Source organism: Helianthus annuus, chromosome 2, assembly GCF_002127325.2.
Source record: "Helianthus annuus cultivar XRQ/B chromosome 2, HanXRQr2.0-SUNRISE, whole genome shotgun sequence".
NCBI classification, from domain to species: domain Eukaryota; kingdom Viridiplantae; phylum Streptophyta; class Magnoliopsida; order Asterales; family Asteraceae; genus Helianthus; species Helianthus annuus.
The window spans coordinates 133798356-133870444 of NC_035434.2; the positions used below are offsets into that span (position 1 = coordinate 133798356).

The 72089-nt window shown below is 36.7% G+C and overlaps 2 protein-coding genes and 1 pseudogene across 2 annotated transcripts; all 3 read right to left on the reverse strand.

Annotated features, from left to right (window-relative positions):
• Positions 1 to 2908: 2908 nt before the first annotated feature.
• LOC110886336 lies at positions 2909 to 4274 on the reverse strand (annotated as a pseudogene).
• Positions 4275 to 5769: 1495 nt separating this feature from the next.
• On the reverse strand, positions 5770 to 40091 carry LOC110886329. The gene is made up of 5 exons (XM_035982209.1): positions 39587 to 40091; positions 6861 to 6934; positions 6696 to 6779; positions 6228 to 6338; positions 5770 to 5790 (listed from the first exon to the last, which is right to left on the reverse strand). Exons 1-5 carry the CDS (start codon positions 40089 to 40091, stop codon positions 5770 to 5772), a joined length of 795 nt encoding a protein of 264 aa, XP_035838102.1.
• A 3-nt stretch (positions 40092 to 40094) lies between these two features.
• On the reverse strand, positions 40095 to 40709 carry LOC110886319. The gene has a single exon (XM_022134105.1). It carries the CDS (start codon positions 40707 to 40709, stop codon positions 40095 to 40097), a length of 615 nt encoding a protein of 204 aa, XP_021989797.1.
• Positions 40710 to 72089: the final 31380 nt, after the last annotated feature.

Below are 72089 nucleotides of genomic sequence, written 5' to 3' on the forward strand. Positions count from 1 at the left end.
AACCTTTCTCATACAATCCAAGGGTGCTAGGAGCTAAGTTAAGGAGCTTGAAGGCATGGGAACTTAAAGGACCACTCTCTAGAGCTTTTATCCACCTTGTTCATCATCTTCTTCATCTTTGATTCTTCCCTAGCCCTTATGCTAGTAGTAAGACTCTTATAACTTGATTTTACTTCTCTTTTTGTTGGTTAAAAGATTATGTAAGGGGTTAATCATGAAGATCAAAAAGAAACAAGAAGATAATCTTTCACATAAAGCTTAAAAACATAAGAGTCTATGTTGAAATTTAGTGTATGTATGATACTTGGTGATTGATTTCTTGTGATTATGATGTTGATCATCATAAGAAGCTTGCTAGATTGTGATTAAACTCATGATCTAGCAAGTGAGAGGATGAATCTTGTGAAAAACAAAATGATCATCCTTTATGTTCCATATGAACTTGAAAATGAAGATGATTTTGTGTATGATGAAGTTTGATACATGTTATAAGACTTGTAAATGGATGATTTCAAAAATAGTTTTCTCAAGAAACCAAAATTATTTACAAGATTTACAAGATCATGATTTTTAAAGAAACTAATCATATTTTTAGTGTTAAATCAAAGCTAGAAACATATTGTTAACAAGAAAAACACAAGAAGAAATATTTTTAGAAAATCATCTTATACGTTGTGAAAGACTAAATTTTTCAAGAATGATATTTATAAACAAATGACCAAATTTTTAAGGGTAACTAAACCTACTAAATAACATATTAAGTTACTACAAGTTTTTACAAAATTTCAAGTTCATGATGTAGTGTAAATTGCATGATCTTGGCTCATGGTAAGTCTTGATTGAATTGTTGATGATTGATGATGATTTTAAAAGAAAATGATATGCTTTTAAAGCATGGAAACCTCCATTTTTAAGGGGAAACTATCACAAATTTTTTTATAAAAATTAAACACTTAGAAAAATATTTTTAAACAAGTGTTTACAAGTAAATTTTAATCATGGTTTTTCATATAAAAATTTGCCATAATTTTTATTACAAAAATTACAAATATTGGAGGTTGATTTGATAAATAAAAGTGACTAAGTATATACTTAGGAAAATATATTTAGATTTCACAATTTGTGTGTTACTTGTATATCATGTGTATTAGTAATATTATTTTAGGAACTTGAAAATAAAATAACACACCAAAATACCAAAATTTGGAATTCAAAATATTACCAAAAACCCAAGAAAACAAATATATAATTTATACCCAAATATTGGACAATCAGACACACGGACATATGGACTACACTTATATATTCCAGAAATAAATTCATATATCGACAAGTACGATAAACATTATTTTTAAAACAAAAGAAACGGAAAATATGATTTTACAAGTGATACAAAATATATCATATTTTGTCAAGTAGAAAATATATTACTTTGAGTGGAGAAAAATATATATATTTTCTTGAACAATTAGAAGGTATATTATTTTTGAAGAAAATATATACTTTCTTAAACAAGCTAAAAACATATTATTTTGGGTGAAAAATGAAATTATAAATATTTTCTAAGTTAATCTTGAAAATATATTATTTTTGAGGTTTATACGAAAGTATAATTATTTTTGCCAAGAAAGATTTATACATACTTCTTTATAAAAGTTTTTCTTAAAATAGATATATTTTAAGAATATAAATTGGTGATTTTTAGTTGATTAAAAATAATATTCCGGGAAAATTAAATACAAGATTAAGTATAAAATACTTAATAAATACAAGAAAATACGTATTCTCATACGTATAAATACACACCAGAATACACCACCAGTACTTGGCAAAATACACAAATACACAAGTATGAAAACACACAAGTACACGTACACCCATACTTGGGAAAATACATATGTGGAAATACATAATAAACCAATTTAAAAATATATTGTTTTGATAATATTTCAAGTAATTGATAATTATAATTTAAGTTAAAATATTATTATTTAAACTAATAATTATCCACTTTGTAATTATACAGTGCACATAAAAAACGAAACTCAAAGGATACTAAGTCTTAACAAAACAACTAAGACTAAGAGTCGTTACACGACCTAGCCGTCTAATAAGACTTAGCACGTATGTAGGTAGTGGTACACCATCAGGAGGAGATCTTTGAGTTACAGGATAGAGGACGCAAATCTGTGAGTTCATGTCCGCCTTTTCTTTTAACTGTTTTTGGTTTATAACTTCGGGGGTGAAATACATGTTACAAATGTTTCGAACGTTTACGAATGGTATGGTTAGCTAAGGAATGAACTGTTAGATCATGTGAGTGGTGGGTACAACACTTAAGACCATTAATCCTCGTATAAGGACCGAGGGACATGAGTGATAGATCTATTTGGGTGTTGCGAGCCCCACCCCTGGGCCGGAAGTGGCCAAAGCTAGTGACTATGTCTTACAGCCGGAAGCCCGGTACAAAATCCACAAGGTTTGAGCCTTCCTACACCATTTCGCACATGTTAATGTATTAGCTACACATTAATTGATCTGTTCATACACGCTTTCATACCGGATTACAAAGGCATACATACAAATGTTTACAAGATTATTCGAACTCATACAGAAACACATGAACACGCTCAACTTTTATTGATGTTTTCAAAATTACATGTATTTCAGGAAACAAGATGGATCTTGGGTGCTGATATTGTTTTCAAGACATAAATTTCAAGTTTTGATGTCATCCACTTTTGATTTGTAACATAACTTGAGGATATGTTGGTTGAAACTTAATGACTTGTGTTTGTAACATTTTAAACTTATGAATGGATGAACATCATGTTTTGATCATATAGTTGTTTATTATAATTGAATGTAATGATATTGAACAAGTCACACATCATAGCTTCCGCAAAAGTCAGGGTGTGACAGATGTAGACGAAACCCCCACTACCTCTTTGACAGTTGTAAGAGGAGATGAAATGGTAACCGCCGGTTTTCGTTTTTCAAGAAACTAATCAAAAGCTTTAGCGGAATCGGGTTTTTGTAACAGAACGGTTTTTGTTGCTTTTAAAATTTCCTCAACGGATCGACCCGTGCCTATATACTCGGATATCACTTCCCATTGTCTAGAAGTTCCTTTCGGATACTTTGCAATTCCTTTCCTCAAAAGATCAATCTCTTCTTTCCCCCAAGGTTTCTCTTTTTCTCGAAATTACTTTTCGTAATGCTTCTGTTGACTTTGACTTTTACAGGCCTGTTTTGTTGGATGTCGTTAGCTTTAACCACACCATCTTTCAGAATATGGTCCGCATTAACAACATGCTTTAAACCGTTTTTCGATTTTGTCTTTTTTCGCCTGTTTAGCAGCTTCAGAGTTAGAAGCTTAATTGTTTTGCCATCTTGTTCCACAGTGCGAATTTTCTACAAAATAAATACGAAAGTCGAAAACTGGTAAAATAACGATTCTCTTAAATAGCAATCTGGTCAAAGTCAAACTAAAAGGTCAATTGAGAATCGCTTACAAACTCAACCCCAATGGTGCTAATGTAACTTTCCAAGTACGGATCATCATGCACTTAAAAAGAAGTATGACAAATGATATGATAAGCATGCACATCTCACTATATATTTTAATTATGTAAGTGTACTAAGTTTATTTAAAAATCAGAGAGATTATTAAATAAACTTAGAGAAAAATGCAATAGGAGACTTGATTTTCCAACTCCTGAATCTCCAATGAGTAAAAGCTTGAACAGATAGTCATTGCAAGAGAAAAAAAAACTATTAAACTTGACAACCCAAAAACTAATACATACAATGAATCATCAAAATATATAAACACAATGTTTAGCAGCTTCAGTTTCTTCCCCTAGAAGAAGTGCCGCCTGTTTGTCAGGATGATGTTTTATAGTGGTTTCACGATAACTTTTTCTGATTTGATCCTCAGTTGCAAGATACCTTAAATGACCCAAACCCAATAAAGCATAATGATCTTGTTGAGCCGCCTTGTCACCAGACTTCTTTTTACCCTTGCTGCTATACGAATCCGATGATTGCATATACTCAGTTTCTTTGTCTTTTGGAAAATTCTCGTTATCATCAGCGACATTTTCTTCTTCGTAATAGCCATGAAGCTTAAGTGCAACATCATGAAAGGAATGTCCAACAGGTTCAAAGTGCGAAGCCTTTATTTGGAGATAATTTGAAGAGGTATAAACTGTTTCTCCATTTACAAGCTCGTTTGAGTATGCGATCAAATGGATGTCCGCACGGGTTGTCATATTTATGACAGCTCAAGCATCTACAACTTCAAGCTAACGCTGAAGCAATAAACGCAAACATTAGTAAAGTCCAATACCATAAAACAACATAACAATATACATCGGCCGATAATATTCCATACAATCAGTGTGACCAATGTCGCTCCTTAACTTTCATTGTCATCACCAATGGGTCATAGTTTGAATTATTAAAAAAGGTTACGATTTCAAAGATGAGATTGATAAATTGACATACCATGATGAAGGCTATAATGCTTTACGCATTGTAAGGTAATCTGCAAGAATAGTTGGGATTTGACGACTGCTGGATAATGTCAATTAATTCTTCTTTTTATACATTTGATTTTCAAAGGAAAAAAAATTATTTGTAGATTTCACAAAAGTATAAGTTGACTTACAAATATGACAAAGAAGAACCAACTCTTGCAAGTCATCAGTAGAGAAACCATATGATAAAGAAGAACCAACTCTTGCAAGTCATCCGTAGAGAAACCAATTTTATCAAAAAGAAAGTATAAAATATTAAATACATATATGTGTTTAGACTATACTCACATTCGTTCATAGGCTGGCAGGCTTTAGTGTCAATGATTGTTCCTGAAACAATTGAAAACCATTAAGTCTCTCATCGGATTTGGGTTGACAAAAATTGGTTGACAAAAAGTTTGTGTGACCAAAGTCAAACCAGTGTTTTAACCCAACAGTACTTTCATACATCTGTTTTCTCCACAAAACACTGTTTTAACCCAACAGTGGTTTCAAACCACCGTTAAAACCCAACAGTGGTTTCAACCACTGTTTTCTCCACAAAACACTGTTGACCCAACTGTGGTTTCAAACATCCTTTTCAATCCATCTGTTGACCCAACAGTGGTTTCAAAACATTGTGAAATGACTAAATCTAGTTACAAATGTTCAAGAGGGTGCTCGAAGTTTCTTGTTAAAACTATTTTAGCTCGTTGCTTTTAAATACAAAACTGTTTCGAGCGTGTTTATGATTACCTACCTATCAATGTCATTATATGTAATAGAGAGTATATTGTGAACCAACCATATCTTTTTTACATTCTCATATACAAAGGCCCGATTCTTTGGCAAATGGTGTACATTGTTCTTCCATATTCAGCTACAGGCCATATCTCTGTTCCAAACATCGCACTGCAACATTTTAGATTACCACATTTTGAACCACCCATTTTCATAAATATGACAAGATCTGTAACCCTAATAGTACTGTTCTAAAAACCACACTTCATATAGAAGAAAAATCAAAACAGAGCAAACAACTGATTCAAACTTTTATTAGTCAACTGCAAACGTTTGTACATATTTAATAAAAAAATCACACAGAAAAAATCTCACACTTGTTCATAGGAACAATCAAATTGAGCTTACTTTTGTTATGCTGAAGTCTAATCTGGTTTTCAGTAACTTCTTCTTTTATAGTGTGTAAATCATTCTCGAAATCTCTTCGTTTCATGGTTTCTTCGTTTAATCACGTTTCAAGATCTAATACCTGCATACCCAAAAATCAAAATATTAAAGAAAAATAACAAATTGGAGTGATTCATGACAGATATATCAACATGATGGAAAACAATCAGTTTCCTCTCTGACTCGAAATTTTACAGCAATGAGAGAGATGGAGTAATAGATATTAATACGGATTCATCATCTTCTTTGTTTGTAGTCTAGGGTTTAAAGATCTTTGTGATTTGGGATTTTTACGAAAGAGAAATACGGAGTTTGTACAACCTTGAAACCGCAATGACAATATATTTTCTTCTTTCGTTTTCATAAACAATTGCAACGTAGCTAAAGAACCGGTTTAGGTCCTGAGGAGCGAATTGTAGAATCCCCGCTATTATCGATCCATAGGTCAGCAAAAAACATCAACAGATTCATCATGCCAAACCATTGAACTTCTTTTTTTATGTGAAAAAAGATGTTTACCTTGCGATTTTCATGAAGTTGGCATATTGGAATAGCTAATAACTTGAAATTTTCAGGCACGATGATGTCTCGATTTGATGGTAACTTCACAAGGTAGAGTTTAGTGCACTCCTGCATACACAAAAATGCAAGATATTATCATTCATCATTATCATTGCATCATGTGTATTAATGTAGTGAAGAAGTTCACCTTGGGGTAGTGAAGAAGGTCTTCAAAAAAATCAACAGATTCATTATGCCAAACCATTGAACTTCTTTTTTCATGTGAAAAAGATGTTTACCTTGCGATTTTCATGAAGTTGGCATATTGGAACAACTAACTTGAAATTTTTTGGCACGATGAAGTCCCGATTTGATGGTAACTTCACAAGGTATAGTTTAGTGCACTCCAGCATACATAAAAATGCAAGATATTATCATTGATCATTATCATTGCATCATGTGTATTAATGTAGTGAAGAAGTTCACCTTGGGGATTTTGCCACTTGAAGGCATATCGTAAGGTAGTGTTTCTAAGTCGGATTTCCACCATGATCCAATGCATTCACCAACCTAAAAAAAAGGCATTCAATGAATTTATCTTTTCAATATCAAATATGAAGATCAAATTCACGATCAAAAGTTTACACATACCTCCCAATTAGTTCGATGGTTATCATCATCGGCAGATAGTTTTCTCAAGAGCTTACGTTTTAAGCCATTGACATCTAGAAAGTACATAATCTGTTAACCCTTGATGTACTAATTTGCATACAGTTGGATCAAGCAAGTGATTAAGCACCGGCCGATGTCTCTGACTAAATCACACACACATATGAACTGAAAATATGAAGATCAAATTCACGATCAAAAGTTTACACATACCTCCCAATTGGTTCGATGGTTATCATCATCGGCAGATAGTTTGCTCAAGAGCTTACATTTTAAGCCATTGACATCATGAAAGTATATAATTTGTTAACCCTTGATGTACTAATTTGCATACAGTTGGATCAAGCAAGTGATTAAGCACCGGCCGACGTCTCTGACTAAATCACACACACATATGAACTGAATAATTAAGCACACGATACGGTGGTTTGGTCTAGATTTGAGAGAGAGAAAGTGAGTTATAGAGAGAGAGTTGAGAGAGAAATTGATTAAATTTTGAAAGTGAAGCCCAAATTTTGAATTTTTGATTAGTGAACTCAGTTTATATATGTATATGTTTTGAATTTTGAATCTGGAGCCAAGATTTTGAATATGGGCAGTGGTTTTGATTGAAGAGGTTTGAATTTACAACATAGGTTGAATTTTGGAGATGGACAGTGGTTTTATGGCAGATGTTTGAATTTTAAATGTATTTTAAACTAAGCTTTATGTTGTCACTATGCTCCCTCTATGGCCGCCACCTCATTGTTGATGACATAAGAAAAACATTGTTGGACAGCCTCTTTGGCTGCCACATCAGTTTTTCTTATGTCATTGGGATTTCTCCTTTTATAGAAAGTATAGATAGATATGTTGGTGGATTGTTTGTTTTCGTTGGACAATGGGCTAACTTTGATCTGTTTGTATTGGTTATGTTGAATTGGTATTTGGTGTTCTTTATCTTATTCTGAAAACATGAGTGTTGGGAACTTACTTTTTGATAAAGATGGTTTCGTTTGGGTTTGCTGGCTATAATGGTGCACGTCATAGAGCATGGCAACTTTTATTGCAGTCGTGTCCTGTCTAAGCCTTAGCATCTTTAAAAGCATTTTACATGTTGCTAATTGATAGTATTTTGTAGTTGGTAATTATCCTAATATCGAGTAGTGTTTGAATGAGCTATGATGTCAAAACTCTTAGTTTAATTGATTGTGATGGCTTATTATAAGCAAGCAGGTAAACTAAGACTTCTGAGCCTGACCAATACACTTTACAAACCCATCGAACGTATTGGCGTGTGTGTTGTATTGTGTCTTTTTATATAATTTTACTTGACCTTTTTGTTTTTTTATTTGTTCTTTTTCCAAGTTGGCCTCTCTCTAGGGATGATGATTTGATCACATCAAAGAGCCAAAAAGCTATAAATTGATGTGTAGGAGCCTTCTTTTCTTAATACAAAATTCATTTGATTGATTTTTTTATAGTTATTTTAAATAATTTAATTTAGAATCTCACTTATATATCAATTTATACGAACGACTAAGTTAAAACATTTCAAAAGATGTTTAACTACTGTTTACAACCCATAAACATAGTCTATTAAAGATTTAAAACATTGCGGAAGCTTGTAAGTAGTGTTCGATTCTTCAAAATCTAGCTCGATCATCTTCCGGATACTTTTCAACATCACCTAAGATCAAAACCATAACAAATGTTAGTTTTGATCAAGTTAAATTGGATACAAACAAGTTCCAAGAGTCAACAACCAAGAAAAATAAAAAAAAAATCCGGAAGGGGGCGTCGCGTGACGCCAAGGCCCCTCGCGTCATGCCTAGCCCCTATTTTCTCAGAATGTTTATTTCTTTGATGCTGCAGATTCCCAGCTCAAAGTTAACCAAGTTCCAACTTAAATTGGCCATAACTTTTGACTCGTAAGTCCGTTTTAAGTGATTCTTTTTCCTATGCGTTTGTAATTTCATTACCGACATGTCTATTACAAATTTCATATCAAAAAATTTGTTCACGGACCGAAAGACTATATGTCCATATGCAAATATTCGACCCATTCTAACTTAGCCATTTTACTACCATTTAACTAGTAAACCTAAGGTGCTTTTTACCCAAACTCCGGGGCTTATTATCGCTGGCACTTCATTACCAAACCCATGGATTCATGCTCTTGTGACCATTTCCACCACTTCTTTCTACTTACAATATTAATATTACAAAGTATCATTATTCGACCCGTTTGGTCCATCTATGGAAAATCCTCCATTTTGATGACTACCAAACGACTACAAACCAATTCTTAACCTACGGATTTAAGTAACGTACATGATCGCTACAACCAACACAATTTTTATCAACAACGCATAGTTTAACAACAATTCATCAATGTAACGTATCAAGTTACATACCTATAAAGCAAGCCCTTCAGACGTGCGTCCACACCGGTTTGTCCGCTTGATGCCCCGGCTTCCTTTCCTATAGAGTTCAATCACTTTATGTTTAGAACTCTTTGTTTCACATATATAACGCACATTATGCATACATCATAATTATGCGTTTTTAACTTAAACATTTCAGTTTCAAGCTTTCTTTGAGGCATTTCAACAAACATTTCAAGGGCAGATTTTACATGATTACATAATAAATCCCTAACTTATCATTTAGCCCAAATCAATCAAGCTTTCATTTATAAGGTTTAACATTCAGATTTCAGAAATCTTTCCTAAGGACCACATTACCCTAGGAAATTGCTCAAAACCCTAGTGTTCATCAACTTCATACAAAACCCATGAATGACCTTCAATGTATTCATGAGACTTCCAGAATTTAGGCATATTTTCACATGTTTTTGTCTAGGTTTTGCTACTAGACACTACATCATTCTTATTCAATCCAAATAACACACATGCAACATCTAATTTCAGATTTTCCAAATTCATGAGAATTTCAAGTTGAGAGATTTCTCAAAATTTTACATACCTTGTAATCCTCTTGCGATGAGGATCACTAATCTATGCTTTAATTTTGATTTTAACTTAGATTGAGCCTTCAATTTGTAAGTTTAGGGATGCTTTAGGGTTTCGGAGAGTGGGGATCGGCCCCTGCTTGTGCTTGTACGACCAGACATCCCAAATGGGGTGTTTGGTTTGTTTTTTATTTGTTTTATCAAATTAAGTTTCAATTTTAACAACTTAGGCCCTTCCACTTTGTTCAACTTATAGTTTAGTCGCTTTTAACCCTATTATAAGCTATTTCTAGACTTGTAACTAACTAGGTTAAAATTCCTAGTTGGTAAATTCTCATTTATTTATACTTTATAATTCTAATATAAAGTTTTATATTTTCGGGGTGTTACAAGTCCACCCTCCTTAAAAAGGGTTTTGTCCCCGAAACCGAAGTACGTACCAAATAATGTAGGGTAGAGACGTCTCATTTCTTCTTCGGACTCCCATGTAGTGTCCGAACCCTTCCGATGCTCCCACTTGACCTTAACTTGATTGATTTGTTTGTTTCGCAGATGTTTGACCTTTCGATCTAAAATCCCCACCGGTCTCACTGCATAATTCAGGCTATTGTCCACCTCGATGTCATCATAATGGACATAAGCTGTTTCGTCTGCTAGACACTTTCGCAACTGCGACACATGAAACGTGCCATGTGTTCCATTCAATTCTTCAGGCAATTCTAGGCGATAAGCCACCTTCCCAACCCGTTCGATGATTTTAAACGCCCAATAAACCTCGGGCTTAGTTTTCCCCTTTTTCTAAATCTGATAATGCCTTTCCATGGGGTAACCTTTAGCATAACCATATCACCTAACTGAAACTCAATCGGTCTTCTTCTTTTGTCGGCATAAGACTTCTGTCTATCTTGGGCCGCTTTCAAATGGGCCCGCACCACTTCAATTTTCTCATTAGTGCTTCGGATCATATCCGTAGGTGCTACTCCTCGTAGACCCACTTCTCCCCAACATACCGGAGTTAGACACTTTCTACCATATAACATCTCATACGGGGCCATCTTAATGCTCGCGTGATAGCTGTTGTTATATGAAAATTCGACTAAGGGTAGATAGACATCCCAACTACCCCCAAAGTCAATAATGCAAGCCCGTAGCATATCCTCCAACGTTTGGATTGTTCTTTAACCCTGCCCATCCGTTTGTGGATGGTAAGCGGTGCTAATAAACAACTTGGTTCCCATTTGTTCTTGGAATTCATGCCAAAAATTTGAAGTAAACCGAGTATCTCGGTCTGACACAATGGACATCGGTACTCCATGACGTGCTATGATTTCATTGGTGTATACATCCGACATCTTCTCGGATGTATAAGTCTCAAGTATCGGAATAAAGTGAGCACTTTTCGTCAATCTGTCTACGACTACCCATATAGCATCGAACCCACGGTTAGGCTTGGGCAATTTGGTCAACAAATCCATGGTGATTTGTTCCCATTTCCAAACTGGGATGTCCAACGGTTGCAACTTACCATATGGCTTCTAGTGCTCCGCTTTGACTTGCAAGCAGGTCAAACACTTCTCCACATATTTCACAATATCTCTTTTCATCCCGGGCCACCAATAGTTTTGTTTCAGATCATTGTACATCTTGGTCGCGCCCGGATGAATTGAATATCGAGATTTATGAGCTTCATCAAGTAGAAGCATCTTCACCCCATAAGTATTTGGAACCCATATCCTTCCGGATCGAGTCTTCAACCCGTTATTTCCATCTGACAAATCCTTCAACTGACCGATTATGCTTTCTTTCTTCCAATTCTCCTCTTTCACTGCTTCTAATTGCGCCTCTCGAATACGTTCAAGTATAGTCCGCTTTTCTGCTCAGAGCATCCGCCACCACATTTGCCTTTCCGGGGTGATAGTGTATTTCACAGTCAAAATCTTTCACCGTTTCTAACCATCGCCTTTGTCGCATATTTAACTCCTTCTGATCGAAGAAGTACTTTAAGCTCTTGTGATCGGTGAATATGGTGCACTTTACCCCATATAAGTAGTGCCTCTATATTTTTAAGGCAAATACCACCGCAGCCAACTCAAGATCGTGCGTGGGATATTTCTTCTCGTGTATCTTCAATTGCCTCGGGGCATAAGCTATCACCTTGCCCCGTTGCATCAAAACGCATCCGAGCCCCGATAGTGAAGCATCCGAATAAACTACCAAATCTTCAACCCCGTCCGGCAATGTGAGTACCGGAGTTTGTGTTAACTTCTCTTTTAGTGTTTGAAACGCTCTTTCTTGGTCGACACCCCAAATGGACTTTTCTTCCTTCTGGGTTAGCTTTGTTAACGGTGACGCAATCTTGGAGAAATCTTGAATGAATCTCCTATAGTATCCCGCGAGCCCCAAAAAGCTTCTAATTTCTGAAGGGTTCTTCGGAGGGTTCCATTTTGATACGGCCTCGATTTTTGACGGATCCACCAATACTCCGTCGGCACTTATGATGTGGCCCAGAAATTGTACCTCTCGTAACCAAAATGCACACTTAGAGAATTTTGCATACAACCTTTCTTGTCTAAGTGTCTCTAACACCTCTTGTAAGTGGTGTGCGTGTTCAACTTCGCTTTTCGAATATACCAAAATATCATCAATAAACACGATGACCGACTTATCTAACATTGGCTTGCAAACCCGGTTCATGAGGTCCATGAAAGCCGCGGGTGCATTTGTTAGCCCAAATGACATCACGAGGAATTCGTAATGTCCGTATCTCGTGCGGAAAGCCGTCTTCGGCACATCTTCCTCCTTGACCTTTAATTGGTGATACCCCGATCTAAGATCAATTTTCGAAAACCAGTTTGCACCTTGTAATTGGTCGAATAAATCATCTATCGTCGGAAGCGTGTATCGGTTCTTTACCGTGAGTTTGTTTAACTCCCGGTAATCTATACACATCCTCATGCTTCCGTCTTTCTTTTTCACGAACAGTACCGGTGCGCCCCAAGGAGACACACTCGGCCTTATGAATCCTTTATCAAGCAGGTCTTGAATTTGGGACATCAACTCTTGTAATTCCGATGGTGCTAGTTGGTACGGTGCTTTTGCTACGGGTTTTGCGCCTGGAATAAACTCGATCCCGAACTCTACTTCCCGTTCAGGCGGTATCCCCGGTAAATCCTCCGGAAATACATCTTCATAGTCTCGTACTACCGGTACATCTTTAATCTTCAGTAATTCTTTCTCGAGCTCATTTGCGTATATCATGAACGCCTTGCATCCTCGCTTCATAAGCTTGTGAGCTTTCAACATTGAGCATACTATGGGGTTGCCTCCTTTATCGCCATAGATAGTGACGTGTTTCCCGCTCGGAGATATTAGCTTTATCTCCTTACGAAAACACACGGCCTTCGTGTGTTGCTGAGATAGCCAATCCATCCCTACGACTACTTGAAATTCCCCCATTGACATTGGGATTAAGTCTATCAAGTATTCCTCATCGTCAATGCTTAATTTGCAGCCTCGACAAACATCACAAACTATAAAACTTTTGTTGTCCCCTATTTCAACTTCTAAGGGCACAGATAATTTCGTCAATACAAATGAAGGATGTCGAATAAATCCATGCGAAATGAAGGATTTATTCTCACCTGTATCAAACAATACACGTGCTGGAATTGTGTTAATTGTGAATATACCCGAGACCACCTCGGGTTCTGTTTTCGCTTCAGCCGCGGTAAGTTGGAAGGACCTAGCCTTCACTTTGGGAGCTTCTGTTGGAGACTCTTTTGTGTCTCTCTTTACTTGTAACACCCGTCTAATTTTACTTGAATTTAATAATAGTTTATACCATTTTTTTAAAACGATGCTAATTAACATAGATTTCATAAGAGAAGTTCATAAGTAGCATAATCCATAGTCAACTAACGACTAAGTTAAAACATTTCAAAAGATGTTTAACTATTGTTTACAACCCATATACATAGTCTATTAAAGATTTAAAACATTGCGGAAGCTTGTAAGTAGTGTTCGGTTCTTCAAAATCTAGCTCGATCATCTTCCGGTTACTTTTCAACATCACCTAAGATTAAAACCATAACAAATGTTAGTTTTGATCAAGTTAAATTGGATACAAACAAGTTCCAAGAGTCAACAACCAAGAAAAATAAAAAAAAAAAAATCCGGAAGGGGGGATCGCGTGACGCCAAGGCCCCTCGCGTCACGCCTAGCCCCTATTTTCTCAGAATGTTTATTTCTTTGATGCTGCAGATTCCCAACTCAAATTTAACCAAGTTCCAACTTAAATTGGCCATAACTTTTGACTCGTAAGTCCGTTTTAAGTGATTCTTCTTCCTATGCGTCAGTAATTTCATTACCGACATGTCTATTGCAAATTTCATATCGAAAAATTTGTTCACGGACCGAAAGACTATATGTCCATATGCAAATATTCGACCCATTCTAACTTAGCCATTTTACTACCATTTAACTAGTAAACCTAAGGTGCTTCTTACCCAAACTCCGGGGCTTATTATCGCTGGCACTTCATTACCAAACCCATGGCTTCGTGCTCTTGTGACCATTTTGTTAGTGCACTACATCTGTCGACTTCGTCTTGGATTGAGTCTTAGATTGCATTGTGTAGATTAGGGCACGTTTTACGAGAAAATAGGAGAATGTATGTGTTTTAGAGGCTGATTTCGCTCATAGGGTCTTAGGCTGATAATTTCGCTTATTTGGTCATGACTGATTTCGCTCATGTGGACCTGTGTCTCTTGGAGCGAAATCAGGGGCCTATATATAGGCACCCATGAGCGAAATCACATAACGTTGCCTTGTATTCCATACCGAAGTGCTGCAGGTGTGAAGACTGCTTGTATTTGTGTTCAACTCAATACAATCAGTAGTTAAATTGAAGAATCAGCTGTTTCTAACTTTGTTTCTTGTTATTCCGCACCTGAAACAGAGTAGAGCTTCTCTGAACGACTCATTCGGGTCAGATCGCGATCCTACAAGTGGTATCAGAGCACAGGAGGAGGAGTTCTGTAGAGATTAGCTAGAATTTATCGAGATTTCTTACTTCTACACCTTCTTTCATCATTTCAGAAAGTTTTACCGGTCAAAACCTGATCAATTTTTCACAGATCATAGATAATTGAACATTAACAAACCCTGGAAAGTTTGACACTGAAATTCCGACTAAAAATGGATCAAATTAACCTCCAATTAGATTTCGCTCATATAGACAGTCATTGATTTCGCTTTTTGGACACCTGATTTCGCTCATATGACCATCCAAAACCCTAATTTCGCTCCTGAGTATATCAGATTTCGCTCATGTGTCACAAAAGTTGAGGGATTTCGCTCATAAGGTCCATCAGATTTCGCTAATAGGTGCAAACCCTAATTTCGCTCATAAGGAACATCAGATTTCGCTTTTGTGAACATCCAAAACCCTAATTTCGCTTTTGTGTACATTGGTGATTTCGCTTTTAGTGCACAAACCCCTGATTTCGCTTATTTGTCACTGATTTTGAAAAACATGCTAAGTCATCATGGATACCGAGTTCTATAACGCGTTTGCAACACCGTCTGGTCCAACTGCTATTGTTCAAGCCATGAGTTTGGAAAATGAGACGGGAACCACCCAAAAGCCCCCGAAACTGATGAGTATCGAAGAATTCTACGGGTGGAAAGACAGATTCGAAAATTGGGTTCAGGCAAACCATCTCAGGTCATGGGAATGCATTCTTAAGAAATATGTGCTGCCTCGAACAGAATTACAGGTTACCAAAAATCTATCAGAGTTCACAGATCAAGAACGGGTTATGTACAAAGCTGAGAAAATGATGATCAGTCTGCTTCAGCAAGCAATCAAAGAAGACATATTCTTATTGCTTCAGCACGACAAAACTGCAAAATCAATCTGGGATGCACTTAAAGTCAAGTTTGAGGGTAGCGAGAATATGATTAAAAGCAAGAAGGCGTTGCTAAAGAAAGAGTTTGATCTGTTCAGTAGCTTACCAGGAGAGGATACGAAGAAGCTGATAGAACGTTACTGCCACCTAGTGCGATCAATGTCGATGTTGAGTATTACAAAAGATCGTGAAGAGTGGGTAGACAAGTTAGCTGACGCGTTACCGCAGAAAGAGTGGGGAACGTATTTGATGATTCTGAAGAATACGGGTGTTTATGATGGGCTAACAATTTCTCAGTTTATTGAAAAGATCGAGAGTCAGGATTTGGAACAGCAAAAGATCGCGAGGATGAACAGTCCAAGTGGTCAACAGGATGTAAAGATGTATTACAAAGGAAGTGTTCCAGTTCCAAAAGTTGAGAGAAGTCCGAAAATCCAAACTGCATTTAGTGCTGGGGATTCAACAGAAAAAGCTGATCAGAGTTCGAACAAAAGCAGTAGTGGATTTTCATCATTTCCGAGTGTTAATTCGAAAGAGTCAAACACAAGTTTCCATTCTCAAAGCATGAAAACAGGAAATGGTTATGTGATCCAGTGAAACATCGCTCTAAATCTTCCAGAGGGTCAAAGTTTTTCGGAAGAAACTGCTAAAGACCACATGGCTTTACTTGGTTCTGTGTTGCTCTCGTATGAAGGTCTTGTTGCAAGTCGGATCGGAAATCCTATGCTCACAAAGGAGGATTACGATCAGATAGACGCCGAAGAGATGGAACTGATGGATATCAAATGGTGTCTTGCTAGTGTTCTTAGAAGTGCTGAAAAGTTCAAGACAATTACCGGGAGAAATGACTTTCTTGATGCTCATGTTTCTACTTTAGGTTTTGATAAATTTAAAGTTACTTGTTTTCGATGGAGGGAGAAAGGCCATTTCAAACGGGAGTGCAAGAACAGGGAAGCTAGTGGAGCTCAGAATCCATTCGGAAAAGATGCTTACTACCGAAAAGCCATTTATCAGCAAGTTGGTCAATCCCAAGATTCACAGACGGCTCATGGTAGAAAGATTGAGGATTCAAAGAGAGCGTGTTTGGTGGATTTCAATTGGAACAACTACATATCACCAGAAAGCAAAGTTTGTTTAGTCAATCAGGAGGATGAAAAACTACCTGAAGGATTCAACTGGGATATGTTTGTTGATGAAAAAGGAGAATTCAAAGCCTTCATCGCTAAAATTGGTAAAGAACCAGACATGTTTGCCACATGGATGAAGTCTATTGGTGAGACTGTGAAGAATGTGGAGAGTGAATCTGTGGTTTCTGATGAAAATTCATTAAGTGCTGATGAAAGTTCACAAAGTACAGATGAGAGTGTAAAAAACGATGTTAGCTCAGAAAAAGAAATTGTTTTTGATCAAACACCATCAGATTCTAGTTTATTAGATGCTAGTTCTGAAAAATCTGTACAGTCTGATCATTCACCAGTTGATGATAGCAGCAGTGATAATGAGGAAGAAAAACATATCAATGTGGCTAAATCTCATTTATCTCCTGAAAGTTTTCATTTTTATTTTGCAGATCGCTTGGAGAAACTAAAAGAGAAAAGAGCTGCAAAAGAACAACAAGATATGAAGGCTGAAAATGTTATTCAGAATGTGAATGTTGAAAGTGTTGCTGAGGAGATTGCTGAAGATGAGAAAGTGATTGAAACAGAAAAGGTGAAAGAAGAAGAAAAAGTTGTTGAAGTGGTGAAAACAATAGAAGTTGAAAAGATTGTAGAAGTTGTCAAGCCTTGTGAAAAGTGTCTTGAAGATTGCAAAGAATGTGCAACAAAGAATGAGATAATTGCTGAGTATGAGAAGAAGAAGGAGCAGTTGCTGTTCAACCTCAACTATGTGAAAGAATCTTATGATATTTTGAACAAAACAGTAACTGGTCTCCAAAAGACAAATACAGAAAGAGAACAAGCACTAACGATGATGAATGCAGTCATGATGTCAAAGCAGAAAGCTATAAACTTTTACATCGAAGAGAGTGCCAAATGGAAGCAAGAGTTGGAAGTAGAAAAGATTGAGAATGAGAGAATTAGAAGTTTATTGCAAAGTTATTCTAGTTCTGATTATCTCATTGATCGTATTTACCCAACTGTTGCAGGTATGGAAGCTTTTCAAGATGAGAAGCCAAAGAAGAAGGATACTGGTAAGAAACCGACTGTTAGCTATAACAAGTGTCCGCCTCCAATCTAGGAAGGGTATTTTCCTAGAAAACCAAACGAGGAGCAACTTGAAAAAGCAGTCAATATAAAGTTAAAAACCGACACAACTGATGAATTACCAGAAAATATTGACGTCACGTTTCCCTCATCCGATACTGATCATGAGTCTGAGTTAATCAAAAAGGTGGTCGATCAGGTGTTGGATACTGATGAGGAGTCCGAGTCAAAGTCTGAATCTGGAGGGTCAAGTTCGTCAGTCAATGGTCCAAAGTCGTCGGTCAAAAGGGCTTACAGTAAAGAGTTTTTGTTATCAAAATCAAATTTGAATGATGAAACATTCGAAGTAGTCTATACTTTGAATGGTTCTGACAAATTATATTACAACAAAGAGTTTCCTATAATGAGTGTTAAAACAGAATTGATTAACAAGACTTTCAAACTGATAGAAATTAATATTCAAGAATTGAAAGCTTTGAAAAAGTTTGAAAAACCTAATCCTTACACCTCAAGAGTTCAACAAAGGTTAAACAAGAAAAAAGGTTACAATTCTGGTTCTAGTTTTCAAAAGAAATCAAACCAAAATCATAGCTACAAAAAGAAAGGTCTTGGTTTTATTCCACCAGAAAACGGTAAAAATGAGAAAAATACTAAAACAAAAACAGAATTTGTTTCAGGTGGAAGCTCAGACGAAGAACAGAAGAAACCGTTCTGGAGACAGTCAAACCAGGAGTTTCTTGCTGAGAAGAAAAGGATTGGAGCTGATGTGTTTCATCCAAAAGAAACTCGAACCTGTTATAGATGCAATGAAGCTGGTCATATTGCATGGAATTGCCCGAAAAATGCCAAAATAAAACAGGGAGTTTCTAAGAAATTGAAAGAAAAAGCTGTTAATGTTGAACCACCAACCGAAAAATTTAAAGTTTTTGAAAATTCAACTTATGAGGTTGGTGAGTGTTCGAAAAAGAATTCTTGTAAAAAGAATGAAAAGAACAACCAAGTGTGGGTTGTTAAGAAGGTTGAAGAGAAAGTCGGCGATGAATCTGGTTCCACAAAGCTAGAAGAGCCACAGGTTGAAAAGAAAGTTTCAGTGAATGATGATGATTTTCCATCACTGAAATTTGAAGAGGTTAAACAGAAAGTTGGTAAAGTTGAAATCTCGAGTCAGTTTTACACCGAGAAAACTAAGTTTGATGTCGAGAAAACATTTAATGGGAATATAAAGAAATTTTTTGGGAAAATGTTGAATGGGAAAGCAAAGGGGGTTAAAGATTTTTATGCAACTAAAAAGGCAACTTACAACCCTACAGCGCAAGAACTGAAAGAATTTAAATGAGTTTAAATTTTACAGGTTGAATGACTACGCCGGAGCTTCCAGGTTGGTAAGTGTGAAGCAGGAATCGGCATCTTTGTGAACAATCTTACAATTGGTAAAATGGTTATGTAGACGTGACATTCCTACAGTTAGTATTGTGTGTATCTTTGCAAGTGGTACAGAGGTTGCTTAATTGCAAAATAGTAAATCAAGGACATTAATTTGTACTTGATTTACTACACAAGATAAAACAGACAAGATGATGAACCATATCCCCGATTTTAACATGTGGTTAACCTACAAGTGATAAAGAACAAATTCATTTTCGGGAAAAATCAATTTGATTAAAACAAACTTAAGTGTTTTGAAATCTAAATGAGAAAATGGTTTATTGAAAGGGGGAGTTCAGATTGTTTATGACGAGTGGATGGAGATTTGATGTGATTCGATGTCAGTTGTCAAGTTTCTGTATAGTTTGTTTTGCAATTGGGTCAAGAGTTTAGATAATTTTCAAATTTCCTTTGAAATGTGTTTGCATTTTAGGGGGAGTAGGATATCATCAGAAAATCCAAAAACATTAGAAAATTTGAAAAAGCCAAAAACATCATAAAGTGTAAAAATGAGTTTTGCTGTGAAAAAGAGGAAATGATAGTACATTAGTGGACTGTCACAACATGCTAAAGATATCAAGTGTTAAAATGTGATAAACAATCTTACTACGGATGTGTCAGTAGGTTTTTACACAAGATTTTTACACATTTAGTAAATTGTAACGAGATATAAACTAAAATTCGAACTGGCTTATTCAGTGGGTAACAACTTCTTGAATATATAGGTAACCCCTGAAATCTCGTTTGAAAGGTCCCTCTTTCTGAGATACTAGGTCTTTATACTCGGTGATATCTGGGGTATTATCCCGGGACTTCTGCTGAATGGAAGTTCTGACCTAGTCTCCGGATAATACTTTCTACAAATGCTTTGAAATATAAGTGCAGCCCTCAGCAATCTGATTAAACAATAAAATTGATAATCATTGCTGTTGTAATCAAAAGATCCTCTAAAGGGGACACACCAAAAGTCGAAGCCGTCATCTCTCTGCGTATACGGAAGTATCGACCTGAGCTCTCACGGCCCTCGCATCTAACCCCTTACAGATATCATTTGTGGTATACTCACCTGTAAGACTGAATATTGGGATCTGGATACGGGAGTATATTCAAGTAGTGGGACACACGGATAAGTTCAAGAAATTAAGACATTAATATTGTATCTCAGATCAATTGAAAGTTGTGTGAAAATTTAAGTGGAAAAATATACTGACAATCTAGGTGAATTGTTTAGAACAGAAAATGATTCAAGCTTAACGGTGTTGTTGATATGTCTCAAAAACTGATATGATCCTCTTACAAAAACTCGCAAAAATATTGTCTGTAAATATTTCTTTACAGCATTTTTATTTCTCTTAGTTCAAAAATTCAAAAAGATTTTAGTGTGTTTTAGCATAAATTTTGAAAAGTCAAAAAGATTTTCGACAACTGATATTGAAAAGCTGATTTTCAAAATTCCGTGTGCTAAACATGATGAGCACTATTTGAGGGGGGGTGTGTGTTTGGATTTAAATGTTTTCACAATCTAACCTTTCAAGTGGTTCATCAAAATCTTTGTCTGTTCTGAGGGAGAGTTAGTATTATTGCATACCTCAATACTTGATATTTACTGTGAGGTAGAGCCAAGTTTCAATCCTGAGTGATCAATCCTGAGCAGAGTTAGAGCCAAGTTTCAATCTTGGAATAATCATCTGAAGAGCCAGGTTATTTGATTCTAAGAAGCTTATGTGAGCCAGATTTCGATACCTGAGGACTCTAATTGAAGAAAGCCAGACAACGATCCTGTAGCTGATGATGCTGAAGATCTAAAGGAATGCTAGCATATCGCAAGGGGGAGTCTAAAGTTATACAAGATGAGAAGAGAAAGAGAAGCCCAGAGACAGATCAAGATTGAAGTTTGAGAAGACTCTACACGTGCGACTCGTCAACATCTGAGGAGGAGTCTGTTAGTGCACTACAACTGTCGACTTCGTCTTGGATCGAGTCTTAGGTTGCATTGTATAGATTAGGTGTCACACCCCGATTTCCGCGTGTATCACCGGTGGGCCCGGTGGGGGATTACCGTGACGTAGTTGGCAACAATATAGTCAAACCACAATATATAAATGCACAACGGAAGCATAAAGATAATTATATTTCAACCATTGTTTGGAATATCAAATGTATCACAAATAGTCAAAAGGTATCCACAGGGATCAAAGTATTAAAAGTATTGTTCCACAGACAAAAGACATCATGAGCTTGCGAGACTCTTTAAGATGCTAAGGAGCTATAGCCAGCCGATTACGTTTAGTACCTGCAATTAATCTTTTTGGGAAAATATGCCAGTTTACATTGGTAAATACATTCAACTGACACATTTGAAAATGTTTATTAAAATTGATTTGAATGCACAAGGCACAAACTCTTTTATAACTTGGGAGAATTATTTAATATTATAATCTTGTGAACGAATTACATGTTTCTTATGCGTTCAGTAGCTCGGGTCAAAACCGGGTTAAAGATCAATAGACACACCACATGGCATAAACCGTGGCGGGTAACCAACGGCTATACCTTATAATAATAGACATAATGTCGGGTGTACGCCTACACCCGGATGTCAAGGTCGTGGCCATTTTATATATAATGCTGCCAAGGATATCCGGGACATGGTCATTAATCCCCCAAAGGCTTTTAAGTAACAAGACTGTTTAAACGAGTCACATTGATAATACCCAACTACAAATGAGTCGGGGTCAATTGCCCGATCAAGCGGTATGTTATATATACCGTAACCCAAGCCCGTATAACGGAAAATAAGTTAAAAGTATTTACCTTTGCAAGTATAAATCCTTAATTCGAAATAAATAGCAGATAGCTTTTACTGGTCTCCTATTCTGGAACGAAGGTTAAAAATAACCTATTAGAATCCTAACGGGTCTTTAATTCAGCCGTAGCTTAGACCGGTCGTTTTCAAAGGATAGTCACGGTTTAATCGCGTGAAAGGCGAAAACCGTGAATGGAATGTGATTTGGACCCAACAATTTTGAAGACTTGTTTTATATGGGTTTAATAACCACACTCTGGATTTTGGGGTCAAAACAATAAGGTTTGACCCGTTTCGGCTAGTTTATGTAAACTAGTTACATAAGCCGAACCGTGCGCGCAAATGGCGTAACGGGTAATCGTAAGAGTCCTACACTGGTTTCCTAAGTCAATATGCTTTAAAGAGGTTGTGGTATCAGTAGGATACCTTCCATAATGCCCGTAACGAGTTTAAGATCATTATACGCCCCGTAGGGGTTTTTCGGTCATTTTAAATACTTTTAAAAGGGCTTTCTGAGTTCTACAGGAAATCTGAGTTTCCCGAACAGTTTATAAAGTCCAAAATACTTTATTTATTATCTAAAATCAGTAGAAACTGGAATCGGGTCAAAAGACCTTGTAGAACTCAAGTTATGGCCGAAAAGGGTATATTCGGTATTTACCGAACCGTTGCCATAACCGCAGGTTATGAGCAGGTTAAAAATAAATAAAAATCTTTAAAAATCCCAAAATATTATTTTACATCAGTGTGTAAATGGTTTGGTGTCGAAATCTTGGTTTAGATAGGCGTTATGCTAATTGCGCCGTTAATTACAAAAGTTTTCTTTAATTGCGCTATTTAGCATAACTTCTATTCTAGACCTCGGATTGACGTGAAATTTTAGGGACATACTTAGTATTCAGTAACTAAGGTCATGGTCCTTCCACATATCCGAAATTCTCGTTTTAATTTAAAAAGGGCGTTACGGTCAACCTTTAAGCATTAACGGAAACGTGTAAAAGACTTGGACAAACAACGAACCGGTCACAGAGGCTTATACCATCATGTAACTTGGTCCTAAGAGAGTCCTAAGGCATATCTAAATCATACTTTAACGGGTCAGAACTGTAGTCAAAGCAAATGTCAAAGTTTTGCGACTTTCGGTTCCGAACCGGGTCAAAACAGTAAATGGTCGAATCAAACAAGCCTAGACTAGTCAATACACTTATTATCATGTTTTATGAGTGTTTAAACAGGTTACATACCATCTACATTACAAATTATGAGTAAAATCGCAAAATGGCTTTCTGTTGACTTTTTAAATACACGTTTGACTCGACTTTTGACCTAGTTAGAGCGGTGATCAGGGGGAACCCTTTTAAGGGTTTATTACCCACATAAATACCAACTTATAACTACTTTTGATTCGACAAACCACTGGACCATTTGTGATTTATTGCTAAGTCAACTGTTAGTTACGACGGTTTGACTTTTAAGCTAAAACTAAGCAAAAACTAAACCATAAAGGGTTGAACCAACTTACAGAAGTCCTATGCACGAAATGTGAAGCTTAGATAGAAGTCTTGAGCTCCAGAGATGATCAGAGATGCAAGAGAAGGTGTGAGGAACATTGTTGCTACATTATGGCCTTTTATAGGCAATGAGGATCACTAAGATCATCACACAAGGGTCTACAAGGCTCCTTTGATGATCAACATTTGTCCCTCAGTGCTAAAATATGATTAGGGGTCGCCCATATCTCTGGAAGATCTTGGCACTAATGATTTACCGCTTAAATCAGCCAACAGCCAACTTTCTGTCGCTGGGCATCGCTTACGGACCGTATGGCTTGGGCCTTGCGGTCCGTAAGCCTATGGCGGAAACACTTTTACCCCTTCACCCTTTTACGGTCTGTAAGGCATGACCCTTACGGTCCGTAAGCGATCATCAGTGGCAAAAAAATTAACCTTTCATGCATTGAACGGTCAACAAGAATTGAATGATTTCCTGGATTGCCTTTACCCCATACCTGACCAGATGTCTACCCATTTTGCAATATGGGTTTGCAAGAAGGAATGGGCTCTATGAATAATTGTTTGTCTTGCATTATTTACTTAAGACCCAAATTAATCAATTTGGATATTCTTGATTATTATTAATGACCCGATTAAGATTAGGTGCTTATAAATTTGCTTGGGGTCTCAGGATTTATAATAACGAAGTCGCTCAGAGGTATAAAATTAACATGTCGACATATTCGAAAATCCTACCGCATATCTTAATTAAATCCGGGTTTATATTATTTTTGTCGGATTCGACACGTGTCATTTATTTATTGGACACAAAAATTTGAGGTGTTACATCCTCACCCCCTTAAAATAAATCTCGACCCGAGATTTACTGAAACAAATAAGGGTATTTTTCCTTCATCTTGGATTCAACTTCCCACGTGAATTCGGGACCTCTACGGGCATCCCACTTGACCTTTACTATAGGTACATGCTTCCTTCGAAGCTTCTTTACCTGTCGATATTCAATCGACAAGGGTTTTTCCACAAATTTTAAGCTCTCATCTATATGCACATCTGTATGTGGTATCACCAATGATTCATCGGCGAAGCACTTCTTTAGATTGCAGATGTGGAACACATTGTGAATTCCGTTGAGCTCTTCTAGGCAACCGACCCGACACGTTCGATAACCTCGAAAGGTCCTATGTATCTCGGACTTAGCTTGCCCTTCTTACCGAAACGCATCACCCCTTTCCAGGGTGATACTTTAAGTAACACTTTATCACCTACTTCGAAGTGAAAATCTTTACGCTTTGGATCTGCGTAACTTTTCTGCCTATCTCGGGCATCCTTGAGACGATCTCGAATCTGGACAATCTTGTCCGTCGTTTCGAAGACTATCTCTGGTCCTGATAACTGGACATCTCCAACTTCTGCCCAACAAACAGGCGATCTACATTTTCTACTGTATAATGCCTCGAAAGGCGCAGCCTTTATGCTGGTATGGTAGCTATTGTTGTAGGAGAATTCGATTAGTGGTAGATTCTTATCCCAATTACCACCTAAATCGATAGCACATGCACGCAGCATGTCTTCCAACGTCTGAATAGTACGCTCACTCTGACCGTCTGTCTGAGGATAGTAAGCCATACTAAAATTCAAAGGAGTGCCCAAAGATTGCTGGAAACTTTTCCAGAAATGAGACGTGTACCTAGTATCCTGGTCAGAGATAATAGACATAGGTATGCCATGCAAGGCTACAATCTTATCAACGTACAGCTGGGCTAACATATCGGAGCTATAAGTCTCCTTGATGGGTAAGAAATGTGCTGACTTAGTCAGTCTATCAACTATAACCCATATTGTATCATTTCCTTTCCTTGTTTTGGGTAACTTGGTAATAAAATCCATAGTTACACATTCCCACTTCCATTCAGGAAGTTCAAGCTGTTGTAGCAAGCCTGATGGCTTTTGATGCTCAGCCTTGACTTGCGCACAAGTCAAGCATTTGGCTACTTGAGTGGCTACAGACTTTTTCAAGCCTATCCACCAATAATTTGCCTTTAGATCCTGGTACATTTTATCAGCTCCAGGATGAACGGAATATCTGGAACTATGGGCTTCCTGGAGGATAACATCTCGTAGTCCTCCGTAAATTGGAACCCATATTCGTCCATTTAATCTGAGAATTCCATCCTTACCAAGAGTTAACTGCTCCTCAGTTACTCCTAGCTTCTCGTTAGGATAGTTAGCTTCCAACACAGCTTCTCTCTGTGCAGCTAACAATCTTTCCATCAAATTATTCTTCACTTCAATGCTCTTGGCATTGATTCGGATGGGTTTCACCCTTTCCTTCCGACTTAAGGCATCGGCGACGACATTTGCCTTGCCGGGATGATATCTGATTTCATAATCATAATCATTTAAAGTCTCCATCCATCGGCGTTGCCTCATGTTTAATTCCTTCTGATTAAACAGATGTTGAAGGCTTTTGTGATCAGAATAGATCACAAATTTAATACCATACAGATAATGCCTCCACAATTTTAGTGCGAACACAACGGCACCCAACTCCAAGTCATGGGTGGTGTAATTCTTTTCATGCACCTTTAACTGTCTTGAAGCATAGGCAATAACCTTGCCTTTATGCATAAGCACACATCCCACGCCAGTGTGTGATGCATCGCAGTAAACTACGAACTCTTCAGTACCTTCAGGTAGTGTCAACACAGGAGCGTTGCTCAATTTTTGCTTCAGAATCTCAAAGGACTCTTGCTGCTTAGGGCCCCAAACGAACTTTTCCTTTTTCTTGGTCAAGGATGTTAAGGGTGCCGCAATCCATGAAAAGTTTTCAATGAAACGCCTGTAATATCCTGCTAACCCCAGGAAACTACGAATCTCAGTAGGCGTCTTTGGCTCTTGCCAATTCATTACAGCTTCTACTTTAGCGGGATCCACTTGGATACCACGCTCACTCACCACGTGTCCAAGAAATTGGACTTCACGAAGCCAAAATTCACACTTAGAGAATTTGGCATAGAGTCTCTCATGATGCAGGAGTTTGAGAATACAGCGAAGGTGTTTCTCATGGTCAGCTTGGTTCTTAGAGTAGATAAGAATGTCGTCGATGAAAACGATGACGAATTTATCTAAGTATGGCTTGCAGACGCGATTCATGAGGTCCATGAACGCAGCCGGTGCATTAGTGAGCCCAAAAGGCATCACTAGGAACTCGTAGTGACCATAACGAGTCCTAAATGCGGTTTTATGTACATCTTCATCTCTGACTTTCAGTTGATGGTAGCCTGACCTCAAATCAATCTTCGAGAAATAACTTGCCCCTTGTAACTGATCGAACAAATCCTCGATCCTCGGCAAAGGATACCTATTCTTTATCGTGACCTTATTAAGCTCACGATAATCAATGCACAGACGCATCGATCCGTCCTTCTTTTTTACAAACAGGACAGGTGCTCCCCAGGGAGACGAACTAGGTTTGATGAAACCTTTAGCTAGCAGCTCATCCAGCTGGGTCCTTAATTCCTTCATTTCGGTTGGTGCTAGCCTGTAAGGTGCTCTAGCAATAGGTGCTGCTCCAGGGATGATAACGATCCTGAATTTGACTTGCCTATCTGGTGGCAAACCAGGTAGATCTTCCGGGAAAACTTCGGGATATTCCGAAATGACGGGGATATCTCCTATCTTTTACTTAGGCTCATCAATAATCACTTGTGCCATGTAAATGACACAACCCTTCTTTAAACACTTTGAAGCCTTGAGCATAGTCACTTGCTCAGGTAATCCATACTGGGTATCTCCCTGAATGGTAAGTGATTCACCAGTCGGAGTCTTTATCACTACTTGCTTTCTGTTGCAGACGATTTGAGCCTGGTTGTGAGATAACCAGTCCATACCCAATACTATGTCAAAACCAACCAATTTAAAGGGAAGTAGAGATAGAGGAAAAGAGTGGTTCTTAATGGATATTACACATCCATCTAACACAGTGGAGACGGTTTCTATGGTGCCATCTGCTAACTCTACCTCATAATTCACATTTAAGGTTTTGACAGGTAAGTTCAGCAATTTACAAAATTTATGATCTACGAAAGACTTATCGACGCCTTAATCAAAAAGTACTCTTGCAAAGACATCATTTACAAGAAAAGTACCTGTGATCACGTTATCGTCTAGAATCGCTTCTTTGGCATCCAATCGGAAGACTCTCGCATTAGTCTTCTTGGCCTCTTCAGGCTTCTTGGCATATTTAGGGCAGTTGGTTTTAATATGCCCCTTTTCATTGCAACCGTAGCAGGTCGCATCCTTTATTTTCTTGCAATCCAATGTCTTGTGGTCCTTGGATTTGCATAACCCGCAAGCAGATGACTTCGACTGAGTCTGCGAGTTTGAATCGAGTCTACACTTTCCAAAGTGATACCTCTTGCACTTCTTGCACTTGGGCTTCTCACCAGATTGTTGCCCATCCTTCCTTGACTCAGGCCCTCTCTTGTTATCACCGTTCCCATGGTGTTTCTTGCTTGACCTGCGTGAATTATCATCCTCACGCTTTCTCTTCTCAGCCTCTTTGTTCCTTAGCGATCTTTTTCGGACCGCATCCAAAGTAAGGGACAAAGATATGTCGGCTACAGATCTAAAGGTCGCTGGCCGAGAGGCCTTCACACTTGCCTTTATCTTGGGGGCTAAACCACCGATAAAACGAGCTATTCGCTTTGGCTCCGGGGTTACCAGATACGGAACCAACCGGGATATCGTGTTGAAGCTCGTGAGGTAAGCTTGACAATCAAGGTTCATCATAACCAATGATAGGAAATCAGATTCTATCTTTTCCACCTCATGTTGAGGGCAGTAATTTTCCTTGATGAGAGAAATGAATTCCTCCCATGACATGCTGTATAACACAGCCTTCCCTGAGGCCTGAACTAGAGACCTCCACCAAGCCAGGGCCTCGCCCTTAAACGATTGTGAAACAAACTTCACAACATCTCTATCTGCACAGCCACTGATGTCCACCACGGCGTCCATCTCGTCCAACCACGTCATACAATCTACTTCGCCCTTCTCCCCAGTGAAGTCGCGGGGTTTACAAGATACAAAATACTTGTAGGTGCAGCCCCTGGCGCGAGAGGTATCAGTAAGCACCTTTATTGGACGAACACTATTTTCATTAGATGAGTGGTTATCATCGTCCTTCCTAGGCTTAGACGGGGTTTTGCTGTGAGATTTTGAGTGGGTTTTCGGCTTTGAGTGTGGTTTAGATATGGTTCTGCTCTGGGATTCAGTGTAATCTTCATATTGACGATCTAAGGCTGCCTTAACAGCATCGTCGATCAGAGCTTTTAACTCCGCGCCCGTTAAGTGAACTTGGGCGTTATCGTATTCGTTTTCTTTTGAGTGACTATTCTCCCTACTTGGATCAGCCATGGTAGCTTGGATCTGCTACAAAAGATAACGAAAAAATTTTATTTAGGAGTTTATCATGGAACTGTCTTTTATGGCAATTCATTAACCATGGTAACAGAGACCATATCCAGTTAATTTATTACTCACTTTTATTTAGGATTTGAATATACTTATCCTAATTATAACAATAATATTAGCGGCACAAAAGCCTAGTCACAAGGACGCTTTTAATTTATAAGCTGTGATTTCAGAGAATCAGAGCATGAAGGTATATTGGCTCAATAGGCCTAGTCACAAGGACAATTATAATTTAAACCAAGATTACAGAGAATCAAGGCATGAAGGTTTGAACCATAGTTCTTTTACCTTTTCTGACAGAGAGTCATAGACTACTACTGTCTTTTGTCTTATATGACAATAATTATGGCCCGTAGGCACTTCATCACTAATGGATGTTTATAAGTTTGGCCCGTAGGTATTACATCACCAATGGATGTTTAATAAACTTGGCCCGTATGCATTACATCGCTAAATGGATGTTTAATAAATGATCATCTTTATTGATGATTTAACCCATGATTTACAAAATCATTAATTTGGGCTTTGGAACCCTAAAAAGGATTTTCATATAAGAATGACGCGTGTGATTTTAACGAATCACATATGCCATGAATGTTAACATGATTCCAGGGGTAACTGGAAATCCGAATCTTTTAATCAGGTCTTACCATCTTGGCCGGGTCTATAATGACACCTGGCTAGGTTTCACTCTTTAAGATTCTTACATATATATGGCAGATCAATGTAAAAGGAATGATTTTGATTTATTACATACATAATAACAAAGTGAAATTCATAACATAACATTCCATTACTTATAGTAATGATTACATGCTACCCTAAACGGGACTTTTTAAACAAGTACATACCTACATAGAGGTTTTAAAGAAAAACAAGTCCACGCAGGGACCACGTACAAGATAGACGTCCGCGCAGGGACTACAAGATAAGTCCACTTAGGGACTAAAATACGATAAATGTCCACGCAGGGACTAAAACAAAGTACATAAGGAGATCAATGGTCTCTCTTTTTCTTCTTCCCCTTTAATAGGTTTGCAAGGCCTTTAAGAAAACCACGGTGGCTCTTGCGTTCTTCCTCGCAATCCCTTTCCACTCTGTCCAAACGTTGGAGGATCTCCTCCTGTTCTGGCGGGGAAAAACGCGGTTGTTGCGCTGGTTGTTGAACTGGAGGTCTAGGAGGTGCTGGATACCCATGAGCTGAGTAATCCGGCCTCCCAAGGTTTCCATGAGCTCCGTCGGGATGGAGGGCATTGTACCTAGCCGCTACCACGTATGGGTCGCGTTCATAGTCATAATTGAAATTGTAGTGCGTATGAGACGGCTGATCAAACGGGTTGTATGCCGCGGGACCCGTGTATGCAGGTATTGGGTTATCATACCCAAATGTTGGCGGCGGTGGTGCCGCTGGGGTAGAGTTTGCCTCTTGTGCTGGGCTTGATGCCCCTTCTTCTGGCAGTGACGGATAGTGACTGCCACTGGAATGTCAAGGGGTGCTGAATTGGAATTCCCCCTTCTGGTGGACATACGTGCATTTGTCCTTCTGCGCCTTGGCGGATCAGGCATTTCTGGTTGAACCGGTGGCGGAGGTGGTGGCGTAACTGCCACGAACCATGGATCCTCAGAGGGATCTTGCTGTTGCTGCTGCTGTTGTGATGTTTGGTGAGAGGGCGTATAATACCACTCATGTTGATTAAACAACGCTTGAAAGCTATCGGGACCTTGGTAGGGTGTGCCATGAAAGGAAGACCCATCAGAGATCTCGATAGGGTGTGTGGGAGTACCACGTGCTGGTTCTACAGGATCTGTGTCCTCGTCCATATCTTCCGCATGGTCCTCTAAAAAGTGATCCTCAGGTCCTAACAGAACAAAGCCTGCAGGTTCTTGGATATAGTCACCTGGGTTAAACTGACCTCTGAAGTAAGGAGTGGGATCGTCAAAGAAACGATGCGAAGCAGAACACTGGAGAGGTAAGTAGGACGGTTGAGGGTTGTTGGGATCATTTTCTAAGTTTGGCCCAAAAGAGTGACAGTACGAGGGTGTCGAGCTATGAGAGGTAGAATGTCGTGCTGGCTCAAAAAGATTCCTCCTATCTCTTTGAGGCTCCTCGCTCCTTGTGCTGGAAGGAGCTCGCATGTTCGAGGGTCCGGCCTCGTGATCATTGTGAGTGATCGGCCCTTTGCCTCTTCCTCCTCTTCCTCGTCTAATCACTGGCGGCATAATTCATGCTTAACAAACTTTTAAATCACAATAAACAATAAAAGACAAAATGGAATAACAATCCGAATTTGTCCTAAGTTCTTGTCTAGACTCAAGTATGTGCAATTGTGTCACTGAGATTAAACACTTAAGGACTAGTGTTTAATTCACTCAATGTTGGCTCTGATACCAACCTGTCACACCCCGATTTCCACGTGTATCACCGGTGGGCCCGGTGGGGGATTACCGTGATGTAGTTAGCAACAATATAGTCAAACCACAATATATAAATGCACAGCGGAAGCATAAAGATAATTATATTTCAACCATTGTTTGTAATATCAAATGTATCACAAATAGTCAAAAGGTATCCACAGGGGATCAAAGTATTAAAAGTATTGTTCCACAGACAAAAGGCATCATGAGCTTGCGAGACTCTTTAAGATGCTAAGGAGCTATAGCCAGCCGATTACGTTTAGTACCAGCATTTAATCTTTTTGGGAAAATACGTCAGTTTACACTGGTAAATACATTCAACTGACACATTTGAAAATGTTTATTAAAATTGATTTGAATGCACAAGGCACAAACTCTTTTATAACTTGGGAGAATTATTTAATATTATAATCTTGTGAACGAATTACATGTTTCTTATGCGTTCAGTAGCCCGGGTCAAAACCGGGTTAAAGATCCATAGACACACCACATGGCATAAACCGTGGCGGGTAACCAACGGCTATACCTTATAATAATAGACATAATGTCGGGTGTATGCCTACACCCGGATGTCAAGGTCGTGGCCATTTTATATATAATGTTGCCAAGGATATCCGGGACATGGTCATTAATCCCCCAAAGGCTTTTAAGTAACAAGACTGTTTAAACGAGTCACATTGATAATACCCAACTACAAATGAGTCGGGGTCAATTGCCCGATCAAGAGGTATGTTATATATACTGTAACCCAAGCCCGTATAACGGAAAATAAGTTAAAAGTATTTACCTTTGCAAGTATAAATCCTTAATTCGAAATAAATAGCAGATAGCTTTTACTGGTCTCCTATTCTGGAACAAAAGGTTAAAAATAACCTATTAGAATCCTAACGGGTCTTTAATTCAGCCGTAGCTTAGACCGGTCGGTTTCAAAGGATAGTTACGGTTTAATCGCGTGAAAGGCGAAAACCATGAATGGAATGTGATTTGGACCCAACAAGTTTGAAGACTTGTTTTATATGGGTTTAATAACCACACTCTAGATTTTGGGGTCAAAACAATAAGGTTTGACCCGTTTCGGCTAGTTTATGTAAACTAGTTACATAAGCCGAACCGTGCGCGCAAGTGGCGTAACGGGTAACCGTAAGAGTCCTACACTGGTTTCCTAAGTCAATATGCTTTAAAGAGGTTATGGTATCAGTAGGATACCTTCCATAATGCCCGTAATGAGTTTAAGTTCATTATACGCCCCGTAGGGGTTTTTCGGTCATTTTAAATACTTTTAAAAGGGCTTTCTGAGTTCTACAGGAAATCTGAGTTTCCTGAACAGTTTATAAAGTCCAAAATACTTTATTTATTATTTAAAATCAGTAGCAACTGGAATCGGGTCAAAAGACCTTGTAGAACTCAAGTTATGGCCGAAAAGGGTATATTCGGTATTTACCGAACCGTTGCCATAACCGCAGGTTATGAGCAGGTTAAAAATAATTAAAAATCTTTAAAAATCCCAAAATATTATTTTACATCAGTGTGTAAAAGGTTTGGTGTCGAAATCTTGGTTTAGATAGGCGTTATGCTAATTGCGCCGTTAATTACAAAAGTTTTCTTTAATTGCGCTATTTAGCATAACTTCTATTCTAGACCTCGGATTGACGTGAAATTTTAGGGACATACTTAGTATTCAGTAACTAAGGTCATGGTCCTTCCACATATCCAAAATTCTCGTTTTAATTTAAAAAGGGCGTTACGGTCAACCTTTAAGCATTAACGGAAACGTGTAAAAGACTTGGACAAACAACGAACCGGTCACAGAGGCTTAAACCATCATGTAACTTGGTCCTAAGTGAGTCCTAAGGCATATCTAAATCATACTTTAACGGGTCAGAACTGTAGTCAAAGCAAAAGTCAAAGTTTTGCGACTTTCGGTTCCGAACCGGGTCAAAACAGCAAATGGTCGAATCAAACAAGCCTAGGCTAGTCAATACACTTATTATCATGTTTTATGAGTGTTTAAACAGGTTACATACCATCTACATTACAGATTATGAGTAAAATCGCAAAATGGCTTTCTGTTGACTTTTTAAATACACGTTTGACTCGACATTTAACCTAGTTAGAGTGGTGATCAGGGGGAACCCTTTTAAGGGTTTATTACCCACATAAATACCAACTTATAACTACTTTTGATTCGACAAACCACTGGACCATTTGTGATTTATTGCTAAGTCAACCGTTAGTTACGACGGTTTGACTTTTAAGCTAAAACTAAGCAAAAACTAAACCATAAAGGGTTGAACCAACTTACAGAAGTCCTATGCACGAAATGTGAAGCTTAGATAGAAGTCTTGAGCTCCAGAGATGATCAGAGATGCAAGAGAAGGTGTGAGGAACATTGTTGCAACATTATGGCCTTTTATAGGCAATGAGGATCACTAAGATCATCACACAAGGGTCTACAAGGCTCCTTTGGTGATCAACATCTGTCCCTCAGTGGTAAAATATGATTAGGGGTTGCCCATATCTCTGGAAGATCTTGGCATTAATGATTTACCGCTTAAATCAGCCAACAGCTAACTTTCTGTCGCTGGGCATTGCTTACGGACCGTATGGCTTGGGCCTTGTGGTCCGTAAGCCTATGGCGGAAACACTTTTACCCCTTCACCCCCTTACGGTCCGTAAGGCATGACCCTTACGGTCCGTAAGCGATCATCAGTGGCAAAAAAATTAACCTTTCATGCATTGAACGGTCAACAAGAATTGAATGATTTCCTGGATTGCCTTTACCCCATACCTGACCAGATGTCTACCCATTTTGCAATATGGGTTTGCAAGAAGGAATGGGCTCTATGAATAATTGTTTGTCTTGCATTATTTACTTAAGACCCAAATTAATCAATTTGGATATTCTTGATTATTATTAATGACCCGATTAAGATTAGGTGCTTATAAATTTGCTTGGGGTCTCGGGATTTATAATAACGAAGTTGCTCAGAGGTATAAAATTAACATGTCGACATATTCGAAAATCCTACCGCATATCTTAATTAAATCTGGGTTTATATAATTTTTGTCGGATTCGACACGTGTCATTTATTTATTGGACACAAAAATTCGAGGTGTTACATTAGGGCACGTTTTACGAGGAATAGGAGAATGTATGTGTTTTAGAGGATGATTTCGCTCATAGGGTCTTAGGCTGATAATTTCGCTTATTTGGTCATGTCTGATTTCGCTCATGTGGACCTGTGTCTCTTGGAGCGAAATCAGGGGCCTATATATAGGCACCCATGAGCGAAATCACATAACGTTGCCTTGTATTCTATACCGAAGTGCTGCCAGTGTGAAGACTGCTTGTATTTGTGTTCAACTCAATACAATCAGTAGTTAAAGTGAAGAATCAGCTGTTTCTAACTTTGTTTCATGTTATTCCGCACCTGAAACAGAGTAGAGCTTCTCTGAACGACTCATTCGGGTCAGATCGCGATCCTACACATTTCCGCCACTTCTTTCTACTTACAATATTAATATTACAAACTATCATTATTCGACCCGTTTGGTCCATCTACGGAAAATCCTCCATTTTGATGACTATCAAACGACTACAAACCAATTCTTAACCTACGGATTTAAGTAACGTACATGATCGCTACAACCAACAGAATTTTTATAAACAACGCATAGTTTAACAACAATTCATCAATGTAACGTATCAAGTTACATACCTTTGAAGCAAGCCCTTCAAATGTGCGTCCACGCCGGTTTGTCCGCTTGATGCCCCGGCTTCCTTTCCTATAGAGTTCAATCACTTTATGTTTAGAACTCTTTGTTTCACATATATAACGCACATTATGCATACATCATAATTATGCGTTTTTAGCTTAAACATTTCAGTTTCAAGCTTTCTTTGAGGCATTTCAACAAACATTTCAAGGGCAGATTTTACATGATTACATAATAAATCCCTAACTTATCATTTAGCCCAAATTTTATCAATAAAGCTTTTATTTATAAGGTTTAACATTCAGATTTCAGAAATCTTTTCCTAAGGACCACATTACCCTAGGAAATTGCTCAAAACCCTAGTGTTCATCAACTTCATACAAAACCCATGAATGACCTTCAATGTATTCATGAGACTTCCAGAATTTAGGCATATTTTCACATGTTTTTGTCTAGGTTTTGCTACTAGACACTACGTCATTCTTATTCAATCCAAATAACACACATGCAACATCTAGTTTCAGATTTTCCAAATTCATGAGAATTTCAAGTTGAGAGATTTCTCAAAATTTTACATACCTTGTAATCCTCTTGCGATGAGGATCACTAATTTATGCTTTAATTTCGATTTCAGCTTGGATTGAGCCTTCAATTTGTAAGTTTAGGGATGCTTTAGGGTTTTGGAGAGTGGGGATCGCCCCCTGCTTGTGCTTGTACGACCAGACATCCCAAATGGGGTGTTTGGTTTGTTTTTTATTTGTTTTATCAAATTAAGTTTCAATTTTAACAACTTAGGCCCTTCCACTTTGTTCAACTTATAGTTTAGTCGCTTATAACCCTATTATAAGCTATTTCTTGACTTGTAACTAACTAGGGTAAAATTCCTAGTTGGTAAATTCTCATTTATTTATATTTATAACTCTAATATAAAGTTTTATATTTTCGGGGTGTTACAAGTCCACCCTCCTTAAAAAGGGTTTCGTCCCTGAAACCGAAGTACGTACCAAATAATGTAGGGTAGAGACGTTTCATTTCTTCTTCGGACTCCCATGTAATGTCCGAACCCTTCCGATGCTCCCACTTGACCTTGACTTGATTGATTTGTTTGTTTCGCAGATGTTTGACCTTTCGATCTAAAATCCCCACCGGTCTCACTGCATAATTCAGGCTATTGTCCACCTCGATATCATCATAATGGACATAAGTTGTTTCGTCTGCTAGACACTTTCGCAACTGTGACACATGAAACGTGCCATGTATTCCATTCAATTCTTCCGGCAATTCTAGGCGATAAGCCACCTTGCCAACCCGTTCGATGATTTTAAATGGCCAATTAAACCTCGGGCTTAGTTTTCCCCTTTTTCTAAATCTGATAACGCCCTTCCATGGGGAAACCTTTAGCAAAACCATATCACCTAACTGAGACTCAATCGGTCTTCGTCTTTTGTCGGCATAAGACTTTTGTCTATCTTGGGCCGCTTTCGAATGGGCCCACACCACTTCAATTTTCTCATTAGTGCTTCGAATCATATCCGTAGGTGCTAGTCCTCGTGGACCCACTTCTCCCCAACATACCGGAGTTCGACACTTTCTACCATATAACATCTCATACGGGGCCATCTTAATGCTCGCGTGATAGCTGTTGTTATATGAAAATTCGACTAAGGGTAGATAGACATCCCAACTACCCCCGAAGTCAATAATGCAAGCCCGTAGCATATCCTCCAACGTTTGGATTGTTCTTTCACTCTGCCCATCCGTTTGTGGATGGTAAGCGATGCTAATAAACAACTTGGTTCCCATTTGCTCTTGGAATTCACGCCAAACAATTGAAGTAAACTGAGTATCTCGGTCTGACACAATGGACATCGGTACTCCATGACGTGCTATGATTTCATTGGTGTACACATCCGACATCTTCTCAGATGTATAAGTCTCACGTATCGGAATAAAGTGAGCACTTTTCGTCAATCTGTCTACGACTACCCATATAGCACACGGTTAGTCTTGGGCAATTTGGTCAACAAATCTATGGCGATTTGTTCCCATTTCCAAACTGGGATGTCCAGCTGTTGCAACTTACCATATGGCTTCTGGTGCTCCGCTTTGACTTGCAAGCAGGTCAAACACTTCTCCACATATTTCACAATATCTCTTTTCATCTCGGGCCACCAATAGTTTTGTTTCAGATCATTGTACATCTTGGTCGCGCCCGGATGAATTGAATATCGGGATTTATGAGCTTCATCAAGTAGAAGCATCTTCACCCCACAAGTATTTGGAACCCATATCCTTCCGGAAGAGTCTTCAACCCGTTATTTCCATCCGACAAATCCTTCAACTGACCGATTATTCTTTCTTTCTTCTAGTTCTCCTCTTTCACTGCTTCTAATTGCGCCTCTCGAATACGTTCAAGTATACCCGAGGTCACCACGAGCTGCATCGACCTTACTCGTATTGGGACATAGTCCACTTTTCTGCTCAGAGCATCCGCCACCACATTTGCCTTTCCGGGGTGATAGTGTATTTCACAGTCAAAATCTTTCACCGTTTCTAACTATCGCCTTTGTCGCATATTTAACTCCTTCTGATCGAAAAGTACTTTAAGCTCTTGTGATCAGTGAATATGGTGCACTTTACCCCATATAAGTAGTGCCTCCATATTTTTAAGGCAAATACCACCGCAGCCAACTCAAGATCATGCGTGGGATATTTCTTCTCGTGTATCTTCAATTGCCTCGAGGCATAAGCTATCACCTTGCCCCGTTGCATCAAAACGCATCCGACCCCCGATAGTGAAGCATCCGAATAAACTACCAAATCTTCAACCCCGTCTGGCTGTGTTAGTACCGGAGTTTGTGTTAACTTCTCTTTTAGCGTTTGAAACGCTCTTTCTTGGTCGACACCCCAAATGAACTTTTCTTCCTTCCGGGTTAGCTTTGTTAACGGTGACGCAATCTTGGAGAAATCTTGAATGAATCTCCTATAGTATCCCGCGGGCCCCAAAAAGCTTCTAATTTCCGAAGGGTTCTTCGGGGGGTTCCATTTTGATACGGCCTTGATTTTTGACGGATCCACCAATACTCCGTCGGTACTTATGATGTGGCCCAGAAATTGTACCTCTCGTAACCAAATGGCACACTTAGAGAACTTTGCATACAACCTTTCTCGTCTAAGTATCTCTAACACCTCTTGTAAGTGGTGTGCGTGTTCAGCTTCGCTTTTCGAATACACCAAAATATCATCGATAAACACGATGACCGACTTATCCAACATTGGCTTGCAAACCCGGTTCATGAGGTCCATGAAAGCCGCGGGTGCATTTGTTAGCCCAAATGACATCACGAGGAATTCGTAATGTCCGTATCTCGTACGGAAAGCCGTCTTCGGCACATCTTCCTCCTTGACCTTTAATTGGTGATACCCCGATCTAAGATCAATTTTCGAAAACCAGTTTGCACCTTGTAGTTGGTCGAATAAATCATCTATCCTCGGAAGCGGGTATCGGTTCTTTACCGTGAGTTTGTTTAACTCCCGGTAATCTATATACATCCTCATGCTTCCGTCTTTCTTTTTCACGAACAGTACCAGTGCGCCCCAAGGAGACACACTCGGCCTTATGAATCCTTTATCAAGCAGGTCTTGAATATGGGACATCAACTCTTGTAATTCCGATGGTGCTAGTCGGTACGGTGCTTTTGCTACGGGTTTTGCGCCCGGAATCAACTTGATCCCGAACTCTACTTCCCGTTCAGACGGTATCCCCGGTAAATCCTCCGGAAATACATCTTCATAGTCTCGTACTACCGGTGCATCTTCAATCTTCAGTAATTCTTTCTCGGGCTCATTTGCGTATATCATGAACGCTTGCATCCTCGCTTCATAAGCTTGTGAGCTTTCAACATTGAGCATACTATGGGGTTGCCTCCTTTTTCGCCATAGATAGTGACGTGTTTCCCGCTCGGAGATATTAGCTTTATCTCCTTACGAAAACACACAACATTCGCATGGTGCTGAGATAGCCAATCCATCCCTACGACTACTTGAAATTCCCCCATTGATAATGGGATTAAGTCTATCAAGTATTCCTCATCGTCGATGCTTAATTTGCAGCCTCGACAAACATCACAAACTATAAAACTTTTGTTGTCCCCTATTTCAACTTCTAAGGGCACAGATAATTTTGTCAATACAAATGAAGGATGTCGAATAAATCCATGCAAAATGAAGGATTTATTCGCACCGTATCAAACAATACACGTGCTGGAATTGAGTTAATTGTGAATATACCTGAGAGCACATCGGGTTCTGTTTTCGCTTCAGCCGCGCTAAGTTGGAAGGACCTAGCCTTCGCTTTGGGAGCTTTTGCTGGAGACTCTTTTGTGTCTCTCTTTCCCACCAACTCGGGGCATTCAGATTTCTTGTGACCAGGTTGATAACACTTGTAACAAACGGAAACATTTCCGGGACATAGCGATGCAGTGTGCCCCGTCTTCCTACATACCGGACACGGCTTGTCTTTGAAGCGGCACTCACCCTTGTGCCCCTTTCCACATACTTTACAGCTTGGCAACCCGCCTTTAGTCTCCACCTTCTTCCCCGATTCAGCAGTTCTAGCTTTCTTTGTAGGGCTTGGATTCACATCTTGTGCCCTTCGTTGACCCCTTTTAACTTGTTTCTTTAACTCGATTTCCCGCTCCCGGGCGGTGTTGATAATCTCCGTGAGGGTTTCGTATTTTGACGGAGTCATAAACTCCCGGTACTTGGCACTCAGCATGTTGTAATAGTAGTACATCTTTTACTCTTCAGTGGTGACTAACTCGTCACAAAATCTTAGCTTATCCATGAAGATGCCCGTGATCTTATCAATTGTTTCACCCTTTTGTCTTAGCTGGATGAATTCTTCCTTGATCCTGTTAATAACCGCTTTGGGACTGTGGTGTTTAAGGAATGGTACCTTAAACTCGTCCCAAGTCATAACCCTCGCCGCCTCAGCTCCCATTTCCTTCTTTTTATTGTCCCACCAATCTTTGGCTTGATTTCTCAATTGACCCGTTCCGTAAGAAACAAAGTCACCTACGTCACAGTGGGTTCGTTCAAACACTCCTTCGACATCACTTATCCATCTTTGACAGATTATCGGGTCAACCTCCCCGTTATAGATTGGCGGTTTACACGCCATGAATTCCTGGTACGAACACCCTTTGCGTTCTCCCGACTTTTCTTTTATAAGGTTGACATTATCTTCCAACCTTTTGACTCGCTCTTCTACAACCGACAACACCGTGCTTTGTATCTTGTCTATAAACCCGGATAGACTTCCTTCAATTGCCTTCCCTACCTTTTCGGCAATTATCTCTTTCATTTGTTCGGTGCTTGTTTGCACCGGATTATCATCATTCCCATCAGACATCTTGAAACTGAAATGTTTACATTTAAACGTTAAACATGTCATTTATAACATTGCTTCATTTGTTTCGCTTTAGCCAAGTTCCTAACTTGCTTTAACCGTTCACATTTAATGCACTTTTCGGGTTTGAGTGTGTTAATACACTCTTCCCATGCATCTTAATTCATTTCTCATTTCTTACCTAAGACCTAATTTATTAGCATAATAAGTTAATTCTTACCGGACGATTGATCGAGCTTGAACCGAACACTTTGTTGACAACCTAAAGCTCTGATTACCAACTTGTAACACCCGTCTAATTTTACTTGAATTTAATAATAGTTTATACCATTTTTTTAAACGATGCTAATTAACATAGATTTCATAAGAGAAGTTCATAAGTAGCATAATCCTTAGTCAACTAACGACTAAGTTAAAACATTTCAAAAGATGTTTAACTATTGTTTACAACCCATAAACATAGTCTATTAAAGATTTAAAACATTGCGGAAGCTTGTAAGTAGTGTTCGGTTCTTCAAAATCTAGCTCGATCATCTTCCGGTTACTTTTCAACATCACCTAAGATCAAAACCATAACAAATGTTAGTTTTGATCAAGTTAAATTGGATACAAACAAGTTCCAAGAGTCAACAACCAAGAAAAATAAAAAAAAAATTCCGGAAGGGGGCGTCGCGTGACGCCAAGGCCCCTTGCGTCACGCCTAGCCCCTATTTTCTCAGAATGTTTATTTCTTTGATGCTGCAGATTCCCAGCTCAAATTTAACCAAGTTCCAACTTAAATTGGCCATAACTTTTGACTCGTAAGTCCGTTTTAAGTGATTCTTTTTCCTATGCGTCTGTAATTTCATTACCGACATGTCTATTACAAATTTCATATCGAAAAATTTGTTCACGGACCGAAAGACTATATGTCCATATGCAAATATTTGACCCATTCTAACTTAGCCATTTTACTACCATTTAACTAGTAAACCTAAGGTGCTTTTTACCCAAACTCCGGGGCTTATTATCGCTGGCACTTCATTACCAAACCCATGGATTTGTGCTCTTGTGACCATTTCTGCCACTTCTTTCTACTTACAATATTAAAATTACAAAGTATCATTATTCGACTCGTTTGGTCCATCTACGGAAAATCCTCCATTTTGATGACTGCCAAACGACTACAAACCAATTCTTAACCTACGGATTTAAGTAACGTACATGATCGCTACAACCAACACAATTTTTATCAACAACGCATAGTTTAACAACAATTCATCAATGTAACGTATTAAGTTACATACCTTTAAAGCAAGCCCTTCAAACGTGCGTCCACACCGGTTTGTCTGCTTGATGCCCCGGCTTCCTTTCCTATAGAGTTCAATCACTTTATGTTTAGAACTCTTTGTTTCACATATATAACGCACATTATGCATACATCATAATTATGCATTTTTAACTTAAACATTTCAGTTTCAAGCTTTCTTTGAGGCATTTCAACAAACATTTCAAGGGCAGATTTTACATGATTACATAATAAATCCCTAACTTATCATTTAGCCCTAATTTTATCAATCAAGCTTTCATTTATAAGGTTTAACATTCAGATTTCAGAAATCTTTTCCTAAGGACCACATTACCCTAGGAAATTGCTCAAAACCCTAGTGTTCATCAACTTCATACAAAACCCATGAATGACCTTCAATGTATTCATGAGACTTCCAGAATTTAGGCATATTTTCACATGTTTTTGTCTAGGTTTTGCTACTAGACACTATATCATTCTTATTCAATCCAAATAACTCACATGCAACGTCTAATTTCAGATTTTCCAAATTCATGAGAATTTCAAGTTGAGAGATTTCTCAAAATTTTACATACCTTGTAATCCTCTTGCGATGAGGATCACTAATCTATGCTTTAATTTCAATTTCAGCTTGGATTGAGCCTTCAATTTGTAAGTTTAGGGATGCTTTAGGGTTTCGAAGAGTGAGGATCGCCCCCTGCTTGTGCTTGTACGACCAGACATCCCAAATGGGGTGTTTGGTTTGTTTTTTATTTGTTTTATCAAATTAAGTTTCAATTTTAACAACTTAGGCCCTTCCACTTTGTTCAACTTATAGATTAGTCACTTTTAACCCTATTATAAGCTATTTCTAGACTTGTAACTAACTAGGTTAAATTCCTAGTTGGTAAATTCTCATTTATTTATACTTTATAATTCTAATATAAAGTTTTATATTTTCGGGGTGTTACATTTATAGGTCAAAAATGGTTATCCCGCACGAAGAGGCACACATTTTTGAACAACTAAAGCGCGTCCTTGAACAAATGATCGACTTGGACAATAGGATAATCAAGAAGCTAGTGGAACTAAGTGAGCGTATGCCGAAGATACCACGGAAACAGGCTGAGCTCCAACTTGAAATAAACGCGCTTCATGCACGTTATACTCAATCTACAAATGTTGATAAATATTAATATGTATAGTTTCTTACTTTTTTGTTATCCTTGGTTGTAAATTTTGCTTATGCTTACGTTCATGTTTTTCAATCAAGTTGACAAGATTTTTCTGTCCGGAACCCTGCCGTGTTAACACCCAGTTTGTAGTAAGAAGTAAAAGTCAAAAGTTTGTTGGTGATCTCTTTTAATTTGTTATAAGAAGTAAAGACGTGAACACTACCTTACTAGTGATAGATTGTAAATGTGATCATTACTACCTTAGTGAGATATTGTAACATATATCTTTTTGAACCTAATAGAAAAGTTGATAGCAAAGAAAGCACTAGATCGAGGATCAAAGAGTGAGTGTTTGCTGAAACTGTTAACCATCGTTAAAACTAATATTTCTCGTTAGGTTCGTGCAGCGATATCCTTCTTTTCTTTAATACTTAATTGCATTCTTATGAATTGTTTATAGAAACATAAAAAAAGTTTTAGAAAACAAACAAAGAACTCATTCACTTCCTCACTACTTGTCGTTAAGAATTATGATCCGCAGGGTAGGTCTTATAGTGTATAAAAGTAAGGCAGCCGCTTAGGGCTCCCACCTCTAAGGGCCCCCTCAAATTCCTTTTAAGGTTTGATGATTTGTAATTGAGGAGATATCGATTAATCTATCATTTAAGAGATGGCCGAACTCTGTTTATAATGGTGATGAGATGATCTCAAGTGTTACATACTTGTCTGCAAAAATTCCCACTTATAGTTGACTAGACAATGACTTCATCAAGATAAACGTTGAATTTTGGTTGATTTTCCAAGGTTTTGTGAAGTTGACTTTGTTGCATGGTTAGAAATTATAACTAGGTTCTTTTTACGTCGCTTGTTTCCGCGAAACGAAACAAATGATAATGTAAAACAAACGTTATTTGAAAATGTAGCATACTATTTAGAAAGCCTAACCGTTAGAATCGGTTCAGATGATATCATCATACCATATTACGATACCAAATAAATAATTTATTTGGAAAATAAATTTGTTTTTAATAAAACTTATACTGATCGAGGGTTAAACAAAATTATGTACTTATGCTTAAAAAATAACGAATATAAGTTATTAAAAAATATCAAATTAATTGAGAAAGGAAAGATAAATTAGGAAATATGGTTTTAGAAAAGAAAAAATGAAAATACTTTAAAAATAAATATAATAATAAAAGGAAAAACTGAAAATATTTTAAAAGTTAAAAGCAATTATTAAAAATAATATATTAATATAATAAAATATTAAAAAGCTACATATTATTTTAAATTAAATTTACTATTTATGGTAGCTCGTAAACAATATATATAAAATATATATAAAATTGTGTTTATGTGCTCTACATATGTACTATTGTTTCATCCTTTGTGTTTGAGTTCGGTGATGTTTTCTTAGGCGGAGTGCGATCAATCGTGGTCGAATCGAAGTAATACCAAACTTGAGCACCACTTGATTTTCAAACTTACAAAACGGTAACAAATTTGAGCCATGCTCGAGTTTAAACTTAGAGCCAGAAACCACAGCTATGTTACAACCAATAATGAATATGTTAGCATAGACAGTCCACACTTAGCTTGGCAACACCGCATTGGGCTCAAACAAATTAGGTATTTAAATTGTTATTTTATTTTACCAATCATTTAGTGTCAAATTAAAAAAAAGGAACTTATGAATATGATTAGAGTGAATTACAAGTTTTTTTATCCATGTATCAAATTTCAAACGGTGTCCTTTATCTTTAAAATTGATGAGTTTTGTACTTATTTTTTTAAAATCTTGCATTTTATGTCCTTTATCCCTAACCAAATTAGATGTTTCAGTTAAATCAGGAAACACAGGACATTTTAGTCTTTTTACCTATTGATTTAAAAAAATAATATATTATTATACATCTAATCTAACTTATAATAAAAGACTCCAAATAATGGCATATGACATTCTCTCTTTCAACATCATAAATTTTATTTATATTTTTTTAATAAATTTCTTTTAATGTTAATATAAATTAATAACCAATATATATATTTATCACTTATTTTTATCGTTATCTTTATCTAAAATTAAGAGTAAACTTCCGTTTTGCTCCCTGTGGTTTGGTCACTTTAACGGTTTTGCCTCAAACCTTTAAAAATAGCCATTTTATTCCCTGATCTATGAAGCTTCTCTTTATTTCACTCACTGTCCATAACGCCATCCAAATCAACTGTTAAATCCTGGTCACATGCCCCTCACATGAGGGGCATTTTAGTCTTTTCCATTCCCAGGTAATTTTAACATCTTTTTTTATTTATAAGAAAAATAAAACTAAAAGAGAAATAATTATCATATATTCACCATCTTCTTCACCCACTTCATCCTGTATACTGATTCACCATCTTCTTCTCCTGGGCAATCATCACCACCGCCAACTCTTCTTCTGCCGCCGCCAATCCTCACCATCGCCAAGAATCACTTCCCTAGCCCCAAAACACTGGAATCATCATCACCACCCCACCTACATCTGCCGCCATCACCATCACCACCCCACCCACTACACCTGCTCTCTCTCTCCCTCTCTCTCCAAGTCAGCCACCTTTCTATCAAAAGGTTTCACCTTTTAAAACAAACCCTAGAATCAAACCCTAACTCGTATAATCAAAACCCCCAAATTTCAAAATCCCCATATTTCAAACTCCTATTTCTCTCTCATTCTTTGTTTAATTCAGAAAATACCAACAAAATGTGTATACAGAAAGAGAGAAAGGGACCGAATAAGAGAGAAATATGAGAGACAGAGGGAGGAACACGGAATAGTGGTGACGGTGGAGTCTGTTGATGATGGTGATGGTGAAGTTCGTTGAAATCTGGTTTTAAATCTGCATTTAAAGGATTTTCGAGCAGTTAAGGAGGCCGTCAGAGCGTATGAGGGTGGTGCAAGATAGTGGCGCTCAGGTGGAGGTGTTGGTCGGGTGGGGCTGTTGCAAGGTGGTTCTCGAGTGGGGCTGATACAACGTCATGGTAGTCGTGGTCAGTGGAAATGGTGGAGGGTGGTGGAGGTAGTTGTCGGGTGGAGATGGTGGAATGGGGTGGTGGTTGTTGTTCGGTGGGTTGGGTGATGTCTGATGGTGTGGGTGTAGGTTGGTACAGTATAGGGAGAGATAGAGGATGGAATGGAAGGGAATGATTTCTTTTTTTATATACATATAATTAATAATAACATAAGGGAGAATGAGAAAAGACTAAAATGCCCATCATGTGAGGGGCATGTGATCAGGATTTAACAGTTGATTTGGATGGCGTTAGGGGCAGGGAATGAAATAGATATTAGTTTCATAGATCAGGGGAGTAAAATGGCCGTTTTTAAAGGTTTGGGGCAAAACCGTTAAAGTGACCAAACCACAGGGAGCAAAACAGAAGTTTACTCTAAAATTAATAAATAACTTCAACTAGAAATACCACCAGCCGCAATGCGGCGGGGATTCTTTAGTTATATATCGTATTAGATGAAATGCAAATGTTTCTTACATGACCACGAGCCTGTGTATAAAACAAAGAAAAAAGAATAACTAAGTCGATTTCTGACCCGCGCGTTGCGACAAACCTATCAAACGGGAAAAATTTACGCGCTGCGATGGGCCTGTCTAACGGGAAAAGTAGATGAAAAAACATTGAACCCCACACGCACATTGCGACGGGTTAACTCGGAAAATTTAGAACGAAACGTTAAAGGGAAGATTTACGAAAGACGAAAAGTCTAAGGGATAAAAATTGAAAGTAAAAAAGTGTTGTGGTTAAATTGTATAAGATAAAATACTTTGTGTTAATAGCAAAAAAATCAAAGGGGTTAATTGCAAAAGATGAAAACTTTAGAATTAAAAGTGAAATATCAAATTAATCAAAGGGTTAAATTACTTAAGATTGAAACTTTAAACCTAATTTACCAAAGATATAAACTTTGGAATTAGAAATGAAAATTTCACAATTATTTTTTGAAAACTCCCAAAGCATAATGTACAACACATATATGCATAATTAAGTTGCTAATTTATAGTATCTAAATTTTGCAAATTAGACCCTTTGTTTTTACTTTTAACCTAAAGTTTTTCATCTTTTACAATTTAATCCCAACTCTTTTTTATTTTCAATTTTGATCCACCGTAGTTTTCATCTTTCCCAAGTGTTTCGTTTCGTTCTAAATTTTGTGAGTTAACGCACCGCAACGTGCGTGTGAGGCTCGACATTTTCTCGTATATTTTTCCCGTTTGACTGGCCCGTCGCGTCATATCTATTTTTCTGCTTTTGACAAGTTCGTCTTCGTTTATTTTGTTTTTACGAGTTTTCCGGTGTTGGTGGTCGCTAACAATGGTTTAGTATTTCTGCTACTTAACACAGTTTTATGACAACCACTGCAACGCAGAGGCTTAATACTACTACATAATATACCCCTATTTCCCTCTCATCACTTCACCACCTCTAGCACCATCCGTCACCACCAACCACCACAGCCACCAACACCCCCACATGGCTGCAACACTTCAGTCTTTAGAATTGATGGTACTGTGTGAATATGCCCCCACCCGTCACAAGCTACAATTATGGAAAAGTACATAAAGTCAAATGGGTAAAGCAATGACATACATCATTTAATTTTTAACACCACTTCCATTCCATCCATTTAAAGTTTCAATTTCCTTTTTGAAATCACATTAAAAGTTTTCATATTTCCTCCTAGAAATTTCAATTCAAACCTTTTTAGGTTTTTTGTCGTATTGTTAGCTTTATTTTTTTTGGAAGACGTTTTGTATCTTTATTTTCTAAAGAACGTTTTGTAATTTTTTTTTAAATTTTAGATAACTTTTTTCAATGTTTTTTAATACTTTTGAATAATGTTTTTTATCAAATTTCTTTTTTTTTTTCTAAAAATTGTTTTAAGGTTTCTTTAGAAAGTGACACTTTGTTTAGCCACCATATTCTTTTGATAACTTAGAGCATTCCCATCCAGTCCATCATATGTAGTGTGTGGGGTTTTTAAAATATAAAGAGTATAAAAAGTGGTTGTGAGTGGAGGAGAGAGAAAATATTACTGTTCATCTGTATATTTGGGGAGACATTGTTCACCCACTATAATTTTTTAATATATATTGAAAGTGGTTGTGAGTGAAAGAGAGGGAAAATGTAATATATATTGAAAAGTAGAGAGAAAAAGTATTTGTTTTTAGTGGAAATATATTGATATATGAGTTGTTTTTTAGTGAAATGTATATATATTTTTAGTGGATTGGATGTGAATGCTCTTATAGAACAAAATTTACAAAAGAATATAAGTGTAAATAAATTTGAAGGACTGAGAACTAATAGAAACCAATTTATCGAATATATATGTATATAGGGGTGTTCAAAATTATCCAAATCCGAAACCGAATTCGATTATCCGAATCCGATTATCCGAATCCGAATTATCCAAAAATCCGGATATCCGAAAATCCGGATATCTGAATTTTCGGATTTGGATAGTAATTTCGAAAATTTTCGGATATTTCGGATATCCGATATCCGAAATTTTTTCTTTGTTTTTTTAATTATATGTGGATAATATATATACACCATTATAGAATTTAACCTAATGACCTAATCTCCTGAGTCGCTCCCCCAACGCCCCACCTCCCTCAACAATCAAAATCCAGATCTGCACATGAACATCAACGATTGAAGATCTGAACATGGAATAATCAATATACGAACATCAATGGTCAAGATCTGAACATCGAAGATCTTAAAATATGAATATTGAAGGTTTATTTCCAACTTTTCATTCTTTTTTGTTCAACGAAGGTTTGAGTTTCGTTCCAGATTTGTTTAGGTTTAATGTTTATACGCGATTCGCTCCACGAGTTTATACATAATTTTTTCTGTTTGTAGGTGATTTGTTCCCTCAATTTATAGATGATTTGTCCATTTTATATGTGTTGAGCTCTTATATTTGTTCTATTTTGGACATGAACAATTTTGATTTTGTTGAACTTTGAACAGATTTGATATTAGGCCATTTAAGCCATTTAATATAATAATTCATGTTTTATGAAGTGGTCATTTAATATGATTACTTCGTGAGAGTTCACTGTTGGTTTTTAGACAATTTAACATCCATAAATCTTTTTTTTTTGAACGGCCACATCCATAAATCTTATTGCTTTTGAAACATGAAAGTTAGCTGCTGTTGTTTTTATTCCATTTAATATGATACCTTCATGAGAGTTCAGTGTCGGTTAAGTAAAAATAAATTGTTGACTCATTCCGTATTACACTTTGCACAGGTTTGAGATGGTGGCTTGTAAGTTGGAAGGATGGGCTTGAATCGGATCGATTGGAATATGAAGATTATTCGTTTATTTTGAGATAATGTTGTCAGTGCAATATCTGTCTATCGCCTCCGTCAATCTATTCCGTAGCAGAAATCGAAGAAACCGAAGAGTTTTAAGCTTTTAGGTTACAATTAGTTAAAAAGGGCAAGGTGGCAAACTTGTAAATAAGGAGAAATCCTTATAAATCTTGTGCCTATAAATAGCTCATTAAGTTGTAAAGGTTAAGACTTTTGGAAGACTTGGAGCTCATTTGGAGAATTAGAGATCTAGTTGTAGAGAGAGAAAGTCTAGAGAGAGAAAGTCTCTCTACGTGATTCCCGGCATTGTACACGACGTCATATTAATTGAATCACGTTTTCTTGTACGTTATTGTGTGTTCGGTCACGTACGTTCACGGATTCCGCACGTGGAACGTACGTTACGCAATCGAACGGTGTCGAAACCGGTCCTAACAAGTGGTATCAGAGCTAGGAGCTCGATTGCTTGATCAAACACATCTTTTCGTACAAGATTTCAGCAGAATTTGATCAGATTTCATCTATTTCTTCATCTTCTACCTACTTTTCACGTTTTTCATCGTTTTTCGTCAAATTGAACAGGTAAATACGGTCTGTTTCGTCTGATTTTTGGATATGTTGTGCGTATAGACCCGATCTACAATCCTACCAAGTTTCAGCTCGAAACTCCAAGCCGTTTTGGAGAAATTGCAATTTTTCGGTCCGTTTCGCGTCAAAGTTTCGGGACCGCTCGTAATGCAGTGTTATGAATCGCTCATGTGTCACCCTTTGAACCGCTCATAGGGCAACAGTTGAGAACCGCTTTTGTGAACTACTTGGCTCGCTCTTAAGACAATATTATGAACCGCTCATTGTGACACGTGTGGACCGCTCCAAAAGTGTAAAGTGTGGGTCGCTTTTTAGTCAGTTTGTGGTCTGCTCAAAAGGTTTGGGGGTCGCTCATTTGTCACCGTCTTCATGTGATTGTCTGAGCATTACAGGTTGTTGGCCATTGGTTTTAAGCCACCGCCCCACTAGTTTCTATCGGCCCAATCACAGGTTTCAAAGGCAATAGCCCATGTGCAACCCATAGTTCATTTTAGTTGTTGGTTTGTGCCGACCATTTAAATAGTGGTTGTTGATTGGTTTTACACCGCCTTATTATATCATCGCCACACTTGATTGTAGGTCTGCTAGGTGTTATCATTAACCCACCGCCCCACTAAACTTGAACTGAAGTTGTTGTTGATTGACCGCCCATTAAATTTGTTATTGGCCCATATTCACCGCCCATCAAGTTTGGCCCAATCCCAGACTTTTTGTTCACAAATTTTTAAATCACCGTCCACAATATAAAACGGTCCATGTGTTGTTGTTTTAGTTACACCGCCCATTGAACTTGGGCCAATCACAATCAACATTAGTGATTCATTGACATAGTGTGGTCTAATCAAAGAACAGTGGTATTTTTGGGTTATCTAATCCATAATTGCACCGCCCAAAAGGCCTAATCACAATTCGTTGTGTTTGAGAGTTTTATATTTTCAAACTAATTGTTTGATTGTGTGGTTGCAGGAGATTCGAAGTGTTTTTACAAGGAGCAAATATCAAAACATTGAAATTTTGTGGACTTCGAACTTAAATAAAAACTTTAATCACGTCACTTAACAAAGAAAGTGTGATGAAAATGTTTGATGAACAAGAAAACAAGAATCTTGAAAATCTGAATAACTGGAAAAAAGAAGCTTGGAATGAAACGAGATATGATAAAGAGGTTTATATAAAAAGATATGAAAATTTCTTGTGTATGAAGGATGAATCGATGGAGATGTTGAAAGAAAGGTTTTGGGAATTAATCATCAAATTAGAAAAATATAAAATATATCATTCAAAAGATGAAAGAATTTTGAAATTTGTTGATGCTTTACCTTTGGAGTGGGATAACTTCGTGAATGGAATGAAACGAGATTCTAGTTTATTACGGTATGATTTAAGAAGTTTTATCAACACAGTTATAAGTCATCAGTTTCATGAAAATGCAGATAAAAGGAAGTTATTGGATGATCTAAAAGAAGAATCAGGAAAGATAGATTTGAATATAATCATTGAAATAAGAAAACAAATTGATGTATGTCTTGCAGCAAAAAAGAATATGAGATATGATATTAAGAGGGGTTGTTATATTGATAAAAACTCGAATCCTCTTGATTTTGTTAAACTTTTTTGTGCAGGTACATATGAAAAGATGAATGAAGATGGTGTGAAATGCGAAAAATCAGAAACAGACAATGTCAAACTTCTGAAGGATGTAGAGAGTTTGACATTGGAAAACAAAAATTTGAAGATCGAGAAGAAAGCTGATGATGAACAGATGATGAGTTTACGTTCAAACTGTGAAAAATTGAAATCTGATAATGACCAACTTTTAAAGAGTCTTGAAAGTTTGTTATTAGAAAACAACAATTTTAAAAAATTAGAAAATGATTTCAAAAGTCAAATAAAGATTTTACAAGATGAGAGAGATATTTTTGGCAAGAAAAATTTGGAAAAACAAAGCGAAATAAACTCTCATCTTGCTAAAATTATTCGACTTGAGCATGAAGCTGAAGATGCTTAAAAGAAAATTGCTGAGTTTGAAAGAAAATCTTCAGAAAATGAAGATTTCTGGGTAAAATTGGAAAATAAAAATCTGAAAGAAAATGAAACAAGATTTCAAGAACAGTTAAAAGTCTTGGAAAATGAAAAATCTGTTCTTGAAAATCTTAAAATTAAAAATGAAAAATCTATCAAGTCTCATCTTGAAAGAATCTCTCAGCTTGAAAAAGAAGCTGAGAATTCAAGGATCAAGATTGATGAACTTGAAACGAAATTGAAAGGTTTTGTGACTTCATCAGACAGGTTGAATTTTCCCTGTCCAAAACCGATCAATTCTGTTCCAATAAGTGACAAGGTCACAAATTTTGACAAAGTCAAAATTGAAGATTGTGATGAAATATCTGATGATGAAAAAGAAAAGAAAAGAAAAATATTTTTAGATTTACAAGAAAAATTTAAAAATACTGTTTTACAATCTACTGAGAAAGGTGAATGCTCAACGCAAAAACCTGTAAAGAAGAGTGTGGAACAGAAACAAAAAGATAAAAATTTGAAAAATCCTAAAAAAGAAAATAAAAGCTCATCAGATAAGTCATCCAATCATTTTCAAAAATCACAAAAGTTTAAAAATGAAAACTCACAAAAAGTTGGTAATAAGTGGTGCAGGTTTGACCACCGTGCTCAAATGCCAAATCCAACAAACATGAGGAAGGAATACCACAAGGCAACTCAATGCTATGATCTAAGTGTGTGGTATGAAAATGGTTTACGATATGAAAGAGAGAAGAGGTATGATAACAGAGTGTGTTACTCTTGTGGAGTTAGAGGTCACATTGCTGTTAACTGCCAGAATTGGAGTTATGAAACGCGAAGATGCTTTAACTGCCAAATTCGAGGACACATTGCCAGAGATTGCCCAAGGAGATCAATGGGAAGATCGAGGGCGGAATCTCAAAGTAAGGCAAAGAAATCAGTCAAAGTCAAGCCCAAAGAACAGAAGGTTCAACAACCTAAAGTTCAGGAAACAAAAGTAAAACTTTCTCAGGGGCAAAAAGACAGACTGCGAAAGAAAAGGAAGAAGGCGAGAGAGTATCTCGAGAGGATTTTGTCCTCGGGTTCACCCGACAAATCGAATAATAGTGCTGATGAAACGATTCACTCGACAACAAAGTCAAGTAAACCGAATTCGTCAGATGCAAATCTGAGGACGAAAAAGGAGAAAAAGAAGCGTGTCGGCGATGAATCTGACAGATCAAAGTCAGACAAGCCACCCTCAGGCAATGATTCTGGTTCGACAAAACCAGAAGAGTCAGTTGTTGAGGTAAAAACTATCAAACCCAAGGCTGGTCAGGCTTGGGTGGATCTTTTCAAATGAAAAACCTGACTTGCCGGAGTTCCCAGGTTGGTAAGCGTGGAACATGAATCGGCATATTTCTTGAGAAATTTCACTATGGTGATTTTTCGTCTTACATGTGGTAAATCAGGGACATTAAGTTGTACTTGATTTTCTACAAGTGATGTTTGAGATTATTTGAAAAACAATGTGATGAAACCCCGAGTTTATGAAATGTCACACAAAACTAATTTTCCGGAAAAACCATTTTGATTAAAACAAACTTAAGTGTTTTGAAATCATAATGGGAAAATAGTTTGTTGTGAGGGGGAGTTCTGATTGTTTATGCCAAGATGAATGGCGAATTGAAGTGATTCGATATCAGTTTGTCATTTTATTTGTATAGTTTTCAAATTTTCCTTGAAAATCAAAATTGAAACATATTTTGATTTTAGGGGGAGAAAAATTTAAAAAAATTAGAAAATTTGAAAATTCCAAAAACATTGAAAAAGCAAAAATGAGTTTTGTTGATAAAAGAGGAAATGATAGTACATCAGTGGACTATGACAGCACGCTAAGGAAATGAATTGTCAAATGTGATAAACGGTCTCACTGATGATGTGACGATAGGTTTTCATACATTTAGTAGATATATTCGGGATATAAACATAAAATTTCAAACTTGTGAAATTTGTGGGGAACACTACTTGGATATATAGGTAACCCCTGAAATCTCGTTTGAAAGGTTTCATATTCAGATATACTAGATTTTTCTACTATTTGATGTCTGGGGTATTATTCCGGGACTTCTGCTGAACGGTGGTTCTGACCTAGTCCTTGGATAATGCTTTGCATGAAATGCTTGAAACATAGCATTATAGCCCTCAGATTGATTAGACAATAAAATTGATAATCATCTGTTGTAGCTAAAAGATCCTCTAAAGGGGACACACTGCAAAGTCGAAACTGATATCTCTCTGCTGAACGGAAGTTCTGACCTGAGATCCCTCAGTTCTCGCATTCCCTAAATTATATACAGACATCATCTTAGTACAATTATCTGTAAATCTGAAGCTTGAAATTCTGGATACGGGAGTATATTCAAGAGGTGGGACACATGAATTGAGCTAAGTTCCTAAAATATCTAAATCGTATCCTGAATAGATTGAAAATTGTGTGAAAATTTAAGAGGACAACTATATCGTCAATCGAGGTGAATTGTTTAGAACTTAAAATGATTAAAGCTTAACGGTGCTAGTGTTTTGTCTCATGAACTGATATGATCCTCTTACACAAACTCACAAAAATACTATTTGTATATATTTGTTTACTGTATTTCATTCAAAATCAAAAATCCAAAAAGATTTTCGGAGTGTTTTAGCATAAATTTTGGAAAAGTCAAAAAGATTTTCGACAGCTGATTTTGAAGAGCTGATATTCAAAATTTGAGGGCTAATCATGATGAACAGGTTTGAGAGATTATGTTGAAAACTTTAAATGACATATATAAATGGTTTGAAAGATTGTGTATATTGGTTAATCAAGGTCATTTATTTGAACTTGATGTAACTAATATGTTTGTTGTAAATGATTTCTACTGGTAAGTTTACGGGAGTTAATTGGTTATAAATTTGTGAAACTTATGGTGAGGTAGAGGATATGCAGGTTATCCAGGTTTCAAATCCTGAGCAAATGCAGAACAAAGCCAGGAATTGATCCTGAACTTGTGAAACGATGAAAGCCAGACTACGATCCCGACAGCTGAGTCTAAGGGAGAGTCTGAAGACGAGCTCAAGGTAAACGAAAGCGTACAAAGAGCCAGGTATCATTCCTGGAGGAGCTTGTATACGGAAATCCAGGTGCCGATCCCAAAAGCACGGAAGCTTGACGAAAGGGGGAGCCTGAAGACAGATCCACGGGGATTCTGTTCGAGAGAGAGAAAGAGAAGGCGCTACTAGATTGACTACGGCAATATCCAAGGGGGAGTCTGTTAGTGCAATATCTGTCTATCGCCTCCGTCAATCTATTCCGTAGCAGAAATCGAAGAAACCGAAGAGTTTTAAGCTTTTAGGTTACAATTAGTTAAAAAGGGCAAGGTGGCAAACTTGTAAATAAGGAGAAATCCTTATAAATCTTGTGCCTATAAATAGCTCATTAAGTTGTAAAGGTTAAGACTTTTGGAAGACTTGGAGCTCATTTGGAGAATTAGAGATCTAGTTGTAGAGAGAGAAAGTCTAGAGAGAGAAAGTCTCTCTACGTGATTCCCGGCATTGTACACGACGTCATATTAATTGAATCACGTTTTCTTGTACGTTATTGTGTGTTCGGTCACGTACGTTCACGGATTCCGCACGTGGAACGTACGTTACGCAATCGAACGGTGTCGAAACTGGTCCTAACAAATGTTATTATTTGTTAATTTGGAACGATGATTATGTTAGGTGCTTTTTTTAACATTAGACATTCTGTTTGGTATTTGGTTTGTTGGAAAAAAGACTCTTTTGTTTTGAAATTTATTTTTTTAGAATTATGGATATCTGATTCATTATCCGATTCGGATAGTGAAATCTACTATCCGAAATGTTCGGATATCCGGTTATGACCACCCCTATATGTATGTATCTATGTATAAACGAGTTTCTTAAATCAAAACTAATGATTTTGAATTGCCATGATCATTATCTTAGTTTTATATACTAACAGATGTAATTAAATATAATTAATGCACTTAAAATAAAAAAAATGTTCACTTGTTAATACTTATATTACATATTTATATAATATTAAAGACAAAGGTCGGTGGTGGAAGACCTTTGTCTTTTCCTCAACTTTTACACCGCCTCACCCTTCATTATATACACACACTTCACTCATCATCATCTAGGTTTTCACCATTTCATCTCCAACTTCACTTTCAACTAATTCCAAAACGTTTACAGATTCATCATCTTATTCATACCGCAGTGGACGAGCATAAATCTGTTCGTCAAGTTTATCGCATTTGCTGTTCAGTCGTATTCATCCTCTCTGTAAGTTAACTATAGTAATCAACAGATCTATTGCGTTATTATTTAATCAACCGATTTGAGTATGAATTTGAATTTGAGACAGGTTATTGTGCTTTTAGTTAAGTTTCATTACTACTGAGATTAGTTTTTTTTGTTTTTTTAGTTATGTAGGATTTGCTAATCGACTGATTTGAGTATGAATATGAAGTTGGAATAGGTTATTGTACTGTTAATCGACTTTCATTGATGCTGATTTTTGGTTTTTTCTTAGAAATTATTATAAGAATTTGATAGAATCTGAAACTCAGATTTGATTGAAACAAGAACAAACAAGATAGATAATCCAATTCGAGAAGGATTAGGTCTCCAAATACAAGGTTTAAGAACCCTAATTTTCATATAATAAACATCGACCCTGAAACATTACCTATTCTGCCTTATTTAACATGAAAGAAAAGAAAGTAATTAACTGCCAGAAACTGCCCACTACTTACTCCCGGAACCGTTCCCCCCAAAACCCATTTTTGCAGATAATTAAATGGATCAAATACCCATCTGGAGCTGCCCACAAAACATGGGTCGACCCATGGGTTCGTATCAGAATTGCTACCGATTTAAAGGGCGGTTAAACTAAACCATCGTTTTTACAAATTTTTCATTCAAAAATACCTTCACAACAAGGCATGAGCAGCCAACAACCTTTCTTGCCTTGCCTTCCAAATCTATCTTGCACAACTGCAAAGGAACAATCCAATCAAATGACTAGGAAATATAAAAAAAATTGTGAAGATGTGACAAATTTGATCCGTAACAGGTCAAATTCAACATATTTTATGTATAACGGGTCAAACGAGTAATATAATAATAGATTAACTGATATATGCAACAGACTGAAATGGCCCAAAAAGAATTTTTTGGTGCATTAACCTCCTAAATCATTATCATTTTATTCAAAATATTTTATAATGTTTTGTGATCATGTTTGAAACCTAACTAGGAATACAAAATTCAAGTAAATTTTTGTGTCCCAGTTAACCCAACCAGCTTCAAGCTATACTAGAAATCACGCAATTCAAAAGTCCGTTTTGACCCATTACACAACCCGTTTATACGACCATAATGTAAGGAAAATAACTAGAAAAGAAACTTACACCAGCCCACTCGCCAAGGGTCATCCTCGGCCAAGACACAAAGTAGTGCACCATGTTTCTCAATCACTTTTGCAGCCTCATGAAGCCCCTTGACAAGACCACCATGAGCCAGTGATTTTCTAAGCACAAGCTGCAAGGTAGTCATAGTGTCCATTGGCTCACCGAGTGCAGGTGCGGGTGCAGCTGCCTCAACTGGAACAACACCATCTTCACTGCAAAAAACCACTACAACAAACAGTAGCAATTAGGCAAATTGAATCTAATCATACAATATAATTCAATCTTATGAGACAATGTTAGGTTAGAATATTGTATTGAATAAGAGATGTTTACTTACCCAGCAGCCATGATTTTTGTTGATTAAATCTTGAGTTCAAACTTCACAAAAGAGTCATAGAACAACAAATCATAAAAATGTGTATTAAAATGACAACAACAAAAACTAAAAAACATAACATGAACTATGGAATTGGCAAAAAATTAGATCATAGACAGCAGGCTCCCTAAAGTTCCATTAAATTATGCCAAATAATTAAAGATATTCTGAACTTAATAACTAGAGGAATTCATCTGTCAATGTTTGAATAAAATATTTAGTTGATTTACACAATAGATCTTATCATACAGATGATCACATTGTATGATATCAGATTGCAAACACGAATTGAAGCACCGTTTTCATCGTTTGGAGCACCGTTTCGAGGCAAGTTTTACATCAATGGACTCGTATCGTCGTTCTAATCAGAAGCCCTAAAAATCTGTTTGTAATTTGGAAAAATGGCTTAACTCCGTTAGGTTTTTTTTAACGGGGGACCATTGTAGGAAAAATAGGTGAAGGGTGAGACTGGTGGGGGGAATATTCTAAGGTAAGATTATTAATGGCCAATAAGGTTTAGGTATGATTATTACAGGCCAATTTCCCTTTTCTAATCTGCATTTAAATTAACAAAGTTAGCTGTGCTGTGCATATATAATATCATTTATATGGGTTAGATTTTTTTCTTATAGAGATAGGGACATACGACAATCAATAAAAGGTACGCATGTTAATGGTTACTTCGTTACGTAACCTGTTATCATATCACTAAGTAATTTGCATTTCAATTAGATGGTCTTGTTGATCCTATTACATTTTACTCATATGATATAAATTTAACTGTTATATATAAAGTTTTAAATTATATTTATGATTACAATTAAAGATTTAAAATGGATTGAATGCATTAAATTAATGAGTTACATAAACTTGATAATGAACAATCAGAAATAAATTGAGATCATTATTACATTATTATGTTAAATCATTAAATATTAGTAAAAAATAGACCATATGTATCAAAGGGACATCGATATATAGTTAGTACTTGTGATTTAAAGTGACTTCTTTTGTACCTGTTAAAAAGTTTTGTATCAAAATCTGACTCAAGACGAATAAAAATTGTAATAAACTTTTATGAACATAAGTGCAATTGTATAATAGTATTCAGGGTGTGTACGATTTGGTTATTAGTCTCATCCAAAAACGAAACCAAAGTTATCGCCTAATCTATTTTTTTAACCAATCGGTTTTCGATTAATCAGTTCAGTTTATTCGTTAGATTGTCGGTTTTCGGTTCGGTTTGATTTGGTTCAGTTAATAACCAAAACAAAACTTAGGCTAAAGATTTTTCTTAGAAATAAATGAAATTGAGATATAAATACATGAAACTAATATATAAAAGCTAGAAATATATGAAAACATGAACGGTTCGTTTTCGATTAATTTAGACAATTTTAGTTAACGGAGAATACAAAAAAACCGATTACTGATTTTTTATTTAAGCTTTAAGTAATTCACCATTTAACTATCACATTGTGGTTTAGCTAAAAATAAAAAAAATAAAAAAAATTATTGATGCATTGGGTTAAACCCCACCTGATTTAGCCCTCAAATGCGTTAACACGTTAGCGAAAGAAGGGGTATTAGGGGTTGGCGTGGGATGCAATGTGTTAAACCCTATATGGAAGGTAGGGTGTTAGTGGGTGGCGCCCCACAACGAAGTATCTAAGAGTGAGAGTATAATCCAAAGGAAAAAGATTATCAACCATGTTCGTTTAGGCTATAGGGTGTGAAGGGTATGGTTGAGTCATCAATCATCACGTAGGACCATTAATGGATTACTATACCATCCTCTTGTCTCATTCACCATGATTCCCATGGATTAAACCATGGCAACCATGAGCCTCATTTCCTTATTCAATATTTTCTTTCCTTTTCACAAAAATAAATTAAAATAAGATAATAGTGGTTTGAGTCATGACTACACCCTTAGGATAGTGGTTTTGGATGATGGATTAAAGGTAGGTGACATGGCGCTGATGTGAAGGATCTTGATGATCATGAGGGTAATAACCACACCCTATATTCTATCCAAAGGAAGAAGATTATCAACCGTGTTCACTTATTACTTATGCACCACTTCAAGATTTGGTCATATGTGTGAGACAACTCACACAACATGAGGTCATCTTTTTCTTTCAAGTTTTATTTCAAACACTATAACTTATAACATTGAGAAAATATGCCTATCAACGCTTCTCATGTTGGATACATCTTCGCTAATTACAACTGTCTTGAGGAATATAAACACATAAATTAGTTATATCGTATCTAAGAACACCATATAGCAATATCTCCTCCACTCTCAAGAATAATAATCTAATACTAATAAAAGAGTACTTTCAATATCACATGACATTCTCTTATAATAAAGAATTTCACCAAAATATCATACGACAATTTATCATGCTACCTCAACCATATACTATAATGTATAATTAATAATTAATATAAAGACTATTAAATGACCGAATTTAATATATATTAGAAATAATATTATATCCATGATTATATCTCTTCAATGTTCTTAATTCTTAATAATTAATATTAGTTTTCTACTTACCTATACTTTAGTATAATATCTCTACTTTAGTAAATAAAAACAAATTTATCAAAAGAAGATGGGATAACCGAAAATTTATATATCCATCACTATTTGACGCAACCAAGAATTAAAAACCTCATCATGTTTATAATTTGTTTTTATCGCTTTCACAAATGTTAAACATACTAATTATTAAAATGAGTAATGTTATATTTTCTTTAATTTTGTATGTATAGTTCATGTTAGGGTTATATGTGTTCATATCAAAATTTATATTTATTATGTGTGATGCAAGAAATAATATGGAATATAAAAAATAATTTAAAACCTATAATCATTATGTTCTTCAAACGCAACCAACCTCAACAATAACATATTTCTTTTAAAACTCATTCAAGTTTATATAAATGGAAAATACATTTTTTTCCCAAAGAACTCGATCAACTCCCTTATTATCTTAAAGTCTTTCATTTTCTATACTAAATGATTAGAGTTAATATATATGTATATATATATATATATATATATATATATATATATATATATATATATATAGGCCAGTTAACGTACATTACAGCTTAACGTACATCACATACGACAGGTAATTACGCACGTTCATTTCAAAATCATGAACGTTATAAACTAAAAAACCCAAATCACGCATGTTGGAAAACATTAATCACGCATGATGAAAACATTAATCACGCACGTTATACACATAATCATGCAAGTTGTCGTACGTGATGTACGTTCTGTGGAAAGTGTGTTTTTCCTAGAAAGTCTATGAAGCGATCTGGGCCCTCCGATTGGTGTTTTAATGGCTTAGATCAAATGGATGGCATTTTCGTAATATCTTAGTTATATAATTAGAGACTTTTAATATAGTGAGGGTATTTTGGTAATTGGAAGTGTTTTAAATCAGTCAAGAAACTGCCATATCAATAACCACTCCCAAAAATCATGGGATTTCCCCTCTTTATCTCTCTCTCTCTCTCTCTCTCTCTCTCTCTCTCTCTCTCTCTCCCGAACCGCAACCAAAGAAGAACCAGCCATATTTCCTGCAAATATTCTTTCCGATTGGTCAAATATCGGTTCCTTCGAGGTATAAGCCAATCATGACGTCATCAGGCATGCCTTCTGTTTGACAGTTGATCAGTGTTGTTGATGTTGCTGACGGTTGTCGTTCAAACAGTAGTCGGAATCGTTGGTTGGCCGATGATGTTTCCCTATCGGTTGTTGTTTTTCATACTTGTTTCAATTTTTTTTATCTATCATTGAATCGGGTTCTTATTTTTAGTCAATGGACCTCAATGCTTAACATCTTAGAGTGGGCTCTAGATGTAATTGGGGTTACCTACAGACGTCTTGATGGCAGTACCTTCAGATGTAATTGTGTTTTAAAATAACATCTGAATATGTTGATGACGGCAGTGCGTTTTAAGGTTTATGTGTTTTACCCTTTTAATGTTGATGATGACAGCGTGTTGAAGACGAAGACACGGGGTTGTGTTGAAGACGAAGACACTGACAGTGTGTCTAGCAATCTGCTTGCTGCTAAAACACAATGTCAAGAAATATGATTGCTGTTAAAACACAGTGTCAAGAATCCTCCAGTAATCTGCTTGCTGTTAAAACACAGTGTCAAGAATCCTCCAGCAATCTGCTTGCTGTTAAAACACAACGTCAAGAATCCTCTAGCAATCTGCTTGCTGTTAAAACACAGCGTCAAGAAATCTGCTTGCTGTTAAAACACAGTGTCAAGGAAATCTGCTTGCTGTTAAAACACAATGTCAAGAAATCTGTTTGTTGTTAAAACACAGTGTCAAGATTCCTCTAGCAATCTGCTTGTTGTTAAAACACAGTGTCAAGAATCCTCCAGCAATCTGCTTGCTGTTAAAACACAGCGTCAAGAAATCTGCTTGCTGTTAAAACACAGCATCATGAAATCTGCTTGCTGTTAAAACACATTGTCAAGAAACACAGCGTCTTGTATGATTTAAATTGAAACTGTCAATATGATTTAAATGGAATATTTAGTTTCCATAATTTTCTGGTTAGTTAGTTATCCTATTAAAATAATATTCAAATTACACAATTGCCCTTTTAGTTAAAATCCTTCAATCCCACATGTCGCGTTCTTATTGCTTCCTAGACTTTCTAGGAAAAACACACTTTCCGCAGGAACCCATCTCTCTCTCTCTCTTTCTCTCTCTCTCTCTCTATATATATATATATATATATATATATAGGCCACTTAACGTACATTACGGCTTAACGTACATCACGTACGACAGGTAATTACACACGTTCATTTCAAAAATCATGCACGTTATAAACTAAAAAACCCAAATCACGCATGTTGGAAAACATTAATCATGCATGATGAAAACATTAATCGCGCACGTTGTCGTACGTGATGTACGTTAAGCCGTAATGTATTTTACACTTTTCATATATATATATATATATATATATATATATATATATATATATATAAAGTGTAATGTACATTACGGCTTAACGTACATCACGTACGCGACCAAATTACGCATGTTATGTTGAAAATCACGCACGTTATAAACTCAACAAAACCTAATCACACATGTTGAAACAAATAATCACGCACGTTATCACGCATGCCCTACCTCCAAGTTCAAAAATCGCATCCCCTGTTCTACGATCTGAAACCATTGTTAATGTCATCTGACTCTAATCAATCAAAGCTTGGTCATGTTCATGCATCCTATGTTATACGGTCTAAAACAAAGCTTGGACATGTTCCTGCATCCTCTGTTTTTGATCTGAATCAAAGCTTTGGTCATGTTTTCTTCATGCTCTGTTCTATGGTTTGAATTCGAGGGTCGATTTTTTGATGAAACTTTTCAAAATCAACGATAAATTCGAACCCAATTCGATGAAATTGACCGAACAATAGCCTATTTGAAGTGAAAAGAAAAGAAATTTGAAACAAATTGGACGAAATTGATCAAACCCAGGCGGTCTGAAAATTTTGAAATAATCACACATGTTATATGAGATAATCATGCATGGTTGTTTTTTGAGTTTATAACATGCGTAATTTTGTCGTGTACGTGATGTACGTTAAGCCGTAATGTATGTTAACCTTCCTCTCTCTCTCTCTATATATATATATATATATATATATAGGGTAGGGATCCTAAAAGAAGTCCACCCTATTTGAGTAACTTGAGAAGCAATCTGGACCACACATTTTCCCTAAGCAAAAAATGAAAAAAAAAGTGAAGAAAATGCAATTGTTTTTTTTTTTTTTTCTTTTGGAAAAATCGCAGTTTTTTCTTTAAGGATTTTTTTTTTATTTTTTTTTTAAAATTGGATTTATACACATGTGTATATTGTTAATCTTTTAACTATACATATATGTATATTGTCAATTATACATATATGTATATACATGTTTAAAATTGAAAAGATATGTGTTATAAATCCTAAACCTTAAACCATAAACATTAAAGCTAAACCCTAATGCTAAACCCTAAAGCTAAACCCTAATGCTAAACCCTAAAGCTAAACCCTAATTCTAAACCCTAATGCTAAACCCTAATGCTAAACCCTAAAGCTAAAACTAAACCCTTAATGCTAAACCCTAATGCAAATCCTGAAGATAAAGCTAAACCCAAAAGTTAAATCTAATCCTTAATGCTAAACCCAAAAGTTAAACCTTAATGCTAAACCCTAAAGACTATTGCTAAACCCTAAAGCTAAACCCTAAACCATAAAGCTAAACCCTAAACCCTAATGTTAAATCCTAAATACAAATGCTAAACCCTAAATAACACTTATTTTTCAATTTTAAACATGTATATACATATATGTATAATTGACGATATACATATATGTATAGTTAAAAGATTAACAATATACACATGTGTATAAATCCAAAGAAAAAATTTAAAAAAAAATTAATCCTTAAAGAAAAAGCTGCGATTTTTCCATTTTTTTTTTTTTTGCATTTTCCACCTTTTTTTTGCATTTTTTGCTTAGGGAAAATGTATGGTTCAGAATACTTCTCAAGTTTCTCAATTAGCCTACTATTTCTCACATGATCCTTATCATATATATATATATATATATATATATATATATACATATTAAAATAATCTTATATTCATGATTATATCTCTTTGCCTTTCATTTTCGATACTAAAGGATCGGATTTAATATATATATTTTTAAAATAATCTTATATTCAAGATTATATCTCTTTGATATTCTTAATTCTTAAAATTTAATAATAATTATCTACTTACATATACTTTAATAAAATATTTCTACTTTAATATATAAAAAAAACTTATCGAAAAAAGATGGGATAACAAATAATTTATACACCCATCACTATTTGACGTAAAAAATTTAAAATCTCATGATGTTTATAATTTGTTATTATTGTTTCCACAAATGGAAAACATGTTTATAAATATTAAATATATATATATATATATATATATATATGTTTAAAATGTATATGCTCTTAGATCGTGAACTAATTCTATCCGATCACCAACTATAACACGTATAAAAATAAAAAATATTAATTTGAAATAAAATATACTAATTCTTTTGTATTCAAAAAAAAAAAATTATTTCTTCGTAAACGTATCATTTAAAATGAGTAATGTTATATTTTCTTATAATTAATATTAGGGTTTTATGTATTCATATCAAAATTTATATTTATTATGTGTGATACAACAAATAATATGAAATATAAAATATAAAAGATAATTCAAAATTTATAATCGTTATGTTCTTCAAACGCAAGCAACCTCAATAATAAAATATTTATTATAAAAAAAATATTTCATTCAAGTTTATATAAATGGAAAACACTTCTTTCAACAAAAAAGGCCCTCTATTAACTCTATAATTATCTTAAGACCTTTCATTTTCTACTCTTAAACCCATGTAATACATGATTCTATAACCTAGTATATATAAATAATAATTAATGAGAAAACAAATCATTTCGACAATTTTTTCTATATAAATTTCTCCTTAATCATTTGTTTTCTATAAATGTCTTGAATAAGGTATTTTAAATGATATTGATAAGTATTACATAAAATATATGTTGGTCATCCATTACAGATGAATGTCTACACATATAAAAAGGGCTCATACACTGGTAGGGCTACCTACTCGGCAACGGGTCGCTCGATGCCATTCAAACTTGCGTATTATATGTATGGTTTAATATGAATATACGAGCGACACTATTGTTTTTTACGAGTGACATCATTGTTTTTTATGAACGGCACTATTTTTTTCTAAACATTTTAAATAATAAACAAATTTATAGTATAAAAAAGTCCAATTAGTTCATTTTTATATAGTAAACTTTAAATCTTTAATTAATAGGCACATGTTTTTCTAACTTTTCTAAGAGCATTCACATATGTTTCTCTATATATATGTGAGTAGGTTTCTTATATTATAAGAAATGTTGTAAGTGTAGGGGAGAGAAATTGTTACTATTCACATGTATATATTTCGGGGGTACATTTTATTATCTATATTAAATTTTTAATATTTTTTTAAAGCATTTGTGAGTAGTGTAGAGAGAAAAGCTAATGATAAATGTATAAAAAATAATTATTTAATTAAAAAGTGGAAAGAAAAAGTAGTGATTTGTTTAGTGTAATTAAGGCAATGGATGTGAATTCGCTAACCCAATAACTATTATCCAATTAGTTAATTCAATTCTTAAACCTAAATCCACGTAATTGGGTGGGTGATGATAATTCAACTTTTGCCTGCATTTGTTACATAGAAAAAGTGTTATTTGAGAAAGTTGTGATTGCAGACTGTTATAAATAGTTTTCAAGACATAGAAACACGAAGGGAGTAATTATAAAATGTTTTTTCTATATATTATGAACTATTTTGTATTTTCATTTTGTGTTATTTTCAATGGCATTGTACTTTTATTAAAATATTAGTTTTTATTGTGTAAATTGATTTGACTCAACTCGATCTGATCTAATCTAAAATTTTGACTCTGAGTATTTGTAAACCCCGAAAAAAAAATAACACCAAAAAAGGACTTCGCCACTGGACTCATAGTCAAACATGTAAGCATACATTTGAGCAAAGAAAATGTTTTGTGTTTATACGTAACTTACATTTTTATATTGTTTGGAAATGGAAATTTTGGGAAAGAAATATAGGAAATACACAAATATAGGAAATAAGTTTTCCTAATTTTTGGACTACAATAAAAATAGGTAACGGAGGTTAATATATATATATTTCTTTATGAGTTTAGACCACACGGTGTTGAAGGACTTAAAAGATAGACGTTATTTGACACGTGGACGTCACATCTGTCACACCCCCAAAATCCACACGCGGAGTATCACCGCTTGGGAGCGTGACTGACCAGGATCAAGCCACCAATCATATAGAACAACGTATATAGTAAAAGTAAATGTCATTAAACCAAACCAATCCATATGAAAGGTGTTCAAAACATAAGTATAAATTCAACGTTTAGCGGAAGCAAATGAGTAAAAGCCCAATCATAAATAAAGTATGTAATGTCATAATGTTTAACTAAAGCATTCACGATCCTTGTCCACAACGACCGCGCCTCCCCGTGAAAGCTCCATGTATACCTAACGACCTGCAAGGCATGTAACAGAGAGTCAACAACTAGTTGATCGAGTTCATAGAAAGTAAGTTCGTTTGTAACGTGTGGCTCTACTGGGCCGATAGTATGTTCCATTGGTGGGGGTTTCCCATAGTTGTATATACACTAGACTATTTGTAACCATAAGTGTTCTCCTTAACCCGAAACAGTAGTACGTACAAAGTTTACGTAGGTTTTACGTAAGTGTCCTTCACAACCGAGGACAGGGGTACGCGGGGGTTTACGTAGGTTTTACGTAAGTGCCTGACACAACCGAGGCAGTAGTGAGTATAAGTTGACGTAGTTTTACGTAAGTGTCCTTCGCAACCTGAGGACAGTGATGTGTACAAGTATACGTAGGTTTTACGTATGTATCCTGCGCATCCGAGGACGATGGTAGATAGTCTAGTAACAGTGTAAGTACAAATCTATTCCTTCAATCCCATTCCCAAAACCCGGGAATCCCATGCCTTGGTAAGAGTGTGAACTCACCTTGGTTTGCTCGGTATGTTATTGCTTCTAGTATTAAATAAATGGTTAGGTCCTTTACACATGACCTAAGGTACATTGCACATAAACTCGATGTAAGTGTTTACGTTCAATTAGGGTTTACAACTCCTTAATGTCCAAACAACGGTGATTCCGTGTGATAGTTGTGTACAGAATGACATCACATAGATTGTTCACCCATACAGTATCATCCAGTTACATACAGTAGCGTACAGTTATATACAGTAATATACAGTAGCATATACAGTAACATGCAATGTGTTCTTCATTCAGGGTTTGGAACTTAGCATCATAAGTAAACTCGGACCTTTCAATCATTAACAGATCTCGGAGTATGCATCATTACTAACATCCGGATCATGTATTCAATCTAAAAGTCGGACTAGGTTATCAAGCATAAAGTTGGACTAGGTTATCAAGTATAAGAGTCGGATCATATAACAAGCCAAAAGTCGGAACAATAAATCAAACAATATTCGGATCAAGTAAGCTTCGCAAAAGGTCGGACCTAGTGTCCTTATGTAAAAGGTCGGACCTAGGTGCATCACAAGAAAAGTCGGACCCTTTGCCCTTAAAATTCGGACCATGTTAAGCCAATAAAGGTCGGACCTTTATTTTCATGCTAAAAGTCGGACCCCTTTATGATCATACAAAAAGGCGGACATGGTATCATATTATAATTTGAACTATTCTTTAAATCACAAAGTTGAACCACAAATAATCATAAAACTCGGTCCACATATGAAATATCAAAACATCGGACCAACAACCCCCTCATAAAACTCGGACAAGGTGACCCCTCTACAAAAATCGGACCAAGTTTCATTCTTAAAGGTCAGACTAGGCTATAGAATTCGGATAGCATACAATCACGAAAATCGGATAACATAAACTCATGAAACTCGGATCACTTACATCTTCACAAATATCGGATAATATATAATCATAAAACCCGGACCATTATCAATCAAAGGTCGGACTAACATCAATCATGCGAATATTCAACTTCATTGTAACAGTTACGTTTTCACGATCAAGAAACCCTAATTTCATACATTTGCATTGCAGTAATCTAATTAATCGATCAAACATTCTATCATAACAGGCATCTTAACATTCAACAAGTGATTACACAACTGATCATAAACCATTTCACAACAATCAGAATCTTTACTAACCACAGAACCATCATATGAAGAACTAGGGTTTTGCATGAGTCACATAATCAAAGATTAACAACAAGAAATCATAAAACGATTACCTTGGGTTGATTCTAGATAAAGAGAGGAATCAAGAGTGATGATTGAGAGCTTGTGCCAAGAAGATGATTGTAGAGAGAATTGTAGAGAAATGTTGAAGTACGTATGATGATTGTGAGAATGATTAGGGTTAAGGGTTTTGTTTTATTTTCACTATTAACACTAAACACCCTTAAGTATTATCTATTACATAATACATGCACAAGACATACAATTTACAGTTTCATCACCAAGTTCATGTATTTGACAAATCTTTCGTAAATAACACATAACCATGCACAATCACAATTCACTTTATCAAATCATAACGTATACAGTTACAAAGCAAACCAATTGTGCAAATAAATAACTAAACAGACAGTGAACGTGCAATAAATGCGAAAGTGGAATCTCGGAAACTCGAGTTGTCACATTATCCCCAACTTGAAAGAAATTTCGTCCCGAAATTTAGCATGCGGTTACTGAGGAAGCTAGGTAAGTTGCATCGTTTACTGGTTTTCCTGAGGTGTCACATCATCCCCCCGTTGATTTGGAATTTCGTCCCGAAATTCTGTAGTAGCTTCAGCCTCAGTAGTGGTTGCACGGTTTTCGAATAACTGGGGATACTTGAGTTTCATTTGGTCTTCTCGTTCCCAGGTGAACTCTGGGCCATGACGGGAGTTCCAACGAACTCGTACAAGAGATATTCTAGTGTGCTTGAGGACCTTAACATCCCGGTCCGTGATTTCAACTGGTTCCTCGACGAACTGCAACCGCTCGTCGATAGTGAATTCCTTCAAGGGAACTATGAGGGTCTCATCTGACAGACACTTCTTCAGATTCGACACGTGGAAAACATTGTGAACTGCACCGAGTTCAGCTGGTAGATTCAGTTTGTAGGCCACTTTGCCTATTTTCTCGATGATTTCGAATGGTCCAACATACCGCGGATTGAGCTTGCCTTGTTTACCAAAAGGAACCACACCCTTCCAAGGTGAGACTTTGAGTAGCACTCGATCCCCAACTTGGAACTCGAGTGGTTTCCTGCGCTTATCAACGTAACTTTTCTGACGGTCGCGAGCTGCCGCCATGCGTTGTCGTATCTGTGCAATTCGTTCAGTAGCATCAACTACAAGTTCTGGACATGTGATTTGACTATCCCCCACCTCTGCCCAACAAAGAGGTAACCGGCATTTACGTCCGTACAATGCCTCGAATGGAGCGACCTGAATGCTGGTGTGGTAACTGTTATTGTACGAAAACTCCACTAAAGGGAGGTGCTTTTCCCAGCTGTTGTCGAAATCGATAACGCATGCCCGAAGCATGTCTTCTAGAGTTTGAATCGTGCGCTCAGACTGCCCATCCATCTGAGGATGATATGTTGTGCTCATGTCTAGCCGTGAGCCAAAAGCTTTGTGCATTGCTTGCCACAGTTCTGAAGTGAATCGTGCATCCTGATCCGAAATAATAGAGGTGGGCACCCCGTGCCTCGAAACCATTTCCTTTAAGTAAAAGTCTGCCAATGTAGAAAATTTATCAGTTTCCTTTATAGCCAAGAAATGAGCAGACTTGGTGAGCCGATCCACGATCACCCATATAGTATCGTTCCCACGCTGGGATCTTGGTAAGCCCGTAACAAAATCCATGGAAATTTTTTCCCATTTCCATTGTGGTATCTTGGGTTGCTGGAGTAGGCCTGCTGGTTTCTGAAATTCAACTTTGACTCTCGCACAAATCAAACACTTGCCGACGTAAGTCGCGATGAGGGCTTTCATGCTAGGCCACCAATACGTTGTTTTGAGATCGTGGTACATTTTATCCGACCCTGAATGTACCGAGTAGCGAGACTTGTGTGCTTCATCCATCACAAGTTCTCGTAAACCACCATATAGTGGGACCCATATACGCCCTGTTACATAGTAGGCGTCGTCTTCCCTTTGTTCCATTCGTTGCCGTGAGCCGCGTAAGGCTTCAGCCTTGACGTTTTCTGGTTTCAATGCTTCTACCTAAGCATCTCGTATCTGAGCAGGAAGACTGGACTGAATAGTGAGCTGCAATGCTCGTACACGCCTAGGTGTAGTATCCTTTCGACTGAGGGCGTCATCGACTACATTGGCTTTGCCTGGATGGTACTTGATGGCACATTCATAATCATTCAATAGTTCGACCCATCGTCGTTGACGCATGTTCAATTCCTTCTGCTTGAAGATATGCTCGAGTGTAACACCTTGTAAAATCACGTCCAATGATATATTGACACGTGTAATAAACCTTAGTAAAGTCCAATGTTGAATTTAAGGGGCTAATTTTTCGAAAAATCGAAAAAAAAAACTTGATAACAAAAGGGATTGGAAGTGTTAGCATACCTAAAATAAGTTTCCAATTAACCTCTCACGATGTTTATATTCACAAATGTGCCACTTGATGGATAAGTGTAGTCGTTTGCGTAATTAATTGAAAGTTTGCGCAATAAAGGGTTAAAAGCGTCAACATGTTAATTCTTACCTCTGAGTGACCTTCTAACCAACCGAGAGCTTAATAATATTTAATTATACTCTCGGGAATGCCAAATAATGGCCATCTAAGGTTTTTATGCCTATAAGTAAAGTTACGCGCAACCTTGCAAGTTAGAGGGGCTAAAAGTGTCAATATGTTTAATTATACCTCTGAATGACCTTTTGGCGGGCCCGGAGCATCGTGATGTCTAATAATACTTTCAAGAATGTCTAATATGGATTAGATGAGGCTTCAATGCTATTAAATGTTGCAATGCGCAAGTTTGCGCAATAGAGGGGCCTAAAGCGTCAACTTTTGAATATATGCCTTCCGGTGACCATCTAAGCGATCGAGAGCGTATTAATATTTAAGTATATGCTCGGGAAGGATAAATATGGGTCATGGGAGGCTTAAATAACATTAATCGGCATTTCGCGCTACTTTGCGCAATTTAAGGGCTATTAGCGTCAAACTGTAAAAGTATGTCGATTCTTATGGTATCGGACCTTCCGGAAAGTGTACATGAGTTAAACATGCCCTAATTATCATTTCTATAGCTCATATTCAGGCTTAGAGGTGTTTGGTGCGCAAAAATGAACTTTAAGGTCATGCAGGGACTAAAAGTGTCAAAAAGTGCACAAGTTTGCATTTTTG

Bases quoted from the DNA above. Each gene is read 5' to 3' on its own strand.
- LOC110886319 (XM_022134105.1), bottom strand. From the start codon at position 40,709: ATGTCTGATGGGAATGATGATAATCCGGTGCAAACAAGCACCGAACAA.
- LOC110886329 (XM_035982209.1), bottom strand. From the start codon at position 40,091: ATGTACTACTATTACAACATGCTGAGTGCCAAGTACCGGGAGTTTATG. The intron at 6,935-39,586 runs GTATATTCACAA...TGTACTTTCTAG, and splicing joins AGAACCCGATGTGCTCTCAG to ATGTCAATGGCTTAAAACGT. The intron at 6,780-6,860 runs GTATGTGTAAAC...CCTTTTTTTTAG, and splicing joins ACCATCGAACTAATTGGGAG to GTTGGTGAATGCATTGGATC.